Genomic DNA, 72089 nt, shown 5'->3' with positions numbered 1-72089 from the left:
GAAACAGAAACTAAACAGAGAATTAATAACACTAACAAATGTCATGAATCAGATGGATGTAACAGACATCTACAGAACTTTTCACGCAAACACAAAAGAATATCACTTCTTCTCAGCACTGCATAAAACCTTCTCCAAAATAGATCACACAGTTGGTCACAAAGCAAGCTTCAACAGATACAAAAAGACCAACATAATCAACATATACAAGAAGACTGAAATAATCCCTTGTACCTCTCAGACCACCATGGACTAAGCTGACTCTCAACAACAACAGAAATAGAAAAAAGTCGACATAAGCATACAAACTGAACAACTCTCCACTCAATGACAGCTGGGTCAGGGAAGAAAGAAGAAAGAAATTAAAGACTTTCTACAAATCAATGAAAATGAAGGAACAGCATATCCACACTTATGGAAAACAATGAAATCAGTGATAAAAAGAAAGTTCATAGCATGAAGTACATTCATAAAGAAATTAGAGACATCTCATACAAGCAACTTGATGGCACACCAGAAAAAAATGGAAGCAGGTGAACCCAAGAAGAGCAGACAGCTGGAAATAATCAAATTCAGGACTGAAATCAATAAATTAGAACAAAGAAAACAATTCAAAGAATCAATGAAACCAAGAGCTGAATCTTTGGAAATTCAACAAGATAGAGAAATCCTTAGCAAAACTAATGAAAAGGCAGAGAAACACTATCCAAATCAACAAAATAAGAAAAGAAAAGAAAAGGAGGACATAATGACAGACACTGAGGAAATTCAAAGAAACATTAGGTCTTAATTCAAAAGGATGTATAAGACATAATTTAGAAATCTAAATGAGATGGGCAATTTTCTTGATAGATTCCACTTACAAAATTAGAATTAAGATCAGATCAACAAGTTTAATAGTCTTGTGTCCCCTAAAGAAATAGAAACAGTCTTCAAAACTCTCCTATTCAAAAAATGTCCAGCACCAGATAGTTTCAGTGCAAAATTCTACCAGACACTCAAGGAAGAGATAATACCAACACTCTTCAAACCATTCTACAAAATAGAATAATTTTCCTAATGAACACTGATGCAAAAAATGCTGAATACTTACAAACCAAATACAATAAAACACATCAAAGGTATACATCATGACCAAGTGTGCTTCATACCGGGCATGCACTGTGGTTCAATATATGGAAATCTGTCTGTGTAATAGAGCATATAAACAAATGGAAGGACAAAAAACACATAATCATCACCTTAGATGCTGAAAAAACATTAGACAAAATCCAATACCCATTCATGTTTAAAATTTGGAGAAATCAGGGCTACAAGGCACATACCTAAACATAGAAAAAGCAATATACAAAAAGGTATAGCCAACATCAAGCTAAACGGAGAGAAACTTAAATCAATTCCACTAAAATAAAACAGGCAAGACTGTTCACTCTTGCCCTATCTCTTGAAAATATTACTTGAAGTCCTAGCTAGAGCAATAAGAAATATAAAGGACATCAAGGGGATAGAAATCCGAAAAGAAGTCAAAGTATCACTATTCAGAGATGATATGATAGTATACATAAGTAATCCCAAAAATTCTACAAGAGAATTCCTACAGCTGATAAACACCTTCAGGAAAGTGACTGGATAAAAAATTAACTCAGAAAACTCCGAAGCCCTCCTGTATACAAAAGATAAAAGGGGAAAGAAGAAAATTAGGCAAACAGAACCTTCACAACAGAAAAAACAAAAACAAAACAAAACAAAACAAAAAACCATAATGTATTTTGGTATAATTCTAACAAAGCAAGTGAAAGACTTGTATGAAAAAAAAATTCAAGTCTCTCAAGAAAGAAATCGAATAAGATATCAGAAGATAGAAAGATCTCCCATGCCCATGGATCAATAGGATTAACATAGTGAAAATGGCCATTCTAGCCAAAAGAATATAGATTCAATGCAATTCCCATGAAAATACCAACAGACTTCTTTAAAGATTTTGAAAAAAATAAAAAAACAATTCTCATATTCATGTGGAAAAAAAATAGCTAAAACAATCCTGTACAATCAAAGATCCTCTAGAAGTATCTCCATCCCTGATCTCAAGTGGTACTACAGAACAACAGTAATAAAAATGGCATGGTACTCTCATAGAAACAGAATAGAGGATTAGTGTAATTAATGGGAAATCCAGAAATAAACCCAGACACCTACAGATATTTAATTTTTGACAAAGAAGCCAAAACCAAACAGTGTAAAAAAAGACAGTATCTTCATCAAATGGTAGTGGCCTAGTTGGATGTCTCCATATAGAAAAATGCAAAAAGACCCATATGTATCACTCTGAGAAAAACTGTAGTTCAAGTGGGTCAAAGACCTCAACATAAAACCAGACACAATGAACCTGTTAGAAGAGAAAGGAATGAAGAGCCTTGAACTGATTGGCACAAGAGACAAGATCCTGAATAGAACACCAAAAACACAGGCTCTAAGATCAACAATCAATAAATGGTATCTCATGAACTGAAAAGCTTCTGTAAAACAAAGGACACTGTCATCAGAACAAAATGACAGCCTACAGACTGAAAACAGATCTTCACCAACCCTACATTTGACAGAAGGCTAATATGCAAAATTTATATAGATTCAAGAAATTAAACACCAAACTGGGATACAGAGCTAAACAGAGTATTCTCAACAGAGGAATACTAAATGTCAGGGAAAGACTTAAAAAAGGCTCACTGTCCTTAGTCGTCTGGGAAATGCAAATGAAAATGACTCTGAGATTCTATTAGAATGGCTAATAACAATAATTCAAGTGACAACACATCCTAGCAAGGATGCAGGGAAAGTGAAACCCTCCTCCGTTGCTGGTGGAAATGTAAACATGTACAACCACTTTGGAAATCAAGATGGCGCTGTCTCAGAAAATTCAGAATAACTACCTCAAGATCCAGCTATATTACTTCTGGGCATATGCCCAAAAGATGCTCCACCATACATAAAGGACATCTGCTCAACTATATTCACAGCAGCTTTATTCATAATATTCAGAATCTGGAATCAACCTATATTTTTCTCAAGCAAAGAATGGATACAGAAATTCTTATACAATTACACAACAGCATACTATGCAGCTAATAAAAACAAGGAAGTCATGAAACTTGCAGGCAAATGGATGGGACTAGAAAAGATCATCCTGAGTGAGGTAGCCAGAACTAGAAAGATATGCATGGCACATACTCACTTATAAGCAAATATTAGCCAGTTAATATAGGATAACCACACTAAAATCCAAAGACTTAAAGAAAGTAAAGAACAAGGAGGACCCTAGGGAGGAGGATGAATTCCCATTAAGAAGGGCAAACAGGATAGACACCAGAAGTATGAAGGAGAGAACAGAACAAGAGTCTAGCACAGATGTTCTCTGAAAGTCTCCACCCAGCAGAAGATGGAAGCAGAAGCTGAGAATTACAGCCAAACTCTGGGCAGAGCACAGGGAGTCTTAAGGGAGAATGGGGAAATAGAAGGGGGTGAGAAGCTCTAAAGGAGACCAACAAAGTTAAAAATCTTGATCCAAGGAGCCCTGCCAAGACAGATGGGCCAACCAAGTCCCATACATGGAGAAGAATTAGATCTCCTACCAGGAAGCAGCCCATAGGCACTCAGTCTCCATGAGGGTTCCCAATAAGTGGAGCAGGTATTATCTTTGATATAAACTTTGTTGCCTGCTCTTTGATCACTCCCTTCTGGCAATGTGGCCTTGCCGGGACACAGAAGAAGAGGATCCAGGCAGTTCTGATGAGACTTGATAGACTAGGGTCAGATGGTAGTGGAGGAGGACTTCCATTTTTAGTGGATTAAGGAAGGATGTAAGGTGGAAAAGAAGGTGAAGATGGGACTGGGAGGAGATGTGGGAGGGGGCTACAATTGGGATGTAACGTGAATAAATTATTAAAATACAAATAAATAAATAAACAAATAAACAGCTAGATAGATAAATAAATAAATAAATAAATAAATAAATAAATAAGAATACGATCTATAACAGCCAGGTCGATATATTCCACTGGCTATCCTACTACAGCAAGCCCTGAATAGTCCAACAAAGCAGAAGTACATAACATATAAAATCTGTCAATGTATTCTACCATATAAAGAAACTGAAAGGAAAAAACAATCACATTATGAGATCATTAGATGCTGAAAATGGCTTTAACAAAATCCAACACCCCGTAGTGAGAAAGCATTTGTGGAGAGTAGGAATATACAAGACATACATAAATATAATAAGGGAAATTCACAGCAAGCCTACAGCCAACAACAAATTAAATGGTGAAAAACTCAAGGCAATTCCACTAAAATCAGGAAGAAGACAAGCTTCTTTCCTCTGCCCATATCTATCCAACAGAATACTTTAAATTATTTCTAGTGAGGGCAATGAAAAAGATCATGGAAATACAAACTAGAAAAGAAGTAATTAAAGTATCGTTAATTGCAGATGATACCATAGTATCCATGAGAGATCCCACGAATTCTACCAGGGAACTCCTACACCTGATAAATACCTTTCACAAAACAGCTGGATACAAAGTTGCTTGAAACAAACAAAACCAAACAGAGAAAAAGAAAAACAAACAAACAGACAAAAAAACAGTAACTCTCCTATATACAAATGACAAACAAGCTGAGGAAGATATGAAAAAACCACACAGTTCACAATAGCCACAATTAATATAAAATATCTTGGGGTAATTCTAACCAAGAAAGTGAAATACTTGTACAGCAAGAATGTTAAAGAAGTTTTTTTTTTTTTTTTAGGGTCTTTCTAGAGTGTTTAGAGCATTAAAGTGAAGAAGATACCAGAAAATAGAAAGATTTCACTCATGGATAGAATTAATATAGTAAAATGGCCATCCTACCAAAAGCAACCTACGGATTTAACACAATTCTCAAATTTCCACACAATTATAATCAAATCAAAGACCCTTATATAAATCCACACACCTATGCCCATTTGATTTTTGATAAAGAAGGTAAAAAGACACAACAGAGAAAAGAATGCTTCTTTAAGAAATGCTATGGATTCCATGCACTCTGCCCAACAGTTGGCCATGAGTCTCAGTGTCTGCTTTGATAGTCTGCAGGGCAGAGCTTTTCAGAGGCCCTCTGCAGCAAGTTTCTAGGTTGTTTCCTGTTTTCTTCTTCCGATGTCCATCCTTTTTGCCTTTCGGGATGTGGATTGACCATTTTAGTCAGGATCCTCTCTCTTGATTAGTTTCTTTAGATGTATAGATTTTAGTAGGTTTATCCTGTTATAAGTCTATATGAGTGAATATATACCTTGTATGTCTGTCTGCTTCTTGGACAGCTCACTCAGGATGATCCTTTCCAGGTCCCACCATTTACCTGAAAATTTCATGATTTCCTTATTTTTCATTGCAGCGTAATACTCCATTGTGTAGATATACCACAATTTCTGCATCCATTCTTAAGTTGAGGGTCATTTGGGCTGTTTCCAGCTTCTGGCTATTACAAACAAAGCTTCTACAAACATGGTTGAGCAAATGTCCTTATTGTGTACTTGAGCCTCTTTTCAATATATGCCTAGAAGTGGTATGGCTGCATCTTGACGATATGCTATTTCTAGTTGTCTATTAAAGGGCCAGATTGATTTCCAGAGTGGTTGTGCTAGGCTGAAAAGAAATTTAGGTATATAGTTAACAGAATATGACAGTAACAATAGTGTTCCACAGATCATTGCCAATTCATGAAGAAAAATAGATCCAACTGGAAAAATTTATGAATTCTCTTATCCCAAGAAAAGGTCTTTGAACATAACTATTACTATTATCTTTCTGATATTATACTGCAAATGAAACTCATTCAGCAATTCTCTGAAGGCAATTCCTCAAATAAATCTTTTTTTAAATTTTTCATCAATTACACTTTATTCATTCTGCATCCGCCCATAAGCCCCTCCCTCCTCCACTCCCAATCCTACCCTCCCTCCTCCCTCTGCATGCATGCCACTCCCCAAGTCCACTGATACAGGAGGTTCTCCTCTCCTTTCTGAACTTAGTCTATCAGTTCCCATCAAAAGTGTCTGCATTGTCCTCTACTGTGGCCTGGTAAGGCTGCTCCCCCCCTCAGGGGGAGGTGATCAAAGAGCAGGCCAATCAGATTATGTCAGAGGCAGTCCCTCTTCACATTACTATGTAACCCAATTGGACTCTGAACTGCCCTGGGGTACATCTGTACAGGGGTTCTGGGTTATCTCCATGAATAGTCCTTGGTTGGAGTATGAGTCTCTGGGAAGTTCCCTGTGTTCAAATTTTCTTGTTCTGTTGCTGTCCTTGTGGAGACCCTGTCCTCTCCAGCTCTTACTATTTCCCAGTTCTTACATAAAATTTCATTCAATCTGCCCAACAGTTGCCCATCAGGCTCAGCATCTGCTTTGATAGTCTTTAGGGCAGAGGCTTTCTTAGGCCCTCTGCGGTAGGTTCCTAGGTTGTTTCTTGTTTTCTTCTTCTTCTGATGTCCATCCTCTTTGCCTTTCCGGATGGGGATTGGACATTTTAGTTTTGGTCCTCTCTCTTGCTTAGTTTCTTTAGAGGCACAGGTTTTAGTGGGTTTGTCCTATGTTGTATGTCTATATGAGTGAGTATATACCATGTGTGTCTTTTTGCTTCTGAGACAACTCACTCAGGATGATCCTTTCCAGATCCCACCATTTACCTGCAAATTTCATGATTTCCTTATTTTTCATTGCTGAGTAATATTCCATTGTGTAGATGTACCACAATTTCTGCATCCATTCTTCAGTTGAGGGGCATCTGGGTTGTTTCCAGCTTCTGGCTATTACAAATAAAGCTGCTACAAACATGGTTGAGCAAATGTCCTTTTTGTGTACTTGAGCCTCTTTTGGATATATGCCCAGGAGTGGTATGGCTGGATCTTGGGGAAGCGCTATTCCTAGTTGTCTGAGAAAGCGCCAGATTGATAACCCCAGAAAATAAATCTTTTTTATAGGCCATATAAACAGAAATGAACTGGTTTGTAACGTTTCCATTTGTTTTCCTACAGAATAAACTCATTACAATCATCCCATGAAAAAATAATATTAAAGATTTAATTGCCTGTGCATATTAAATATGTTTAAATTTAGGAAAATAAACATTTTGAAGTTGAATAAAAAAAAGAAATGCTATGGATATATGAATGCAGAAGAATGCAAACACACCAATATTTACAATCCTGCTCCAAACTTATGTTCAAGTGGGTCAAAGATCTCAACATAGAACTCTGAACCTTACAGAAGAGAAAAACAGGGAACACTCTTGAACACACTGACATAGGAGACAACTTCCTAAGCAGAATATGATTCATGCAGGCACTAATAACAACAGTTAATAAATGGGACCTCAGCATAGTGAAATATAACGAACACCATCAAAAGACAAAATATCAGCCTACAACAAAGAAAAAGATTTTCATGAAATCCCCATCCAATAGAGTGTTAACATTCAAAATTAAAAAAAGCCAAACAAACAAAAAAAGAACTTAACAAATTAGTCATCCACAAACTAAACAATCCAACAATTAAAAAATGAGGCACAGAAATACATAATTCTCAGTATGTGAATCTCAAATGGCCAGGAAACACTTAAAGAAATGTGGAATATCCTTAGCCAACAGGGAAATGCACATCAAAACTAGTTTGAAATTCTGTCTTGCAAATGTCAGAATAAAAAAGATCAACAAAATAAGTGACAGGAAATTTGCTCTTGTTGGGAGAATAATTTTACAGCCACAATGTAAATCAATTTGCTGGTTCCTCAGAAAGTTGGGAATGGAGAACTCAACTGCCAGCTATATCACTATTGGGCATATGCCCAAAAGACACTCCATCTTATCACAAGGACACTTGCTCAACCAGATTCGTAACATCTTTGTTCATAATAGCCAGAATCTGGAAACAACCAGGATGTCACTCAGTGGAAGAACAGATAAATAAAATGTATATTTTAAGATGGAGTATTACTCAGGTGTTAGAAAAAAATTCTGAAATTCTCAGGCAAATGTATGGAACTGAAAAAATCTTCCTGATTGTTGTAACCCAGACCCAGAAAAGCAAACATTGTATGTACTCTCTTGCAAGAAGACATTAGCTGTTAAGTGTAGGATAATCACACTACAATCCACAAAACCAGAGAAGGTACGTAAAAAGAAGGGTTTTAGGTGGGATAGCAAGATCTCCCTGGAAATTGAAAATAAAATAAATTTGGGGGGATTAGACAGGTGGCAGGGTACAGAGAATGGAAAGGAATAGGGTGAACCAAATCGAGGAGGGAGAGGCAGAGAGAGAGAATATGACCAGAAACAACTTGAGTTGCTGAGCATTTAGAGGATGATATGGAATCCTGGTGCAGGGGAAATTTCTGGGAACCTATCAGGATGACTCTAACAAAGTCTCCTAGCAACAGAGGATATGGAACCTGAACAGACTATCTTCTGTAAACAGGCTATGCTCCCAGTGGTGGTACTGGGACACCAACTCAGCCACAAAACCTTCTACCTTCAACCTGTCCTCTGCAAGATGTGCTGCAGCAGTGGTGACTCATAGCTTGTGGGTATGAAAAACCCACAAGCTGGCCTAAATCCACAAAAACTGGCCTAGCTTGAGGCCCAAACCATGAGAGAGAGAGCCCATGCCTCACACTTCCTGTATCACCAGGAACCTAAAGGTGGATACCTCAAAGACCTAGGGTTGAACCACATAAGACTAACATTAATTAAAAAGTCAATGAAATAGTATCTTATGATATCCTGCTGTATTCATAGATGCTGCCTAGCCCAATAGTTATCAGAGGGGGATGCCCCAGAAGTGAAAGGAGCAGACACAGTCATCCACCCAAACATTAGGCTAACTCAGGAACCCGGGGAAAAGAGGAGAAGGGAGGATTGTTGAAGCCAGAAAGGTCAAGGACACCATAAAAACATGGACCACTGAGTCAGCTAAGGAGGGCTCATAAGGACTCACACAGACTGAAGCAACAATCACGGAACCTGCATGGGCCTGAGCTTGGCCCTGTGTGTACATGCTGTGGTTGTTTGATTTGAGTGTTTTTGTGGAACTCCTAAGAGTTGGGGTGGTAGTATCTCTGACTCTTGGCTGCTCATGGAACTCTTTTCCTCCAACTTTGGTGCTTTGTCCAGCCTTGATGTGATGGTTTATGCATACTCTTATAGCATCTTGTTATGCTTTGTTCAGCTGATATCAATGGAGGTTTGCTCTTTTCTGAAGGGAAATAGAGGAGCTATGGACATGATTGAGAAGATTGGGGGTTTAAAAAAAGAGGAGGAAGGGGACCATTCAGTCAGGATATGTAAGAAAAGAATAAAGAAAAAAAATTATAGACAAACTCCACAACTACCACAAAATTAACTCAAAGTGACTCCTAAATTGTTGGTTTTGACCCAACACCTACTGATATTTCCTATAGTGAGAAAGAGTGACCATGCTCTAGAGCTCTCTCTCAAATGGATAAGATCAAAAGCTCTGCCATGGATTGGTAGCCCCACATGTCCCCTTGTGGATTCATGCAAACCCAGACCCACTGAAACTCACAGACAAAATGACATTAAATATTTTAATGTCTATTTTTTGCCACAAAATCTGTCACAAGATGTGGAATTTGCCTTAGCCACCCTACCCCATGAACATCTGGGAAACCTCTGCAGCTCAGAAACTCCTTTTGTCCTTGGAAATGAATTTCTCTGAATCACAGAAACATAAAAGGATTTTTATTTTATATTTTATTTTATTTTATTTTATCTTTGATTTGGTTGTTGAGACAAGGTTTCTGCATGCAACTTGAGCTATCCTAGAACTGACTGTGTAGACCAAAGTGGTCTTGAACTCCGAGCTCCAGCTGCCTCTGCCTCTTGAGTGTTGAAATGAAATGCATATGTCAGCAACACCTAGCTTTTCAAATATTTTAAATTCTTGTGTATATGAAGAATTGTGTATGTGTGCATTTGTGTGTGTGTGTGTGTGTGTGTGTGTGTGTATACCCAGTGAAGTAAGAGTAGATCATAAGGTCCCCTGGAGGTGTGGTTGCAGGTAGTTGTGAGCCACATGCTATATATCCTGGGATCTTAACTCTGGTCTTATCCATAAGTGCTCTTAACCACTTAGCCATCTCTCTAGCCATAGTATTCTAACCAAGCATTGCTGTATTGTTGAAGGGTAACCCCTGTCACCTATTTACTACCAGTTTCTAAACCCTTCACAGAACTTGTAACACAAACCTAAAAGCAGAATGAAAAATTCAGAACTTCTATAAAAAAGACCTTCAATTTTATAATGTCTTCTTCCTATAATACACCAAAAGCAATGATTGTTTATGCACTATGTAGTGATATATGTACAAGCACCACAGGGTCCCACAGCCATGGATGCAGAGAGCCTCCTTCTTCCAAAGAATCCACAATCAGCGAAGCTCAGAGGCCAAGGGCCACTGCTCAGGTCACCACATGAACAAACCCACAGTCTGTTTCACAGTCCATCCCAGTACCAGCTGCTCTGACAGTTCAATGGGCCTGCTCCTCCTGACCTAAGAAAAGAGTGACCACAATCACCATGGTGTGGCTTGTGGTCTCCTGCACAGATCCCTAGAGCAGAACCAGTGAAGAATCGAGGAAGGAACATGCAAGCTAACGTCCATTAGAGCTTCTGTTGGCTAGGCCTTTCCAGAGTCTCTCCTAAGCAAGGACCACCAAGGTGGGGTTTGGGGAATAGTGTTTCCCTTACTGGGTGAATAGAAAGCAAATGACTCAGACAGCACAGGCCTTCCTAGCTCTGCCCTTGTACCCTTGGAGCAGACAAGATTTTAGTCTGGAAAAATCTATTTTAATAGAAATTCTTCCAATGTCCCAAAGCAGTTCCTGTTCCAGGACATGGGTCCTTGTGTGACATTTCATTTCATATTCAATGTCCTAGGGAGCCATTTCTTGGCTTACTATCTGGGAAATCCTTGAGCAAAACTTAAGTAAAATTCAACCAGTAACAATAACTTAACCAAAAGGCCATGAAATTGAAGGCAAGGAGCAGTATATGTGAGGGAGAAAAATGAATTTGGAAATAACGTAATTAAAATTACAAAAAATATATTCTAGATGTACAGATTTTAGAAGGATTATCCTATATTATATGTCTATATGAGTGAGAATATACCGTGTGTGTCTTCCTGCTGCTGGGACAGCTCACTCAGGATGATCCTTTCCAGGTCCCACCATTTACTTGGAAATTTCATGATTTCCTTATTTTTCTTTGCTGAGTAATATTCCATTGTGTAGATGTACCACAATTTCTGTATCCATTCCTCCACTGAGGGACATCTGGGATGTTTCCAGCTTCTGGCTATTACAAATAAAGCTGCTACAAACATGGCTGAACAAATGTCTTTATTGTGTACTTGAGCCTCTTTTTGAAATATGCCTAGGAGCGGTATGGATGGATCGTGAGAAAGCACTATTCCTAGTTGTCTGAGAAAGCGCCAGATTGCTTTCCACAGTGGTTGTACAAGTTTACATTACCACAAGCAGTGGAGGAGGGTTCTCCTTTCTCCACAACCTCTCCATCATGTGTTGTCACTTGAGTTTTTTATCTTGGCCATTCTATGGTTGTAAGGTGAAATCTCAGGGTGGTTTTTTATTTGCATTTCCCTAATGGTTAGTGACTTTAAGCCTTTCTTTAAGTTTTTCTCTGCCACTCGATATTCCTCTACAGAGAATTCTCTGTTTAGCTCTGTTCCCCATTTTTTAATTGGATTACTTGGTTTGTTGCTTTTCAGTTTCTTTAGTTCTTTATAAATACTGGATATTAGCCCTCTGTCAGATAAATGGTTGGTGAAGATTTTTTCCCAATCTGTAGGGATTCATTTTGTTTTGATGACAGTGTCCTTTGCTTTACAGAAGCTTTTTAGTTTCATGAGGTCCCATTTATTGATTGTTGCTCTTAGAGCCTGTGTTGTTCGTGTTCTGTTTAGGGAGTTTTCTCCTGTACCAGTGAGTTCTAGGGTCTTTCCTACTTTTTCTTCTAACTGATTTAATGTTTCTGATTTTATGTTGATGTCCTAACTAATCAAGAGGGAGTCAACCCTGACTAAAATGCTCAATCCCCATCCTGAAAGGCAAAGAGTATGGACATCAGAAGAAGAAGAAAACAGTAAAGGGTCTCTGAAAGGCTCTTCCCTGCAGGCTATGAAAGCAGATGCTGAGACTTATGGCCAACTGTTGGGCAGAGTGCATGGAATCTTATCAAAGAAGTGGTAAATAGTAAGATCTGGAGAGGACAAGAACTCCACAAGGAGAGCAACAGAACCAGAAAAGTTGAACACAGGGGTCTTTCCAGAGATGCATATTCCAACCAAGTACCAGGTATGGAGATAACCTAGAACCCCTGCACTGATGTAGTCCATGGCAGTTTAGTGTTCAAGTGGGTTACATACTCATGGGAAGTGGGACTACCTCTGACATAATCTGATTGGCCTGGTCTTTGATCACCTCCCCCTGAGAGGGAAGCAGCCTTACCAGGCCACAGAAAATTACAGTGCAGCCACTCCTGATGAGATATGATAGACTAAGATCAAAAGGAAGTAGAGGAGGACCTCCCCTATCAGTGGACTCAGGGAGGGGTATGCGTGAAGAAGGGGGAAGGAAGGTGAGGTTGGGAGGGATGGGTGAGGGGCTTAAGGGGAGATTCAAAGTGAGTAAGGTTTAATTAATAAAAGTATAAAAATTTATATTTTAAAGTTGAAACCGAGCTGTGGCAGTGTTGACACCTGTAATCTCAGCATTCCAGGGGACAGAGGCACAAGGATTTCTGTGAGTTCAATGCCAGCCTTCTCTACAGAGTGAGTCCAGGACAGCCAAGGCAACACAGAGAAACTCTGTCTCAAAAAACAAAACAAAACAAAAAACAAAACAAAACAAACAAACAAAAAAAAGAAACAAAGCAAGGCAAAACAAAAGCTGAAACCTGCTTTATGGCCCTATATGCCCCAGGAACAAGCAGTCTATAGAGAAGCACACCACAGAATATTCACAGCTTTTCTCTCAGGATGTACATTTTTAGCCAGAACAAATAACAATCCTGTCATACAGTTCCACATCAGTTTGTCCAAATCTCCTGTTTTAGTTGAAGTAGTGTAACTACAATAATTTGTTTTCTCGAAATACATTCAGTTTTTTAAACAGATTCTTGACTGCCTGGTTCATGGACCCAAGACATGAAGAGTCACCATCATAGAATAGACTATTTCATTGTGTCTATAGCACAGGGGGCATCCTATAGGAGTTATGCTATTTGACCATCACACAGAGGATATAAAACATTGGTCAACACATTATGTTTATTCCTAGTGACCTCCATATAGAAGCCATCACATAGTGATGATAAACAGAGACCATTACATACTTTCCACTCCAAGGTGGCCATCGCACAGTGACCATCACACTATGTCCATCACAAAATGATGATCACTCAGTGAATTACTCACAGCTGTTCATCACAATGACTACCACAAACTGGTCATCACATTGTGGCCATCACATGCTGGTCACAACATGGTGGATTTTACAGTACCCATCACCCAGATATGACCACACAGATACCATCACACAGTGACCATTATGCTTTAACCATAAAACAACAGCTATCAATCTGCTTTCATATTGCAATGATAATGAAAATGTGGACAGTATAAAATGATAACCATATATTGACCAACACAGTGATCATCACTTCATGGCCTTCACACAGTGTCTCTCACACTGTAACCATCACAGAGTTTGCCATCTCCATGAACATTGACATTGGCCATCATTATGTATCCATCACATGCCATTTTTAACACTCTTGGCATCGCCATGTTTATGACATAATGACTATTACACAGTGACCATCATATAATGAATATTACACAGTGAACATAAAACAGTATCAACCAAAATGTTCATCACATATTAGTGATTATACAGTAACCATTATGAAATTAAATCACACAGCTAACCATCAATTATTAGCTAGCACAGAATGGCCATCACAAAACAACCATCAGTCACAGGCCATGATAGTGAAAATCGTGTTTTGGCGATGAAGCACTGATCATTGCCCAGTGAACAAAACTCAATGTCAATCACACATTGTCCAGCACAAGGTCAAATTTACACAGTGACCATCACACCATATAAATCACATAGTGGTATATCAAACAGTGACCATCAGGTAATGGCCATCACAGGATGACCATCACAGTGGCTATCAAACTTTGAACATCACATAGTGGGATCCCACAGAATTTATAATTCAGTGACCAACACACACAGGCCATCATTAAGTGGCCAGGATACAGTGACCATCAACAGTGTCAAAAAACACATTACTGTCAATAAGAGGCCCTCAAAAAGTGGCCATAACACAGTAACCATCACAGAGTAATCATCACACAGTGAACACAACACAGTAGCCATTAATTATTACCATTTCACAGGGGCCATTACATTGTAGCCATCACACAATGATAATTAAACAGAGCCCTCACCCAAACATCACATGGATGCAATTAGAGTGAACACCACAAAGTTGAACATCATGACACAGCCATCTCATAGTATCAATCAATTCACGGTCATTCATGGTCTCTGTTACATAGGGAAGACTACATTAAATATCAAACAGTGATAAAAATTACAGTGGCCATCATACAGAAGGATATATATATATGCTAATTTAAACATATATATATATCACAGCATGCATCACACAGGTGCAAGTTACCTGTGATATAAATACATATACATATAAATGTACGAATGTATATCATATATACACATATATATACATATATACACATATGTATACATATATATATATACATATATATATATATATATATATATATATATATATATATATATATATGTTTGATAAGCCTGAACCTGGGCACGCAGAAGAGGAGTCCTAGCCTGGGAAACTAACCCAGAGCCAGATTGAGAGCAACACATATGCAAATGAAGGAGTTACAAGAGCTGAGGCTGCAAACCCTGAGAGCCTGCAAACAGAGCACACAAGTGTAGAAGCTGCAAGGATGTGGACAAAACAAGATGGTCACTTTCCAAATACAGGCAAAAAGACCCATCCAGAAGGAGGAGAGTGAACCTCAGGCGAGAGGTGGGGACTCTTCTGACAAGCACTTCCTCCATGAAGCCTCTACACACAGCACATGCCAGATGGATCCCTGTCTGCCCTATAGGGAAGGCCACAAAAGCATGAAGCAGGGTAAGAAGAGACCAGGTTCTCTCATGACTCCAAAGTTGGAGACCCTCAGATGTGGGCAGGTTAACCCAAGAGTACCAAAAAGATCATACAGAAAAACACATTTGACCACAGAACGTTTGGAGGCAAGGAAGGGCTGTGAACCCCATGGAGTCAGCTAGAGTGGGCTCTGAGATCTGAAACAGGCTTCCTGAGTTATGGAGGAGGCATGGCTTTCCAACAATTTCACCTGAGATTCCACTTCCTGTTCACGGGCGACCTTTATAGAGAAACTCTCTGGAAGCCTCTCTGCCTGATTTCAACACCATTGGATATATTCCCCCCACCCGTGAGAGCCTAGGCTGCAGACATCTTTCCAAAGCAAGTACTCCATCTTGCATTGTCCAACCAGACAGGCGATACCCAAGGAATCTAGCAAAGGCTCAAGGTCTAGGCTTCAGTAAGAAAGACCAGCAACAAGACCTCAAACTTTGGCTATAGCCATGGAGACCATTGCAGGGAATGAAGCTGATAAAGCCGAACAAACTGCTCTCCAAGGAATCTCCCAAGCCAAGGACGCCTTTCAAGCCAAAACAACCCAAGCAGCCCAAGAGGAGGAACCTCTTCACGCGGGGACCAGACTGAGACCCACAGTCAGACTGAGAACAAGACAGAGCAGTACATGGAGGAGGCAGACCTAGAGATGAAGCTGCAAGCCCACACAGCCCGCATCCTGAGCAGACAGGCCAAGAAGCTGCAAGGGCGCCGACAAACCAAGAGGGTCACCTTCTTCACCCAGGCCAGGAGCCCAGGCCAGCCAGAGGTGCCCAGACACCCTGCGCAGGGGCCCTCCTCCTAAGCGCACCTCTTCCCCCAGGCCTCTGGCCACGGCCCATCCCGGCGGGCTCTCTGCACCAAGACCCAGGCTAAGAAGAGACCCGCCCCCTCATGGCCAAGGCTCTCCGAGATTATCACAACCGGTTCTCTCACAGGTGAACCCCAGAAGGACACTCTCTACTCAGGCATGTCGTGGGACACCCCGGCGGCCCTGGACACACCCACTCTTCCCTCACGGAAAACCCAGGCTTTCCAGAGCTTGCACCTGGGATCCCGCTTGGAGCTCTGGAGACACTCTCTGGAGGCCTCTCGGCCTGATCTCCACACGCTTTGGGCGGGTTCCACCCACCCGTGAGAGCCTAGGCTGCAGCCTTCTTCCCAGAGCAAGCACTCCGTCCTGCTTCGGCCCACCAGACATCCACTACCTAACTACTCTGGCGAAGGCTCAAGGTCTAGGCTTCAGGAAGAAAGACCAGCACCCACACCTCAACTCACACCTACGCCTTCACCTCCCCAACGGACTCACTGCCAGACACGCCGACCCACTGATGCACACCTGCGTGATTTGGAAGGGAAGGATGGATTTCCTGGAATTCTCACCCCCTCTTCAGGAGGGCTGTGCTGAAGCAATCATTGACCTCACTTCCCACTGCGACTTCTCCAGTGCTTGGACAGATCTTCTTTCCAGAGTTAGTTTTCCAGGCCTTAGGGCTTCACCCACGCCAAGGTACACAACTGCCCGAGGGAGAACTGCTTAGGATAAGTGTCAGGTGTGTTAGCTTCAGCACTAATGAATATTGTGTGCATTTCTCTCCTTTGTATACATAGATGTTCACGAATAAACATTTGTGTGTATATACATATGATTGGAAAGAGAGAGTCATTCATAGGCATAGCCATAGAGAGTTGATAGCCACTGTGTGAGTGTGCATGTGTGTGCATGGGTCTGTGTATGTGTGTGTGTGTGAGAGAGAGAGAGAGAGAGAGAGAGAGAGAGTGTTTGAGACAAACAGAGAGAGAGAGAGCCAGAGAGAGAGAGACAGAGACAGAGACAGAGGCAGAGGCAGAGACAGAGAGAGTGCAGTGGGCAATAAACCAGAGCGAAAAAGGGATCCTTTGGCAATCCAGAAAGCTAAGACCCAGTGGCCCAGGATCAGAAGAGAAATGGAAAGCTGTGGGCCGGCTTTTGGGATCTGCACCAATGTGATCACCTGTGAAAGCCTAGTTGGTGGAAAGAAGGACCCAGGCCATCAAGGCGGTGTGGCAGGTGTGCAAGACAGGATTTCCAGGCTCCGAGCAGAAATCCACTTTCCCAGACAGGCTCAACTTGCTGGGGTGAAAGGGATGTGTCTCCCACCCACCCTCCATGCACTGTGCGAAATTGGAGCCCAGAGCGGATTCTCGGCTTATTTATTTATTTATTTATTTATTTACTTATTTCCTTATTGATTGATTGATTGATTGACTTGATTTTACTTCCCTCTGCTTTTGTCTGAGCATGTGCAGTCTCTGGCAGGCTCCTGAAGCTGGCGTGCTACAGCGGGGAGCAGACTATCCCGAGAGCCCCAGCAAAGACCTTGAGGAAGCCCCCATTTGCCAGAGCTCGCCTGGAAGCAAGGCAGGGCTGTGAACCCCCGGGATATGGCCAGAGTGGTTTCTGGCGTCAGAGAACATGTTTCCTGAGCTGTGGACGGGGCGTGGCACAGGACGCAGGAGTCAGAAGGGGCGGGCCCAGAACCAGCAGCCTCGGCCACTGACTGGGCAGATTTGAGCCAAGGCGTGGTCCAGCCCCTGTGTATATATCAAGGGTAGGGATGCGCCCCTCCACAGTGAGGCAAAGAGAGGCAGCAGGCTGGAAGACTCCCAGCGGCCTAGCCCAGAATCTGCTGCAGAGACATAGGTAGCCACCACCAGAGGAAGAGGAAAAGAGCAGTCCGACGTACTGTCTGCCCGGTGGGGCCCAGTCCTGTTCTCAGCCGTGGACATGGAGGCTGGCTCTTCCCAGGCAGTCCTGCAGAAGCTGTGTGATCGCCTGTGCACGGAGACAGAGCCACGCAAGCTCTAGAAGGCCCTGAAGAAACTTGCCTCCGTGCCCAGCCTGCCTGAACGTCTGGCAGAGATCGGCTTCAGGCAGACCATCAAGATCTTGAGGAAACAGCAGCTGCTAGTGCCCTTCGCCAGGGACTTGGCGGCCAAATGGGGGGAGAGTTCCCTGCTGGGTCCCAGGTGTGAGAGGGACCCACTCTCCCCTGACTCTGCCTTGGTGCTGAGCGAGAAGGCAGAGCAAGGAAGAACGTCTCCGGCAGAGGAGACCCAAGCATCCACGTCCAGAGGAGCCCAAGACAAGCGGGCAGCGGCCTTGCAGCTGAGCAGCAGCAGGCAAGGCCCGAGCAGGAAGCGAAGCACATGCCAGAGGCCAGAGGCAAGTGACGCTTGCGGTGAAAGCCTGGAGCCAGCAGCCAAGAAGATCCGAAGGTGCAGACAGGACGCTCTCCGCGGGTCCCAGGAGGATGGCCGCGCCTGCTCTTTGGGGGCTTGCCCCAACTCTGACTACGCCCGCTACCCCCTGGGTGTCCCGGAGCCCTCTTGGGGCCAGACTGACCGAGAAGTGCAGCTGGCGCCTGTCAGGGTGGATTCCAAGACGCCTGTCTACACTGGTGCCAGGAGGCCCGTTCTCCAGCAGGAATGGCCAGAAGGGCTCCTCCTTTCCCAAGATCTCGTGGTCACGTGGGATGCTCACTGCCAAGCCACGGAGGCCATTGCAGCCCATGCAGCTGATGCAACCGAACAACCTGCTCTCCTAGGAATCTCCCAAGCCAAGGAGGCCTTTGAAGCCGCCACAGCCCTAGCAGCCCAAGAAGCGGAACGTGGGCACGCAGGGGACGAGACTGAGACCCAAAGCCAGACAGAGACCAAGACACAGCAGCAGATGGAGGAGGCAGACCAGGAGCTGAGGCTGCAAGCCATCACTGCCCGCATCCGGAGCAGACAGGCCAAGAAGCTGCAAGGGCGCCGACAAACCAAGATGGTCACCTTCTTCATCCAGGCCAGGAGCCCAGGCCAGCCAGAGGTGCCCGGACCCCCGGCGCGGGGGCCCTCCTCCGAAGCGCACCTCCTCCCCCAGGCCTCTGGCCACGGCCCATCCCGGCGGGCTCTCTGCACCAAGACCCAGGCTAAGAAGAGACCCGCCCCCCTCATGGCCAAGGCTCTCCGGGGTTATCACAACCGGTTCTCTCACAGGTGAACCCCAGAAGGACACTCTCCGCTCAGGCATGTCTTGGGACGCCCCGGCGGCCCTGGACACACCCACTCTTCCCTCACGGAAAACCCAGGCTTTCCAGAGCTTGTACCTGGGATCCCGCTTGGAGCTCTGGAGACACTCTCTGGAGGCCTCTCGGCCTGATCTCCACACGCTTTGGGCGGGTTCCACCCACCCGTGAGAGCCTAGGCTGCAGCCTTCTTCCCAGAGCAAGCACTCCGTCCTGCTTCGGCCCACCAGACATCCACTACCTAACTACTCTGGCGAAGGCTCAAGGTCTAGGCTTCAGGAAGAAAGACCAGCACCCACACCTCAACTCACACCTACGCCTTCACCTCCCCAACGGACTCACTGCCAGACACGCCGACCCACTGATGCACACCTGCGGGATTTGGAAGGGAAGGATGGATTTCCTGGAATTCTCACCCCCTCTTCTGGAGGGCTGTGCTGAAGCAATCATTGACCTCACTTCCCACTGCGACTTCTCCAGTGCTTGGACAGATCTTCTTTCCAGAGTTAGTTTTCCAGGCCTTAGGGCTTCACCCACGCCAAGGTACACAACTGCCCGAGGGAGAACTGCTTAGGATAAGTGTCAGGTGTGTTAGCTTCAGCACTAATGAATATTGTGTGCATTTCTCTCCTTTGTATACATAGATGTTCACGAATAAACATTTGTGTGTATATACATATGATTGGAGAGAGAGAGTCATTCATAGGCATAGCCATAGAGAGTTGATAGCCACTGTGTGAGTGTGCATGTGTGTGCAAGGGTGTGTGTATGTGTGTGTGTGTGTGAGAGAGAGAGTGTGTGTGTGTTTGAGACAAACAGAGAGAGAGAGCCAGAGAGAGAGAGAGAGACAGAGACAGAGACAGAGACAGAGGCAGAGGCAGAGACAGAGAGAGCGCAGTGGGCAATAAACCAGAGCGAAAAAGGGATCCTTTGGCAACCCAGAAAGCTAAGACCCAGTTGCCCAGGATCAGAAGAGAAATGGAAAGCTGTGGGCCGGCTTTTGGGATCTGCACCAATGTGATCACCTGTGAAAGCCTAGTTGGTGGAAAGAAGGACCCAGGCCGTCAAGGCGGTGTGGCAGGTGTGCAAGACAGGATTTCCAGGCTCCGAGCAGAAATCCACTTTCCCCGACAGGCTCAACTTGCTGGGGTGAAAGGGATGTGTCTCCCACCCACCCTGCATGCACTGTGCGAAATTGGAGCCCAGAGCGGATTCTCAGCTTTATTTATTTATTTATTTACTTACTTACTTATTTCCTTATTGATTGATTGATTGACTTGGTTTTACTTCCCTCTGCTTTTGTGTGAGCATGTGCAGTCTCTGGCAGGCTCCCGAAGCTGGCGTGCTACAGCGGGGAGCAGACTATCCCGAGAGCCCCAGCAAAGACCTTGAGGAAGCCCCCATTTGCCAGAGCTCGCCTGGAAGCAAGTCAGGGCTGTGAACCCCCGGGATTTGGCCAGAGTGGGCTCTGGCGTCAGAGAACATGTTTCCTGAGCTGTGGACGGGGCGTGGCACAGGGACGCAGAACTCAGAAGGGGCGGGCCCAGAACCAGCAGCCTCGGCCACTGACTGGGCAGATTTGAGCCAAGGCGTGGTCCAGCCCCTGTATATATATCTAGGGTAGGGATGCGCCCCTCCACAGTGAGGCAAAGAGAGGCAGCAGGCTGGAAGACTCCCAGCAGCCTAGCCCAGAATCTGCTGCAGAGACACAGGTAGCCACCACCAGAGGAAGAGGAAAAGAGCAGTCCGACGTACTGTCTGCCCGGTGGGGCCCAGACCTGTTCTCAGCCGTGGACATGGAGGCTGGCTCTTCCCAGGCAGTCCTGCAGAAGCTGTGTGATCGCCTGTGCACGGAGACAGAGCCACGCAAGCTCTACAAGGTCCTGAAGAAACTCGCCTCCGTGCCCAGCCTGCCTGAACGTCTGGCAGAGATCGGCTTCAGGCAGACCATCAAGATCTTGAGGAAACAGCAGCTGCTAGTGCCCTTCGCCAGGGACTTGGCGGCCAAATGGGGGGAGAGTTCCCCGCTGGGTCCCAGGTCTGAGCTAGACCCACTCTACCCTGACTCTACCTTGGTGCTGAGCGAGAAGGCAGAGCAAGGAAGAACGTCTCCGGCAGAGGAGACCCAAGCATCCACGTCCAGAGGAGCCCAAGACAAGCGGGCAGCGGCCTTGCAGCTGAGCAGCAGCAGGCAAGGCCCGAGCAGGAAGCAAAGCACATGCCAGAGGCCAGAGGCAAGTGACGCTTGCGGTGAAAGCCTGGAGCCAGCAGCCAAGAAGATCCGAAGGTGCAGACAGGACGCTCTCCGCGGGTCCCAGGAGGATGGCCGCGCCTGCTCTTTGGGGGCTTGCCCCAACTCTGACTAAGCCGGCTACCCCCTGGGTGTCCCGGAGCCCTCTTGGGGCCAGACTGACCGAGAAGTGCAGCTGGCGCCTGTCAGGGTGGATTCCAAGACGCCTGTCTACACTGGTGCCAGGAGGCCCGTTCTCCAGCAGGAATGGCCAGAAGGGCTCCTCCTTTCCCAAGATCTCGTGGTCACGTGGGATGCTCACTGCCAAGCCACGGAGGCCATTGCAGCCCATGCAGCTGATGCAACCGAACAACCTGCTCTCCTAGGAATCTCCCAAGCCAAGGAGGCCTTTGAAGCCACCACAGCCCTAGCAGCCCAAGAAGCGGAACGTGGGCACGCAGGGGACGAGACTGAGACCCAAAGCCAGACTGAGACCAAGACACAGCAGCAGATGGAGGAGGCAGACCAGGAGCTGAGGCTGCAAGCCGTCACAGCCCACATCCGGAGCAGACAGGCCAAGAAGCTGCAAGGGCGCCGACAAACCAAGATGGTCACCTTCTTCACCCAGGCCAGGAGCCCAGGCCAGCCAGAGGTGCCCGGACCCCCGGCGCGGGGGCCCTCCTCCGAAGCGCACCTCCTCCCCCAGGCCTCTGGCCACGGCCTATCCCGGCGGGCTCTCTGCACCAAGACCCAGGCTAAGAAGAGACCCGCCCCCTCATGGCCAAGGCTCTCCGAGATTATCACAACCGGTTCTCTAACAGGTGAACCCCAGAAGGACACTCTCTGCTCAGGCATGTCTTGGGACGCCCCGGCGGCCCTGGACACACCCACTCTTCCCTCACGGAAAACCCAGGCTTTCCAGAGCTTGCACCTGGGATCCCGCTTGTAGCTCTGGAGACACTCTCTGGAGGCCTCTCGGCCTGATCTCCACACCGTTTGGGCGGATTCCATCCACCAGTGTGAGCCTAGGCTGCAGCCTTCTTCCCAGAGCAAGCACTACTTCCTGCATCGGCCCACCAGACATCCACTACCCAACAACTCTGGCGAAGGCTCAAGGTCTAGGCTTCAGGAAGAAAGACCAGCACCCACACCTCAACTCACACCTACGCCTTCACCTCCCCAACGGACTCACTGCCAGACACGCCCACCCACGCCACTTCCTGATGCACCCCTGCATGATTTGGAATGGGAAGGATGGATTTCCTGAAATTCTCACCCTCTCTTCTGGAGGGCTGTGTCCTTCTCTCTGCCTGCCAATCTGGATAAAGTACCTTCAGCTACTCTCCAACATCATATCTGCCTACGTGTTCCCATGTCTTCCACTATGATAATGGACTAAACCTCTGAACTGTAATCAAGTTCCTGTTAAATGCTTTTCAAAAATAAGTGTTGCTGGGTCATAGCATCTCTTCATTGCAGTAGAACATTTGACTAAGAGCACATTTCTAAAGTTCTTTCAATTTCAGTTTTAATTATTTTTATAAATACATATTGATTACTTTCCTTTCACTTCTTCCAGATCTTCCCCACCAACTTTACATTCTCTTGCCTCCCCAAAAGCCCCACCAAACCCCAAAAATTAAAAAAAAATAAAGTACAAAACCACAAAAAAGAGAAACAAATCCAACAATCAAAACAACAGTGAAACAATAAATGTCAAAACTGAACAAAAATGCTTCTTTGTTAAAGCTGGGACCCTGGGGTGCACTTCCTCCTCTCAGTTGAGATCCTTCTCTGGCTTGAAAATATGCAGATCTTGTGCATATCTGAGTACTTGAGAAGTTGTTTTTGAGTCACGTTTGAATTGTAGAACCAATAACCTGATTTGAGAAGGACGATCCCAAGCAATTTGTCAATGGTTTCATTCTGGATGCTGCCTTAATGAGAAAATTAATGTTCTTTGGATAATGACAAAGAAAGATGGCACATACTGAATGCTTTCACTTATACTTGCAATTGATGTCCAACTAATACATTGCTTAGTGTCAACATAGAGACTTGCAAAATAAGGAAAAATACAAAACATAACTACTCCAGAAGTTTATACATCCCTAATAACTGATATTGAAAATAGTATAGGACCAAAATGTTAGGTATATAATTCAGTGAATGATTTTTTAAATGATCAATAAATGCAAAAAAATGGGTATTGGTAGTTGCATGTATTAACTAATAAACTATAGGCTAATAAAGAACAATTGATTAAGTGATGAAGTTTCTGAACGAGAGAGAAACTCAAATCTTGGCAATGAAAATGTCAATAGACCATATGTAAAATTCAATAGAAATTTTACTCATATTCTAAATCTAATGAAAACAACAGTGTCAGGACTTGGAAAGCAATTGAAATGTCTCATGGTAAGGATTCTAAGAAGGCCCTCTCACTATGAGGAAGGACAGCATCCTAGACTGCTCCCGTTGTGAGCAATGTGGGGGGAAATGGTGGACAAGTCTAGGTACTATTTCAATGGAACCCACTTGGATACTGAACTGCCATGGGCTACATCTGTGCAGGGGCCTTAGGTTATCTCCATGCATAGTCTTTGGGTGGAATAGCAGTTTCAGGAAAGACCCTTGTGCTCATATTGTTTTTGATTTTGTTTCTCTACTTATGGAGTTCCGATTGGCCTGCTCTTTAATTACTTCCCCCTGAGGGTGAAGCAGCATTACCAGGCCACAGAAGAAGACAAGGCAGCCACTCCTGATGAGACCTAATTGACTAGGATCAGAAGGAAGGAAAAGAAGTCCTCCCCTATCAGTGGACTTGGGGAGGGGCATGCAATCAGAGGGTGGAGGAAGGGATGGATTGGGAAGGGAGGAGAGAGGGAACCACCAGGTTATACAAAGTGAGTAAAGTCTAATTAATAAAGAAAAATAAATTAAAAAAGAAAAAAATATGTTGTTTTGCAGTGTCCTCTAGTGGTGAATAGGGCTTCCTTTACTATGATCACAAGACACTTGTTTTATGAAGGTAATGTCCAGGTAAAGGAACTGTCCACAGTCATTCCTCTCCAAGAACTTGATTTACAGGAAATATCACCCTGCATTTCACTTGGATCAGGAGGCTTCAGGACTTTTGACACGATGGGGGATGAGCTGCTCTTTTGAGACACTCCATCGATTGACAATATATAACTGTACCATACCAAATATCCTGTCCATGCCATGCTTTTAAAATTCTCTATTTTGCTGCATTATTTAGGTAGTCATTAGAGAAAAATATTTAGTTAATGTCAAGTGGGTTGGTGTTTAATATTTGTTCAGTAAGTAAACAAACCGATTCCTAATGTAAATTTGTGTATATTGTACAAAGTTTATAGCTCTTACAATTTTATAAATAATAAAATAACTGAATTTAGATTGTAAACTTACTAGTTTGAGTTAATATTCCAAGTTTGCCTAGCATTAAGAACACAAACTTCTAGAACTCAGAAGGCTGAAGCAGGTGAAACTTAGGTTTAAGTCCAGTCCAAGATACAAAACAGATTCTACTTCAACTTTTACAAAAGCAAAGCGATCAAAAGAGAGAAGAAACAAGTTTGACAACAAAGAAAAAAGTATTCAAAATAGTCTTACATACTAGACAAGCTCATGTTCATTGTACAGTGATTATAGTTATATGAAAATTTTAGGTATGTGAAAACAGTCAGTGAAGATTGACTTTCAAGCAACCTTTGACCTGATAAAGTTATTATTATTATTATTACTTATATTTTATTATTTTTACAATTTGTTCACTTTCCATCATGATTGTAACCCACTCCTTCATCTCCTCCCTGTCACACCCTCCCTTCCTCTTCCCCCTATCCTCTTCCCCCAGGGCACTGAAAAGGGGGAGTCCTTCTCCCCTACTCTCTAACCCTAGCTTATCAGGTCTCATCAGGATGGCCTGGGTTCTCTTCCTTTGTGGCCTAGTAAGGCCATCCTCTTAGTCGGAAGTGATCAAAGAGTAGGCAACTGAGTTCATGTCAGAAACTGCCCCTGCTCCCTTTATTAGGAATCTGACTTGGATCCTGAACTGCTTATGGACTACATCTGAGCATGAGCTATAAGTTCTTTCCATGCTAGTCCTTGATTGGTGCATCAGTCTCTGCAGTCCTCCTGCAAAGAGCAATGATTTTAATGAAAATTCAAAAAGATGGATGAAATAAATACACCAATTCAAGACTCAGGTGAGAAATTCAGCAACTTAAACAACACATTCTGCAAAGGAAAAAACTGAAGATAATCAAATTAAAAGATTAGAACTTAAAAGTTCCACAAAACATATAATATCAGTGTAAAATATCTCCAGCAGTAAACACTATAAGAACGAATGTTGAAGATAAAGCTGAAGAATTATTGCCTTTAGAGAGCACTAGTGAAAATATTAAGCAATAATGACCTTAACTTTCAAGAATTCTGGGGAAAAAAACTGAATACTAAATGTATGATGAATAATACAGAACAAGGGATGCAGAGAGGGCTCAGCAATTCAAAGTACATGCTGCTCATGCAGTGGACTGAAATTTTGTTTCTTGTGCGCATATGGGGGCTCACAACTTTTTGTAGTAACTCTTGTTTCAGGGGATTTCATGTCCTTTTCTTCCTCCAGGTTCTATCTGATAGGCACTGAAGCACATCTAAAATTCTCAAGCATACCTCTACACCAACTTTTCCAATTTCTTATGGATTAAACTCACAGACAAACTCTTCACCTTCATTAAAATTATAAGTTGTAGTTCATCAATCTCTTCCTTTCCTTCCTTCTTTCCTTCCTTTTTCCTTTCTTTCCTCCTGTCTCCCTTTCTTCTTCTCTCTCTTCCTCTATCACTCTGTCCCTGACTCTCACTCACACACTCTCCTGCACTTTTTGTTTATCTCTCTCCTCTCTCTCTCTTTCTTCTCTTCCTCTATCACTCTGTCTCTGACTCTCACTCACACACTCTCCTGCACTTTTTGTTTATCTCTCTCCTCTCTCTCTCTTTCTTCCTTCCTGTCTTTTTTTCTTTCCTGACTACTTTTTTTTTCCTAACAGCTTATCTTAGAGAATTCATGAATCAGTGCTCCATTCTAAAATCTTTGTGTTTTATTGCCACAGGACTTATAAATTCTGCAAAGAAAAAAGTCTATGTGTAGAGAGCTTTTTGGAATAGCACAGGATATGCAGCTTTGGGTAGAGATCAAGAAGTAAAATTCATAATGAAAAAAAATAAAATTTCAATGTGATCTGCTTTCTATATGGTCCTAACTCTGCATATTCATTGATGAAAATTATATAAGCGCTATCAAAATGTAAAATAATAATTGTAAAATAATGATTGTAATCAAAATGTAAAATAATAAATGTAAGATAATGATTGTAAATCAGTAATTCACCAAGGAATAGAAAAGAAGGAAATCAAATGGAAAAGAGGAGATACAGGAATAAGCATTATTACAAGGTTATACTTTCATATGTGTAACTTGAAATAGTATGGTAAAGCAGGCCACAAATGAGACATATAGGAAAAGTACATTAAAATTTCAGAAGAATTTAACACACAAAAAAACTTATTTTAGGTTATTATAGATTTAGTATCCAGCAGATGGAAAAGCTATTTATACTAATTACTTTTTTGGGGGGGTCAGTTTGACAAGTCAGAATTACTGTGAAAAGGAAACCCAGAAGTCTTTCAGATGTCTTCTTAATTAATCTTTGGCACATCAGTACTAGCTCTGGGCAGGTGTGCTGAGCTGTAGTAGTGGGCTGAGCAAATCATGAGGAGGAAGCCAGTAAGTAGCATTCCTCCATGGCTTCAGTGTCAGCTCCTACCCGGAAGTTCTTGCCTGCTTGAGTTCTTGTCCTGAGTTCTGTCCATAAAGGACTGTTACCTGTTTACTGTAAGATGATATAAATCCTTTCTTCACCAAGTTGCTTTTGGTCTTAGTGTTTATCATAGTGATGGAAACCCTAACTGAAGAACACTTTTAAGTGTATTGAAAGAGGAAGGATGGAGATATAGCTAATATATATTAGAATATATCAGAGAGGCAAAGAAAAAAGCATATACAGAGACATTGTGGTAAAAAGATATTGGGAAAGGAAGGAAGGAAGGAAGGAAGGAAGGAAGGAAGGAAGGAAGGAAAAGGGTAATGGAGGAAGATTTTAAGATATTATAGGGAATGATATGCTTTCTGCAAAGTGTGGAGTATCACTGATAAAAAAAGTTCATTTCACAAGGGTTTACCTTTATTCAGTAGCAGTTTGGCACATAAAAAGCTATAATGAAGTATTAAAATTAAATGTATCGACCTGTACATATGTGATTTTGCACTGGGCAACATACACATGTTTATGGAAGTATATTGTGTTATTAAAATTCCTCCATAATGGTACTTTTCTAAGTCACTAGATGTCAGCATCCAATAATTCTTCAGAAGAACTTACATTGTCTTTTTATTTTCCTCTGTAACAGTGTTTCTGTTTGGCCATTTTCATGTAAGACACAGGAACTAAAAATTGTATGGTGATAATAGTCTCAGACACCCGAGACAATCTTTTGATGTAACTGATTTTCTGATCATGAGTTTAACATTATGTTAGGCAGAGATATCAATAACAATGTCAGTCTGACCCCACACTCACACACACACACACACACACACACACACACACACACACACCCCACAACAGGTTATGTATGTGTATGCATACAAATAAATATAATTCAAATTTCCATGATAGCAGAAAACTGCCTAAATCATGTTTTCCACTTAAATCTCTCAGCAAATGTTTCTGTATTTTATGACTTATTTCATATACTGTTTCATGAATAAAAATGAAGAGTGAACTTACCTTGCCACTTTTATTATATTGCAAATTTAATTCTTTCTACTTTTCCTGTGGCTATACTTAGATACTGGTCTGCTTCAGGATATCTATTAGTTCTTGTTCCCTAGAGAAATATCTTATGCATTGTATATGAAAGGTAAATTCATATCCTTATTAATTGTACGGACTTGTTCATAATAAAAAAAATAATTTTTGCATCAAATTTTTTCACTTAAGTTAAGTGTTGAGTTCTTGAGGAGCAATGGAGAATACCTACCATGTATATATTAAATATATTTATAATTCACAATATAATATGCATAATTAAATTTCCTTAGACAATAATTATTTAGGATACTTGAATAATAATTTTAAAATGTATATTTCCTTTCCTCTAATATCTTTACCAAGTATCCAGATTCAAAGGGGATGAATTAAGAATGAAGGTAAGGAGTAATTCTATCTTTATCCTAACTAAGACACATACAATCAAAAGAGATCTTCTGAACACTTTGCCTACAGTTGGCAGTGGGAGGGTTTACAGTCTCTGTATTGTGCAGGGTACAGAGAAAACTGGCTACTGTGGACACAAATGTCTTAAACGTTAGTTAGTCGATAATTTACTCTTTTGAACTGGCTGAAGTTTAGATTCATTTGTCTTTCAGGAATTTTGTGTGTTTTCTCTATCTCAGTTTTAAATACAGCCCTTTCTCTGGAAAAAGGTAGTTACAGACTGACTGTAAAATCTATTCCTTTAACAAAAAATCATTTTATGCCATCTTTCTGTGAGGTGTTTTGCCAGGTTCTGTGGTGTACACAAAGATGTATTCAAAGGAATTCCTGTTTTAAGAGATTGAAATGGATCCTGCAAGTAAATCACAGTTTCATATAGTCTTATATTCTATTAGTACTCCATACCCAGAAAGCACAGCTAGTTAAAAGACATTGAATCGCCTTGCAAATAACAAAATCTCACTGGTACATTTTTACATAAAGAGAAATCAAATCATACCAACAAGATTTCTGTTTTAGTTAAAGTACTTAAAATTCTTAGACTTAATGATTTGCTAAAGGCTATTGAAGAGACTGTGATTACATAACTAGTTTCAATAGCATCCTGGTAATATTCTGTACTAAGTCCTATAAAATCTTGATTGAAACCAATTGGTCAAACAACAGTAAAACAGAAAATATGAATTAATGAGTATGTTTTCAAGCAATATCACTGTTAGCATGTTAACAATGTGAGTTGGCTGCTGGGAATTTCATGTTTAGTGGAAGAGGCTTCATTTCAGCTTATCTCAGAAAATATGTAGGGTTTTCTTCTGCTTACACTTAACATTAATAGAATGGTGGTGAAGTTAACACTTTTTGCATTAATGTGTACCTGAATTTCTTTTCTCTCTCTTGGTGGTAAAATGAATGCTGAGAAACAGGTCTGTCACTCAGGCAGCATGAACAGATGGAATAAAATATTTTTATGTACAGACAGCTCTGAGGATCTACTCAAAGAACATATTCAAAGGACAATTCAAACTCAATTTGCCTTAACATTATATTATGCCTTTATGGAAATGCCTCTTTCTTTACCTGAATCTTTTGTTGCACTACTCCATAACCTATTACATTAATTAGCTACTTGGTTTATCATAAGAAAAACTATCAAGGAGTTCTATGTCTTGCACATAATTTAAAGTACAATTTGGTAATGAAGTTTATTCTTCAAAAATTTTGAGAATATAATATACTTAAAATGTCTCTCTTTTCTTTCCTCCCTCCAAAGCCTCCAATATACTCCTCCCCGAGGTCCAAATTAATAGCCTTGTTTTTCAATAATGGTTATTGCACAGACACACATACACACCTACCTATATACTTGGAAAGCACAAACACAAACACACACACACACACACACATATATAATGGAACACACATACATATATATTCTTTAATTTAACTTGTTCAGTACACATACAGTTACTTATATGTATTTTTTGCAGGTCTGGCATGGGACAACCAATTGCCATACTCTTCTCTGTGGAAAAAATCACCTCTCCTGTTGCAGCTTTTTTCAGTTGCCCACATTTCTATGTAGGGTTGAAGCCTTCTAGACTTTTCTCTATCCATGGTGGCCTGTCCCTTGGTGTTATCCAATTTCATCTCACATTTGGGCAGTCATGTTGATGAGAAATGATGGCTGTAGTCCCCGGTTTTATAAGGAAAAATAATTATAGAAAGCTCCCTGATCCTCTGGTTCTTACAGTCTTACAGTGTTCTCTTCTACAATGTTCCCTGAACCTTAAGTGCTGGATTGTTCTGTATAGGTATTCATTGGGACTGGGCTCCATACCGCTGCATTTTGATAGATCATGGTTTCTGTAGTAGTCTGAATCTGCTCAAAGAAACATTTTCTCAATGAGAAGTGAATACTACACCAATTTCTGATAATAAGGACAAATATTTATAGTTTGCGCTATTGGTAAATTAATGACTGTAGACATTTTCCCAAAAACCACAACTTCACTAGAACTGGGAAGTGAGCTAGGTTTTTAATATGAGGCATGGTATCCTTCTCATTGAGTGGGTTTTTAAATCCAATTAGAAAGCTGTTGCTCACTGCCAAGGTATGAGTGCTACATTCCAGCCTTATGTTTACCTTGCCATGTTCATTGTTGATATGGTTCATAGGCATCAAAGCTCTGAAGGAATGCTAGTTGCTTCCCTCATTTGGAAGCTGTCATGGTGTCTTCTGGAAAGCTAATTCTCACAAAGGAAAATTTAGTCAGGGCCAGATAATAGGTCTCTGGGTCCTATTTCTAAAGTAAGTGGTATCTTCAGGATGAAAGACTTATCTTTCACTTCTTAGCAGATGGCTAAGGGAAATAGTAGTAATCTGTTTTTGTTGTTGTTGTTTTTTAACTTCCCTGGCCAACAACAAAGAAGAGTGTTCCTTATGTCTGATTTTTTTTGTTGTTGTTAGGTGGCCTTTGAAACAAAGAGGGAACATCATGAGTACAGATGAAAAAAGTTGAACTTTTTTTACTCTTTGCATATTTCATAGCATGATATTAAACAGGAGCTCCAAAAGGAGAGCAACACAAGCAAAAAACCTGGACACAGGGGTCTTTTCTGAGACTGATACTCCAACCAAAGACCATTCATGATATAACATAGAACCCCTGCTCAGAGGTAGCCTATGGCAGCTCAGTATCCAAATGGGTTCCCAGGGACTACCTCTGACATGAACTCAGTGGCTGGCCCCTTGATCACCTCCCCCTAAGGTGGGAGCAGCCTTACCAGACCACAGAGTAAGACAATGCAACCAGGCCTGATGAGACCTGGTAAGCTAGGATCAGATGCAAGAGGAGGAGGACCTCCCCTATCAGTGGACTTAGAAAGGGGCATGGGAGGAGATGAGAGAGGGGAGGTGGGACTTGGAGGGAATGAGGGGAGAGGGCTACAGCTGGGATACAAAGTGAATGAACTGTAAATTTTTTTTGAGCTATTAAGGGAGAAATGGGTATGTCATCAACATAAGACCATAGAGCCAGGATTTATGCAGATACAATATAAATCATATGCTTTATTCTTTATTATATAAATTTGTGTAATGTAGAAAAAGAATAAAAAATGTCTCTAAAAATATTCTGGATAAGGCTTATTGTTAGTAATGTAAATTTGTGTGTATGTGAGTGTGTGTGCATGTGTGTGTGTGCACTTCTTTGTCTTTGTAGTGATTATGTCAAAACATAGAAACAAAAGGCTAATTAATCAAATAAAAAACAAGACATTGAAATAGTGATCAACTGTTATTTTGAAGATAAGTAAATAATCAGGTTTCTCAGACAGAATTGCCAAGTGTATTGAGCAAGTACTTATCGATTATTCTTTTACATACAAACTCTTACACATTTGAAAGAAGCAGTATTTATCTTAAGAGAAACAATATAGTTAATAAAAATAAATTTAATGTTTATAGATAATGAAATGAAAAACCCTTTACCCTATGGAAATAGTAACTTTTTTTTATTAATTACAGTTTATTCACTTTGTATCCCCCCATAAGCCCCTCTCTCCTCCGCTCCCAGGGTTTTGAATATGTATTTCAATACTTCAAGGACATTCAAGCCTTGGTCATTATTTGGTTAATCTTATCTCTATTTTTCCATTTGGGATGGATTAAAGGGCATCATGTTTGCAAGGCTAGTGTTCTCTGTCCTTGAGCTAGAGACTTCTTAAATATATTTTTGTTGTTGTTGTGAGACAGAATCTTACTAATTTGTCCATGTTGGCCTTGAGCTCACTGTGTAGCCTAGCTGAGTCTTGAGTTTATGGTCCTGATGGAACATCCTGAGTAGCTTAGATTACAGGTCTCTGCCTCCAAATCTGGCTAGATCATAAGTCTTATTTCTTCCTATGCTTGCCAAGTTTTTCTGATCCAAGGATTTTTTTTTTTAGTGGAATCTGTTTAAGTAGCCCTGGATGACTTGGAACTGGATATGTAGATCTGGTTGGTCTTGATCACAAAGATCCATCTGTCTCTGCCTCCAGAGTGGTGGGATTAAAGTTATGTGCAACTGCACCTCTTCGGGGATTATTTTGGATGTTTGTTTCAAATACACAACTTTCAGTTTTTCTTTCTTTTTTTTTTTTGGCTGTCTATAAAAATAAAAAAAAACATTTTTTCATGGATTCAAATTTATGCCTAAAATGAATTGGATTCAATATCTTATTCTCAGTTTTCAGATAAAAGTTAGAAACTACTTAAATAGTGATAGGATTGTCAGAGAAATCCGGTGAAATCTCTTGGAATTTTCTTCTTATCCATGTTGAATATAATTGGCAGGAGCCTATTCTTCTTCTGTGGACATGAAGAATAACCCACTTGTTTTCAGACCAACACTTTTGGAAAGTTACCTTCCACTATCTTTTTTAGGATACCATGAAGCCAGTCTTCATATTTCCTTGAAAACATGTCACTTCCCCAACATGGCATAAGCATGAAAATTTTACACTGCAGAAGAAGAAACAAGGCAAATTTAAGCAGGACATTGCTACTCTTTGAGAATAAAAATGGATTCTACATACTAAATACTAAAACATTAAGGACATGCTATTTAAATATTGTGGGAAAGGTACCATAAACTATCTGAGCTAATAATTATGAGGTTAAACTATGGAGGTAATTGAACTGCAGCAGAGTAAAGACACCTTCATTGCAACTTTACACAGGAAACAGTTTCTGGAATGGCACTCAAGCCATTGGGTAGTAATGAACATAGCTCCCAAAGAAATACAGGCAAATAGAACCAAACAAGTAGAGGCACAATTAGCGGAATATAGAGAGGAAACAAACAAAAAAATAGAAGCCATCATTGAAAAGCAGGACCCTTGGGGTTGGGAGAGCTTCCCAGGATGGGCACATATTATTGGCTTGGTCTGGGATGTTGCCAATTTATATCGAGAAGAATTCCAGCTGCCCAGGCTACTTGATTACTCCAAGAATAGCAGAGATAGGGGGTCAATACTACAAGTGCCAATGCATGCTGGCACAGAACAGGGAAGTAGCAATGCTTCCACCTACCCATATCAAGAATGAGATGTCCAAGGTATGAATGTCTCCACTTTACTCTAGCTCCATGCAACAATCCTTGGTGGCAATGTATGCATGCCTCACAACAAATTCTTCATTACCATTACAGCTACCATCTGTCTTTACCCTTTCTTTTTCCCCACTTATATAATTTTTTAAAATTCTTTATTAATTACATTTTATTCCTCCCCAAGTGCACTGATAGTGGAGGTCTTCTTTTCCTTCCTTTTGATCCTAATAAATTAGGTCTCATCAGGAGTGGCTGCATTGTCTTCTTGTGTGGCCTGGTAATGCTGCTTCCCCCTCAGGGGAGTTAATTAAAGGGCAGAAAAATCAGTTCATGTCAGAGACAGTCCCTTTTCCTATTACAATAAAACCCACTTGAATACTGAACTGCCATGGGCTACATATATACAGGGATCTTAGGTTATCTCCATACATAGGCCTTGGTTGGAGTATCACTCTCAGGAAAGACCCTTGTGCTCAGCTTTTTTTTTTTTTTGGTTCTGTTGCTCTCCTTGTGGAGTTCCTGTCCTCTCCAGATCTTACTGTTTCCCATTTCTTTCCTAAGATTCCCTGCACTCTTCCCAAAGGTTTCCCATAAGTCTCAGCATCTGCATTGATAGTCTGCAGGGCAGAGACTTTAAGTGGTCCTCTGTGTCAGGCTCTTTCTTGACACAATTCAAAGTAGCCAAGCAATTATTACCTTGCAGTTCTCTTGCCCCAGAATTCTTGCCTGAGAAATGTCCTAAAAAATTAGTGTAAAATTTAAAAGGTAGGAAGTTCATGCTTAGAGGGCCCTTTGTGAAATGAATCTGATGGCTTTGAACAAAGATTGAGCAATAATACATAACAGGAAAAAAATAAATTATTAAATGTAATACTCTTTCTAATTAAGATGCTATGAGAAACTTCAGTAATTGGTGGAGAAAGTGGTATGTGTTATGTTCCCATTATAAGGTATGGGGAGTGGGAAAGGAAGTAAAACAAAAAGAAAAGTAAGAAGGAAGATAGAAGAAGAAGAGAAGAATTAGAGGGGAAAAGAAAGAGTGCATCAAGCTAAAATGCAAATGCTAGGATATATACCTTTCAAAAATACAAACTCTTAGTATAAATGAAAAATATCAATTATACAATAAAATCATGAGTGAAAAATATTGTGGTATCTACAGCTACTCTGGGTAAAGCATAAAAATTTTTATTACATTTTAATGTGCTTGTATGAGAGAGAGAGTGTGAAATTGCTTTAAATTGAAAGTATGTAAGGAAATCATGCATGCCTGAGTGGAGATGATTATGTGGGATGACTCTGTGTATGTGTGTACAATTTGTGGAGCTTCCTTCTCTTCTCACACTATCTGTGACCTGGGTCATGGACTCAGTTGTCAGCAGGTAAATTTACCTGTCTAAGTGGAAAGAGATACAAATAATTTTTAAAAGCACTGAAAACTGTCAAAAAAAAAAAAAAACAAACAGGGAGGTATTGAAACTTAAATGAAAGGAAAGTCTAAAATCCATGAGGTGTCAAAGGTATTTACAAAGTCATTAGCTACATGGGGAAGAGCCTAGAACTCATAGCCACAGGAAACAACTTCCTAAACAGAACACCAACAGCACAGGCTCTAAGATCAACAATCAATAAATGGGACCTCATGATTCTCAAAGCTTCTAAAAAGCAAAGGATACTGTCGTAAGAACAAAATAACATGGCTGGATCTTGAAGAAGCAGTATTACTAGTTGTCTGAGAAAGTGCCAGATTGATTTACAGAGTGATTTTACAAGTTTACATTCCCACCAGCAGTGGAGGAGGGTTCCCCTATCTCCAGTATGTGTTGTCATTCAAGTCTTTCATCTTGACCATTCTGATTAGTATAAGATGAAATCTCAGGGTCATTTTGATTTGCATTTCCCATATGGCTAATGATGTTGAGCATTTCTTTAAGTGTTTCTCTGCCATTCTGTATTCCTCTACTAAGAATTCTCTGTTTAGCTCTGTTCCCAATTTTTTAATTGGATTACTTTGCTTGCTGCTTTTCAACTTCTTTAGTTCTTTATATATACTGGATATTAGCCCTCTGTCAGAAGAAGGTTTGTTGAAGATTTTTTTCCAATCTGTAGGTATTCCTTTTGTTTTGATGACAGTGTCCTTGGCTTTATACAAGCTTTTCAGTTTCATGAGGTCCCATTTATTAATTGTTGCTCTTAGAGCCTGTGCTGTTGGTGTTCTGTTCAAGAAGTTGTATCCTGTACCAATGTGTTCTAGGGTCTTGCTCACTTTTTCTTCTAAGTGATTTAATGTCTGGATTTATGTTGAGGTCTTTGATCCACTTGGACTTCAGTTTTGTGCAGGGTGATAAGGATGGATCTATTTGCATTTTTCTACATGTAGACATCCAATTAGACCAGAACCATTTGTTGAAGATGCTATATCTTTTCCATTATATGGTTATCTTAGTCAAAGATCAGGTGTCCATAAGTGTGTGGGTTTATTTCTGGATCTTCTTTTTGGTTCCATTGATCCACCATTCTGTTTCTAAGCCAGTACCATGCAGTTTTTGTTACTGTTGCTCTATGATAGAGCTTAAGATAAGGGATGGAGATACCCCCAGAAGATCTTTTGTTGTAGAGGGTTGTTTTAGCAATTCTGTTATTCTTGTTATTCCATATGATGTTGAGAATTTTTCTTTCAAAGTCGGTGAAGAATTGTGTTGGTAATTTGATGAGAATTGCATTCAATCTGGTGTTTGCTTTTGTTATCCAAAAAAAGGCTCAAGTACACATTAAAGACATTTTCACAACCGTGTTTTTAGCAGCCTTATTTGTAATAGCCAGAAGCTGGAAACAGCCCAGATGCCCCTCAACTGAAGAATGGAAGCAGAAATTCTGGTATATCTACACAATGGAATATTACTCAGCAATGAAAAATAAGGAAATCTTGAAATTTGCAGGTAAATGGTGGAACCTGGAAAGGATCATCCTCAGTGAGCTGTCCCAGAAGCAGAAAGACACACGCAGTATATACTCACTCATATAGACATGTAATATAGGATAAACCTACAGAAATCTGTACCTTTAAAGAAACTAATCAAGAGAGAAGACACTGACTAAAATGCTCAATCCCTATCCCAAAGGCAAAGAGGATGGACATCAGAAGAAGAAGAAAACAGGAATCAAGCTAGAAACCCGCCATGGAGGGCCTCTGTAAGGCTCTGCCCTGCAGACTGTCAAAGCAGATGCTGAGGCTTATGGCCTAACTGTTGGGCAATTAGCATGGAATCTTATGTAAGAAGTGGGAAATAGTAAGATCTGGAGAGGACAGGAACTCCACAAGGAGAGAAACAGAACAAGAAATTTGAACACAGGGGTCTTCCCAGAGTCCGTACTCCAACCAAGTACCAGGGATGGAGATAACCTAGAACTCCAGCAAAGATGTAACCCATGGCAGTTTAGTGTCCAAGTGGGTGTCATAGTAATGGGAAGAGAGACTGCCTCTGACATGATCTGATTGGCCCGCACTTTGATCACCTCCCCCTGAGGGGGTAGCAGCCTTAGCAGGCAGCAGAAGCAGACAATGCAGCCAGTTCTGATGAGATCTGATAAACTAAGATCAGAAGGTAGGAAAGGAGGACATCCCCTATAAGTGGACTTGGGGAGGGGCATGCATGAAGTAGGGGGTAGGGAGATGGGATCAGGAGGGGATGAGGGAGGGGCTTATGGGGGGATACAAACTGAATAACATGTAATTAATAAAAATTAAAAAAAGATACAGAAAAAAAGAACAAAACAACAGCATAGAGACTGGGAAAGTATCATCACCAACCCTACATTAAACATAGGCTAATATCTGGAATATATAAAGAATTGAAGAATTTAAACACTAACACACCAAGTAATCCAAATAAAAAATGAGGTACAGAGTTAAACAGAGAATTCTCTGTAGAGGAATATCTAATGGCAGAGAAAAACTTAAAGAAATGCTCTCAGCCCTTTTGACTTTTTTATACAGAAACACTACTCTTTTTTTTTTGAGTTAATTTTGTAACTGGCCACGTTGCTGAAGGTGTTCATCAGCTATTGGAGTTCCCTGGCAGAATTTTTGGGGTCACTCAGGTATGCTATCCTATCATCTACAAATAGTGACACTTTGACTTCTTCCTTTTCAATATGTATCTGCTTGATCTTTAACTGTCATATTGCTCTAGCAAAGATTTCCAGAATAGATATGGAGAGAGTGGGCAGCCTTGCCTTGTCCCTGATTTCAGTGGGATTGTTTTAAGTTTCTCTACATTGAGTTTGATATTGGCTATAGGCTTGCTGTATATTGCCTTTACTATGTTCATTTATGTGTCTGGTCTCCCTGATATCTCCAAGACTTTAAACATGAATGTATGTTGGATTTTGTCAAATGCCTTTTCAGCATCTAAGGAGATGATCATGTGGTTTTTCTCCTTCAGTTTGTTTATATGGTGGATCACACTGATGAATTTCTATATATTGAACCACCCCTGCATGCCTTCATTGAAGCAGACTTGGTCATAGTGGATGATATCTTTGATGTGTTCTTGTATTCGGTTTGCAAGTATTTTGTTGAGTATTTTTGCATCAATGTTCATAAGTGAGATTGGCCTGAAATTCTTTTTTCTTGTTGGGTCTTTGTAAGGGTTAGGTACCAAGGTGACTATGGCTTCATAGAATGAGTTTGGTAGTGTTCCTGCTGTTTCTATTTAGTTTGAAGAGAACTAGAGTTAACTCTTCTTTGAAGGTCTGGTAGAATTCTGTACTGAAACCATCTGGTCCTGGGCTTTTTTTGGATGGGAGAATTTTGATGACCACTTCTATTTTCTTAGGGCATATAGGATTATTTAATTGATTTACCTCGTCTTGATTCAGCTTTGGTAAGTGGAATCGATCAAGAAAATTGCCAATTTCATTTATATTTTCAAATTTTGTGGCATACAGACTTTGAAGTAAGTTCTAATGATTGTTTGTGTTTCCTTTGTATCTGTAGTTATGTCCCCTTTTCATTTCTGATTTTCTTGTTTTGGATGGTGTCTCTCTGCCTTTTAGTTAGCTTGGCTAATGGGTTGTCTATCTTGTCGATTTTCTCGAAGAACAAGCTCTTGGTTTCATTGATTCTTTGAAGTGTTTTCTTTGTTTCTAATTTATTGATTTCAGCCATGATTTTCATTATTCCCAGCCATCTACATCTTCAAAATAGCCACAAACGACATAAAGTACCTTGGTGTAACCCTAACCAAGCAAGTCAAAGACTTGTATGACAAAGATTTCAAGTCTCTGAAGAAAGAATTAGAAGATATCAGAAGATGGAAAGATCTCCCATGCTCATGGCTTGGCAGAATTAACACAGTAAAAATCGCCATCTTACCAAAAGCAATCTACTCATTCAATGCAATTCCCATCAAATTACCAACACACTTCTTTACAGAGCTTGAAAGAAATATTCTCACCTTCATATGGAACAAGAAGAAACCCAGAATTGCTAAAACAGTCCTCTACAATAAAAGATCTTCTGGAGGCATCTCCATCCCTCATCTCAAGCTCAACTATAGAGCAACAATACTAAAAACTGCATGGTACTGGTATAGAAATAGACTGGTGGATCAATGGAATTGAATAGAAGATCCTGACATAAATCCACACACTTCCGAAGATTTTTTTACAAAGATGCCAAAATCATTCAATGGAAAAAAGAAAGTATCTTCAACAAATGGTGCTGGTCTAACTGTATGTCTACATGTAGAAAAATGCAAATCAATCCAGCCTTATCACCCTGCACAAAACTAAAGTCCAAATGGATCGAAGACCTCAACATAAAACCAGATATACTAAAATGCTTAGAAGAAAAAATGGGAAAGAGCCTTGAACTCATTGGCACATGAAATGACTTCCTGAAGAGAACACCAACAGCACAGGCTCTAAGAGCAACAATCAACAAATGGGACCTCATGAAACTGAAAATCTTCTGTAAAGCAAAGGACACTGTCATCAGAACAAAATGACAGCCTACAGATTGGGAAAGGATCTTCACCAACTCCATAACTGACAGAGGACTAATACCCAGTATATATAAAGGAGTAAAGAAGTTAAACAGCAAAAAAATCTAGAAATCCAATTAAAAAATGGAGTACAGCACTAAACAGAGAATTCTCAATAGAGGAATATAGAATGGCAGAGAAACACTTAAAGAAATGCTCAATGTCATTAGCCATCAGGGAAATGCAAATCAAAACCATCCTAAGATTTCACCTTACAACCCTCAGAATGGCTAAGTTCAAAAACACAAGAGACAACACATGCTGCAGAGGTTGTGGAGAAAGGGGAACCCTCCTGCACTGCTGGTAGGAATGTAAACTTGTAAAACCACTCTGGAAAGCAACCTGACACTTTCTCAGACAACTAAGAATAGTGTTTCCTCAAGATCTAGCTACACCACTTCTAGGCATATAACCAAAAGAGTCTCAAGTACAAAATAAGGACATTTGCTCAACCATGTTTGTAGTAGCCATATTTTTAATAGCCAGTAGCTGGAAACAGTCCAGATGCCCCTCAGTGGAGGAATGAATGCACAAATTGTGGTATATCTACACAATGGAATATTACTCAGCAATAAAAAAAAGGAAATCATGAAAATTGCAGGTAAATGCTGGAATCTGGAAAATATCATTCTGAGTGAGCTATCTCAGAAGCAGAAAGATGCACACTGTATATATTCACTGATATAGATATATGAGATAATCCTACTAAAATCTGTACACCTAAAGAAACTAATTGAGAGGGAGGACTCTTCCTAAAATGCTCAATTCCTATTCAGAAAGGCAAAGAAGATGGATATCAGAAGAAGGATAAAAGAGGTAACAAGTCAGGAGCCTGACACAGAGGACCTCTGAAAGACTCTGCCCTGCAGACTATCCATGCTTGTGTTGAGACTTATGGGCAACCTTTGGGCAGAGTGCAGGGAATCTTAGGAAAGAAGTGGGAAACAGTAAGATCTGGAGAGGACAGGAACCCCACAAAGACAGCAACAGAACAAAAATTCTGAGCACAGGGGTCTTTCCTGAGACTGATACTCCAACCAAGGACTATGCATGGAGATAACCTAAGACCCTTGCACAGATGTAGCCCATAGCAATTCAATATCCAAGTGGGTTTCATTTTATGAGGAACAGAGACTGTCTCTGACATGAACTGTTTGGCCTGCTCTTTAATTACCTCCCCCTGAGGGAGAAGCAGCATTACCAGGCCAAACAAGAAGACAATGCAGCCACTCTTGGTGAGACCTAATTGACTAGTATCAGAAGGAAGGAAAAAGAAGATCTTCCCTATCAGTAGACTTGGGGAGGGTCATGCATGCAGAGGGTGGAAGAAGGAAGCGATTGGGACTGGAGGAGGGAGGGAACCACAAGGGGGATACAAAGTAAATAAAGTGTAATTAATGAAGAATAAAGAAAAGTTTTAGAATGTCAAAAAAATGCTGAATGTGTTAGTTATCAGGGAAATGCAAATCAAAATGACAATGAGATTTCATCTAACATCCATCAGAATGGATAAGACCAAAAATCAAGCGACAACACATGCTGGAGAGGATGTGGAGAAAGGGGAAACGTCCTCCATTGCTGGTGGGAATGTAAATAATTACAACCACTTTGGAAATCAATCTGCTGCTTTCTCAGAAATTTAGAAACATTGCCACTTCAAGATCCATCTACAACACTCCCAGCAATATATATCAAAAATATGAGCAAGGACATTTGCTCAAATATGTTCAAAACAGCTTTATTCGTAATAACCAGAATATGGAAATAACCCAGATGTCCCTAAACTTAGGAATGGATACAGAAATGGTGGTACATTTACACCATGGAATACTACTCAGCAATTAAAAACAGGGAAATCATGAAATTTTGCAGGGCTATGGTGGGAACTAGAAAAGATGATCCTGAATGAGGTGACCTAGAAGCAGAAGGACACACATGGTATATATTCACTATAGGCATATATTACTCATATAATATGGGATAAACATCTAAAATCTATAATTCTAAAGAATCTAAATGAGAAGGAGGACCCTAGGGAGTTTGCTCAATCCTCACTCAAAACAAATGAGATAGACATTGGGAGTAGGAGAAAACAGGGAATAGGACAGGAGCCTACCACAGAGGGCCTCTGAAGGATTCTAACTAGCAGGGTATCAAAGCAGATGCTGACACTATTTGCCAAACTTTGGGCAGATTTCAGGGAATCTTATGAAATAAAGAGGAAATAGAAAGACCTGGAAAGGATAGGAGCTCTACAAGGAGAGCAACAGAACCAAAATATCTGAGCCCATAGGTATTTGCCAAGTCTTAAACTCCAACAAGGACCATGCATGCATGTTACCTAGACCTCTGGCACAGATGTTGCAAATGGCAGCTCAGCTTCCATGTGTGTTCCCAAGTAAGGGGAGTAGCAGGGGCTGTCTCTGATGTGAACTAAGTGTCTGGCTCTTTGATCACCTCACCCTAGAGGGAGTGCAACTGTACCAGACCATAGAGGAAAGCAATGCAGCCAGTCCTGATGACACCTGATAGGCTAGGGCCAGATGGAAGGGGAGGTGGACTTGGGAATTGGCATGAGAGGAGATAAGAGAGGTAGGGTGGAATTGAAGAGGACAAGGGAAGGGGTTACAGCTGGGATATGAAGGGAATAAACTGTAATAATGAAAAGTAAATAAATAAAATTATAAAAGAGAAAAATCATAGGAAAAATAAGAGAAAGGAAATTGAAAGAGAGAAAGGAGAGAGAGACAGAGTCAGAGCCAAAACGAAAGAACTGTGGATTGTCTTCAGTTCTTCTGCTGTTAACCAACAAACAAACAAAATCTAAAAAACAAATGTGGTAGAATGAACATTGTTTTTTAAAATATCTTCAGTTTGAAGCATGAAGAAATTGAAAAAAGAATAGAGGGAAGCATCCAAGATGTTATTTCCTACTATGCATGGTATCTGAACAACAGCTCAGCAGTGAAAGCAGAATGAATGGCAGGCCATACTGTAGAAAACCCAAACCACAACATCTCTCTGTTTCTCAGATGAGATGAGAATCCACAGGGATACTTGAGAGTCCATCTTTAGTCTAATACTGAGAAAAATAATTGGGCTCCTGTCCAGCACTGACACAGCCCCAGGCTACATGCGAAGCCCACTGTCTGTAGATACCTTCAGATACCAGTAGTTGGTATCTCCAACTTTGGGCACTCACTCTCACTGGTACTGGGAGTGAGGTTACAAACCCAGGTGCCCACTCTCACAGTCCTGTGGACACCTTCTGGGTACCAGTGGTTCCTAGCTTTAAACCCTGGAGCACACTTTCACCATCCAGTGGAACACCTTCCTGGTCACAGTAGCTAGTGGTGCTCACTCTCATGGTCTTATGGAGTGGATACCTCCTGTATTCGGGAAGGAGCATGGTTCCATTCTGCTTGCTCACCATCTTCCTGGCCCACCTGGGTCAGAAACATGGAGCCCAGCACAGTCAGTGAACCCAGTGAATCTGAGCTATATGTGAGAACCACATCACATTGTACATCTTGAGGAAGCCTATGGGGCACCTGTGCAGCCCTAGACTTGGAGATCTTTCTGCCTGCACCACAGCTACCTGGCATACCTGGATCACAGACAGTGAGCCAGTAGAGAGCATGAACTCAGCAGAGAGAACTCCCTTCCTTAGCCACATCTGAATTTCCAGCATGCATTCTCAAGACCTTGGAATCTCCCAGCTTCCTGTATATTAGTGCAGACTTCAGACACAGGTACACCCGGCAGTACAGGCTCCAAGAAAAAAGAGTCAAGGCTACAGACATCCTGAAAACTAGAGGCTGGGGAAAGAATCTGATCAGCAAAAATCAGGACACTATGGATACACCAGAACCCGCCAAAACCAGTAGATATTCTAATGCAGAGGAAACATAGGAAAATTATCTTAATTCTGTGATTATGAAGTTATTTGTGGATCATAAAGTCAAAATAAACAACAAAAAAAAAATAGAGGCCATCATGGACAGATATGAATCCACAATCAAACAGGTGAAGAAAATGAATAAAATCTTTCAAGACATGAAAACGGAATTAGAATCAATAAAGAAAACACAAACAGAGAAAAGCCAGGACTTGCTGAACTTAGAGAACAGATCAGGAACCACAAAAGTAAGCATCTTCAGCAGAATGCAGGAGACAGGGAAGAGACTATCAGGCACCAAAGATAGAATTGCAGAAATATATATGTCTCTAGAAGAAAACGTAAAAGTGGAAAAGTTCCTGATACAAAATGTCGAAGAAATCAAGGATACCATGAAAAGAAGAAACCTAAGAATAGTAGGAATAGGTAAAAAAGAAAATTCCAGTTTCCAAAGTGCAGAAAATATTCTCAGCAATATCATAGTTGAAAATTTCCCCAACCTTAAGAAAGAGATGCCCTTTAACATACAAGATGCTTACAGAACACAAAATAGATTAGACCGGAAAAGGAATTCCCCCTGTCACATAATAATCAAATCACTAAATCTACAGAACAAAGAAACATATCAAGAGTGGCAAGGTAAGAAGGACAACTAACACATAAAGACAGACCAATCACAACTACACCAGAATTCTCAACAGAAATTACGAGATCCAGAAAGGCCTGGGTGGATATCATGAAAAAGCTAAAAGACCACAGATACCTACCCAGACTACTATGCCCAGCAAAATTTTAAATCAACACAGATGGAAAAACAAAATATTCCATGACATAAATAAATTTAAACAATATATACACAACAACCCAGCCCTACAGCTGAAAAGGAAAAGGAAAGCCCAATCAAACAAAATCAACAAGAACAAAGAAATAGAGGAGAAAAAAAATACCTTCACAACAAAACAAACAAAAAAAAAAACACGCAAACAAACAAACAAACAAAAACCAGGCACACAAACACACAAGCCCCACCAATTCCACAATAAAAGGAACTAGACATCATTGGTCACTAATATCTAACAACACCAATGGACTTGATTCTCCAATAAAAAGACAAAGAATAACAGGATGGTTGTGGAAATAGGAAACAACACGCTGCTGCATTCAGGAAACACAACTTTACAGCAAAAAAGGATGTTCCCTCAGAATAAAGGAAGGAAAAGTGTTTCTTTAAGCAAGCAGATACAAGAAGCATGCTGAATTAGCCATCCTAATATCTAACAAAATAGACTTTCAACCAAAATTAACCAAAAGAGAGGGGGAGGAACACTTCACTCTCACTATAGGAAAAAAATCCACGAGGAGGATATCACAATAATGAACATTTATGTCCAAACACAAGCTCTTCTGCATTTATAAAATAAACATTATTAAAGCTTAATTCACACATCCATCCCAAGACCTTAATGATAGGAGGCTTCAATATTCAACTCTCACCAAGGGACAGAAGTCAGAAGCTAAGTTATCAAGTCAGAAGCTAAACAGAGAAATAATGTCACTTAAGAGGTCCTAAATCAAATGGACCACATAGATGTCTACAGAACGTTTCACCCAAACTCAAAGAAGTATCTCTTTTTCTCAGCACCTCAGGGAACCTTCTCCAAAACTGACCATATAGTAAGGCACAAAGCAAGCCTCAAAAGATACAGAAGAAAAGTTAAACTACTCCCTTGTATCATATGAGACCACCATGTTATACCTCAACAATAATAGAAATAGCAAAAAGCCTACACATGCCTAGAAACTGAGCAACTTTATATTCAACAGCAGCTGGGACAGGGAAGAAAGTTAAGGACTTCCTAGAATTCAACAAAAATGAAGACTCAACTTACCCAAACTTATGGGACACAATCAAAGCAGTGCTGAGGAAAGTTCATAGCACTACGTTTCTTCATAGAAAAATACAAGATTTCACATACAAGCAACTTATTGGCACACCTGAAAGCACTAGGAAAAAAAGCAGACATACCCAGGAGGAGTAGACAGCTGGAAATTATCAAACTAAGAAATCAATAAATTAGAAACAAAACAATTCAAAGAAACCAAGAGCTGTTTCTTTGAGAAAATCAACAAGACAGACAAACCCTTTGCAAAACTAACTAAAGGGAGGAGAGATACTATCCAAATCAACAAAATCAGAAATGAAATGGAGGAAATCCAAAGATTCATTATGTCCTACTTTAAAAGCCTATATGCCACAAAATTCGAAAATCTAAGAGAAATGGAAAATTTTCTTGGTAGCTTCCATTTAAAAAGCTGAATCAAGATCCAAAAACTAAATTAAATACTCCACTTCCCCTATAGAAAAAGAAGAGGTCATCAAAAGTCTCACATCAACATAAAGCCCAGGGCCAGATGGTTTCACTGCAGGATTATACCAGACTTTCAAAGAAGACCTAGTTCCAATACTCTTCGAACTCTTTCACAAAACACAAACAGAAGGAACATTACCAAATTTATTCTATGAGGACACAATCAACTTGATACCTAAACAACACAAAGACCCAACAAAGAAAGAGAATTTCAGACCAATCTCTCATACGAACACTGACACAAAAATATTCAATAAAATACTCTCTAACCGATTCCAAGAACACATCAAAGATATCATCCCCTATGAACAAGGAGGCATCATTCCAGGCATGTAAGGGTCGTTCAACATAAGGAAATACATCAATCTACCAAATAAACAAACAAAAAAAAAAAAAACATAATCATCTCCATAGATGCTGAAAAAAGCATTTGACAAAATCTCACACCTGTTTATGTTTGAAATCTTGAGAAATCATGGATACAAGGCACATAACTAAACATAGAAAAGGCAATGCACAGCAAGCCTATAGCCCACATCAAATTAAATGGAGAATAACTTGAGTCAATTCCACTGAAATCAGGGACAAGACAATGCTGCCCACCCTCTCCATATTTCTTTGATACTGTACCAGAAGTCCTAGCAATAGCAATAAGACAACTAAAAGAGATAAAGGTACAAAATAGAAAGGAAGAAGTCAAAGTATCACTATTTGCAGATAATATGACACTATACATGAGTGACCCCAAAAATTCTACCAGGGAACTCCTACAGCTGATAAAAACCTTTAGTAAAGTGGCTGGATACAAAATTAACTCAAAATGTCAGGAGCCCTCCTGTATACAAAAGACAAATGGATTGAGAAAGAAATTAGGGAAACAACACCCTTCACAATAGCCACAAATAACATAAAACACCTCGTTGTAACTCTAACAAAGAAGGTGAAAGAACTGTTAAAAAAAAACCTTCAAATCTTTGAAGAAAGAATTTGAAGAACATATCAGAAGATGGAAAGATCTACCATGCTCATTGATAAGACAGATTAGCAGAGTAAAAATAGCCATCCTACTAAAAGAAGTCTACAGGTTCAATGCAGTTTCATCAAAATACCAACATTATTCTTCACAGACTTTGAATGAAAAATTCTCAACTTTATATGGGGAAAAAGAAAAAAAAAAAACAAGTGGATAGCTAAAACCATCCTGAACGGATACCTTCTGAAGGCATCTTCATCACCGACCTCAAGTTGTATTTTTGAGCAACCATAATAAAAAATGGCTTGGTGCTAAAATAGAAACAACAGACTGGAGAATCAATGCAATCAAATAGAAGACCCAGAAATAATTCCATACAACTGTGGACACCTGCTTTTTGACAAAGAATCCAAAATCATACAATGGGAAAAAAGACAACACCTTCAACAAATAATGCTCTCCTAACTGGATATCTACATGTACAAAACTGAAAATAGATCCATATTTGTCACCCTGCACAAAGTAAGCTCCAAGTGGATCAAAGACCAAAACATAAAACTAGACACACTAAAACTGTTAGAAGAAAAATTTGTGAAGATCCTGGAACTCATTGGTACAGGAGGCAACTTCCTGAATAGAATGCCAACAGCACAGGCTCTAAGATAAACATTCAATAAATGGGATCTCATGAAATGGAAAAGCTACTGTTAAGCAAAGGACAGCCCTCACACTGGGAAAATATCTTCACCAACCCTATATCTGACAGAAGGCTAACATCTAGAATATATAAACAACTCAAGAAATTAAACACCAACAAATCAAATAATCAAAATAAAAATGAGGTACAGAACTAAACAGAGAATTCTCAAAGAAGGAATATCGAATGACAGAGAAGCACTTAGTACAATGCTCAACATCCTTAGTCATCAAGAAAATGCAGATCCAAATGGCTCTGAAATTCCATCTCATAGCCATCATAATGGCTAAAATAAAAAACTTAAGCTACAACATATGCTGGAGAGGATGTGGAAAAGGGGTAACCCCCTCCTCAATTGATTTAGGGAATGTAAACTTGTACAACCACCTTGAAAATCAATCTGGAGCTTTCTCAAAAACTCCACATTTGGCTAAGGCTGAGGATCTGGCTTGCTTCCATGTATGTGGACCTATCTGCATTGCCCCCGTGGCACGCCTGGGTTGGCTAACCAGAGGCTATTTAAGCTGTGGGCTGGCTTTCCCCGGGGTCCGAGGATTGTTCAATGTTCCTGAATAAACTGCATTGAAAAAAAAAAGAATTAAATAGGGATACAATAGTGCCAGCTATACTACATGTGGGTATATACCCAAAAGATGCTCAACCATACAAGGTCATTTGCTCAACTATGTTCATGACCTCTTTACTCATTATAGCCATAACCTGTCCCTCAACTGAAGAATGCTACATTTACACAGTGGGACACTACTCAGTTATTAAAAACAAGGACACAATGAAATTTGCAGGCAAATGGTGGGAACTAGAAAAGATCATCTTGAGTGAGGTAACCCAGATACAGAAAGACACAGGTGGTGTATATTCACTCATACATATATATTAGCCACATAGTATAGGATAAACATACTAAAATCTGTACACCTAAAGCAGCCAAGCAAGAAGGAGGACCCTTCTTGAGTCCTCAAGATGCTCAATCCTCATTCAGAAAGGCAAACAAGATAGACATTGGAAGAGGGTGAAAACAAGGAACAAGACAGGAACCTTCCACAAAGGGCCTCTGAAAGACTGGACTGTAAGACCTGGGGTCTCACAGCTCAGGTGTTCAAGATCACTCCCTTCCCAGAAATTGCCACAGACTACAACTCAATGGAAAAGCAAGAGGTGTAAATTAACCATTGTGCAATGGGGTCACCCCTGCCTGTCAGCAAAGAGTGGCACCAGGCGACAAAGGCCTTAGGTTTTTTAAAGAAAAAGTGTGGGAAATTTGAAGTTGCAGTTTTGGCAATTTAGGATTGGATGAGGAAGCTATAAATTAAGATAATTGGTTAGTCTTAGGTGCTCAAGCTTGGCTAAGTGTGGATGCAGTTGCAATTGAAGGTGGGTTTGGTTAGCCCATCCTTGAAGATCAGGGTTGTGGGCTTTTGGCTGGAGGTCAGAAGCTACTCAGAAGAAAGATTGAGGTCATCTGGGTTGGTTGCTAAGAAACACTATCTCAAAAACAAGGGTCTGGTCATTCTTTTTGCTGAGTGAAGGTCATTGATTGTTGCTTTTTGTTGTTGTTTGTTTGTTTGTTTGTTTGTTTTTTGCTTAACCTAGACCTAAAACTCAAAACTATAGGCTTTAAAAGACATATAGGTTACAAAGTTAGTTTGACCCTTTCAGTACCAAGCAGGATATTAAAGTGAATGCTGAGACACATAGCCAAACTTGGGCAGAGTGCAGGGAATCTTATGAATAAGAGGGAGATAGAAAGACATGGAGGAGACAGGAGCCTTACACAGAGTCCAACAAAACAACAAAAACCTGGGCCCAGTGGGGGACTGTAGAGATTGATGCATCAACCAAAGGCTATGCATAGGGAGGACCTAGAACCCCTGCTCAGACGTAGCCCATAGTTAGCTCAGTCTCCAAGCGAGTACCCTTACTTGGATAAGTAGAGAAGACAAAGTCTCTGTCATGACCTAGGTTGCCTGTTCCCTGAGTGCTTTTCCCTGCTTGGAAGACCTAGCTAGCCCACTGAGGAAGAGGATCCAGGCAGTCATGATGGGACCTAATATTCTAGGGTCAGACAGTAAAGGAGAAGGACTTCCCCTATCTGTGGACTAGGGAAGAGGGATAGGGAAGGAAGAGGGAGAGAGGGTGGGACCATAAGCAGAAGAGGGAAGGGGCTACATCTGGGATGTAAATAAATTGTAAATAATAATAGTAAGGATAAAAATATAAACAAGACATATCCACCTGTGCTTATTTCTGCATTTGGATCTGGAAGCATTTAGCTTACACTTAGGACACTGGATTACTAAAACTCCTTCTAGGCCTATATTTTCACCTCCACTAGATGTCAGCATTTTATAATTTTCTGGAAAAGGCTTAAAATTTACTTGTATTGATTACATTTGTTCTTTTTTTGTTTTGTGACAAAGAAAGAAAGGAAGGAAATATGAAAGAAACAGAAAGAAAGAGGGAAAAAACAGAAAAAGAAAAAAAAATACCTAACATAGGAAAAATAGAGGTTAACAATACCTTTTGAGGATTGTTTTGTTATTGCATAGGAATGGTTACACTATGGGAATGGAATTTTTAAACTTGATCTTTAAGCGAATACTTTTTCCATCTGCTGGGTTGGGGTAAGGGAAAAATAGCACCAAGAATCTGTGATCTGCCTGGATTGGTTCAGATGCTCTGGTAATTGTTTAGGTGTGCATAGCAATTAAACTAGCCCTGATGACTACTCTCACACCCAGCAGAGCTCTTCCATCTAACATCTCTATGCTCCCCATAAATTAATCTCTCCATCTCCATCTCTCTCTCTCTCTCTCTCTCTCTCTCATTCTTTCTCTCATATCTTTTGTGAGTTATGGAGTATGTGACGCTGAGTTTGAAGGTGTCCATTGATGAGTGTTTTAGCTTCCAGGATCAGACAAGATAAGGCACATTCTGGGTGGTATGAACATGGACTTGATGAGTGTTTTAAACTTCTCTTTATGACTCAGATTTTGCCAATAAGCAGGAAATCATATGATGTTTACAATAATTCTGTAACACATAAGAAAATAAGTAATTAATTTTCTGTAGCCTGTTTTCAGCCATTATTTCAATTATTACTTGCTATAGGAACAGAAATGTCATCCTATGTGTTCTACATATATATACAGTCTGTGCTGCGTATATATATATAACTGTGCATGTTTAGTATGTTCATGTATCAACTAGAAGATTGAAATCCTTTTCTTCCAATATCACTTTTCTCACTTTTTGGTTGTGATTACAATAATAAACTCAAAACAGTTCTTCTAAAAACTGTGTAATGAACCACCAAAGTATATTACAACATTTTATAATCAATACTTGGTCATTTAAAGGTGCTTAAAATCCATACAGGATAATCAGGTAACATTAAATCATTCTGAAAAGAAATCTTCACTGTCACCTGTAATATAGGAAAAAAATCAAATCTTATGTACTTTTTATAAATTTACTGAAATTCTTAGAAAAAAAAATGTGTCTATAGAAATAGTTGAAACTGTATGGCCATGGTAATTTAGAGAATATTAGCATTCATCTTCAGTAAAGCATTAAAGGCCAGACAAGAGCTCAGATGCATCCTTCTGCATTCGGATAGTTTCTTTCTTGCTGATGAAGAACACAGGTCTCTGTCATTCATGCACAAATGATAAAATTCCATAAATTTCTATTTGCAGACAGTCCAAAGCTTAAAATGCATATGCAATGGACAACTCATTCAACTTTCATATTGTGTTGTGATTTTGAGGAAATGTCTATTTCTTTACCTGAACGTTTACTTCAGTTACATCAAATGTGCTGTAAGAGAATTACACATTTACATTCTCAGTTTACAAATAAAGCCCTAAAAGGAAAATTTATGTCATATTAACTTGTCTTCATTCCTTCATGTCTGCCCACCTCCCTTTGTCTGTCTCTGTTCCTCTCTCTCCCTCATCTCTCTCTCACACACACTATTTGGAGGTATTTTGTTGTTCTTCATTTACTTTAATATTTATCCTCCATTACATTTACTTGTTTAATCTTTACTTATGTTGTCCACGGTCTGCATGATGCATGCTGAACTACCATTACATTTTAGTGTGTCAATTTTCATTGTATCTATCAAGCTATGTATTTATTTGTTTATTAATCTATATGTAAATATACATACAATGATGTATCATCTGTCACTAAGTACAAGTACCAATTAAATAACTATGCATATTACTGTCAATTAATTTTGTGCAAATATATATCAACAGGTTTGAAGACAAAGTACAGAAAAGAAAACAATAGTGTTCAAACACACTCACACCAGGCATCTATGATAGGCATCCTCAGTGCAAGGGGTTTTCCTAAATGGGATTGGATATCATAACTTGCAAGCCTGCTTCACCACCTTGCTGGCTGATGCTCACCAACTCTTTCTTCCCACAAGCTGTTTGCACATAGCTAGGAGCCCATCCACAGAGAAGCACAACCTCAAGCCCATCTATGGCTTTTCACTGCTTTTCTGATATTGGGACATTGGATCCTTGCTGCAGCTTATCCATGACATTTTAAGTCCCCCCATTCTTTTCCTCTCTCTTTCTCCTTTTGTAACTGTCAGTGTTTCACTATTATTTTATTTCTTCCATATCTTTCACCTCTTCACTGTCTGTCTGTGGACCCTCCCAACTTCCTTTATAAATTAAGGCATATTCCTCTGTTTTTCTCATCAGGTTTTCTCACCTGATCACTGTGGCCATGAAACACAGGGCATCCCCAAAGTGTGGGTTGTCATAGGTCTGGTCTCTTTTGGCCTCATTTTTTTTTCTGCATCAATTCCCCCACCTCTTTTAAAAAACAGACATATTCACACATTTTATTTTATGGTTTTTGGTTTTACCTTTAATTTTATTACAAATATCGAGAAGATGAACTTATTGAAACTTTATTCAGAACGGAATAGATGTTTGCATGCCAAAATTTGATCACATTTTGATGTGTTACTCCCCTATGCCTCTTTAATTACATGAATCCATAGGTTACTCTGTTAAATTATATGAACGCATGCTCATCATTCAAAAATATTGGAACGATATGTACAAATACAATGCAAATATCTCTGAATGGTTATCAAATTAAAATTTATCATTCTAAACATAATCATGCTTAAAAGACTGTGAATACAAAGAGGAAAATAAAAACATTGGTGTTCAAACACACACATCTGGCTCTTATCCTAAGCAGTCCTCCCCCAGGCACTTGTGTACCTTGGCATGGGCAAAGCCCTAAGGGATGGAAAACTAACTCTGGAAAAAAGATCTGTCCAAGGACTACAGAGCTGGAAATGGGAAGTGAGGTCAATGATTGGTTTGGCACAGCCCTCCAGAAGAGGGGGTGAGAATTCCAGGAAATCCATCCTTACTTTACAATTCACGCAGGTGTGCATCAGGACGTGGCATGGGTGGGCTTATCTGCCAGTGAGTCCCTCGGGGAGGTGAAGGCCAAGGTGTGAGATGTTGGTGCTAGTGTTTCTTCCTGAAGCCTAGACCTTGAGCCTTCGCCAGAGTCCTTGGGTAGTGGGAGTCTGGTGGGCCAATGGAAGACGGAGTGCTTGATCTGGGAAGATGGCTGCAGCCCAGGCTCTCACGGGTGGGTGGAACCTGCCAAAAAAGTATGGAGATCAGGCAGAGAGGCCTCCAAAGAGTGTCTCCAGGGCTCCAAGTGGGATGCCAGGTGCAAGCTCTGGAAAGCCTGACTTTTTTGTGGGGGACAAGTGGGTGTGTACAGTCCCGGGGAGTCTCAAGGCATGCCTGAGCAGACAGTGTCCTTCTGGGGTTCATCTGCAAGAGAACTGGGTGCAATTATCCCGGAGAGCCTTGGCCACGAGGGGGGCAGTTCTCTTTTTAGCCTGGGTCGAGGTGCAGAGAGCTCGCTGGATTGGGCCGTGGCCAGAGGCCTCCGGGAGGAGGTGTGTTTCAGAGGAGGGCCCCCGCACCAGGGGTCCGGGCTCCTCCGGCTGGCCTCGGCTCCTGGTCTGGGTGAAGAAGGTGGCCATCTGGGGTGTCGGCATCCGGTTGCGGGCTGTGAGGGCTTGCAGCCTCAGCTCTTGGTCTGCCTCCTCCATCTGCCACTGTGTCTTGGTCACAGTCTGGCTGTGGGTCTCAGGCTCGTCCCCTGCTTGCCCATGTTCTGCTTCTTGGGCTGCTTGGGCTGTGTTGGCTCTGAAGGCATCCTTGGCTTGGGAGATTCCCTGGAGAGCAGATTGTTCGGCTGCATCAGCTGCATGGGCTTCAGTGGCTTCCGTGGCTTGGCACTGAGCATCTCACGTGCCCATGGGATCTTTTGCAAGGAGGAGACCTCCTGGCGATTCCTGCTGGAGAACGGGACTCCTGGGACCTGAGTAGACCAGTGTCTTGGAATCCAACCTGACAGGCCACAGCTGCACTTCTCCGTCATTTTGGCCCTAAGAGGGACCCGGGACACCCAGGGGGTAGCGGGCTTGGTCAGAGTTGAGGCAAGCCCCCAAAGAGTCAGCGCGACCATCCTCCTGGGCCAGAGGAGAGCCACTGTCTTCACCTTTGGATCCTCTTGGTTGCTGGTCCCAGGCTTCCATGGCCTGTGTCACTTGCCTCTGGCCTCTGGGATGTGCTTCGCCTCTTGCTCGGGCTGGGCCTTCACCTGCTCAGCTGCAAGGCCTCTGTATGCTTGTCTTGGGCTTCGCTGGACGTGGATACTCGGTGCTCCTCTGCCAGAGATGTTCTTCCTTGCTCTGTCTTCATGCTCAGCACCAAGGCAGAGTCAGGGGAGTCCTGGTCTGAGCCAGACCAGGACAACAGCAGGGAACTCTCCCACAATCTGGCCTCCAGGTTCCTGGGTAGGGCACTAGCAGCTGCTGTTTCCTCAAGACTTTGATGGTCTGCCTGAAGCCTATCTCTGCCAGTCGTTCAGACAGGATGGCCACGGAGGCGAGGTTCTTCAGGGCCTTGTAGAGCTTGCGTGGCTCTTTGTCTTTGCACAGGTGATCACACAGCTAATGCAGGGCTCCCTGGGAACAGCCAGCCTCCATCTTGAGGACAGGACTGGGCCCCACCTAGCAAACAGCATGTCAGACTGATCTTGTCCTCTTCCTCTGGCGGTGGCTACCTGTGTCTCTGCAGCAGATTCTGGGCTAGGCTGCTGGCAGTCTTCCAGCCTGCAGCCTCACTTTGCCTCACTGCAGAAGGGCTCATCCCTCCCCTAGATATATATAGAGTTGCTGGACCACGCCTTGGGATCAAATCTGCCCAGTCAGCAGCTGAGGCTCCTGGATCTGAGTCAGCCCCTTCTGACTTCTGCTTCCCTGGGCCACGCCCCGTCCACAGCTCAGGAACCCTGTTCTCTGACCCCAGAGCCCACACTGGAGGACTCCAGGGGATTCACAGCCCTGCTTGGCTTTTAAGCAAGCTCAGGCAAATGGGGGCTTCGGTAAAGTCTTTGCTGGCTCTCTCGGTATAGCCGGTTCCCCAGTGTGGGACACCAGCTTCGGGTGCCTGCCAGACACTGCTCATGCTCACACAACAGCAGGGGGAAGGGAAAAAAAAAGCTTAGTAACTGCTCGAGCTCCGATTTTAGTCAGTGCATTGTGGCTGAGTTTGGAGGGGACAGATTTCTTTCACCCTAGTGAGTGGAGCCTCCTTGGGTCAAGTGGATTTCTGCTTGGTGCCTGGATGTCCTGTCTTGCACACCTATCACACCACCTTTCTGCCCTGGCTCCTTCAGCCCAGGAGCTAGGCATTCACAGGTGTTCACACTGGTGCAGATCCCAAAAGCCCGCCCAGAGCTTTTCATTTCCATTCTGATCCTGGGCAACTGGGTCTTGGTTTTCTGGGTTGCAAATGGATCCCTTTTTTTCTCTGGTTTATTTCCCACTACTCTCCCCCCCACACACACATAAACACACTTGCACACACATGCATACTCACACAGAGGCTATCAGCTCTCTATGTCCATGCCCATGAATGACTCTCTCTTTCCAATCATATGTATATACACATAGATGATTATTCATGAACAGCTTGTTATACAGAGGAGAGAAATGAACACAATATTCATTAGTGCTGAAACGAACACACCTGGCACTTATCCTAAGCAGTCCTACCCCAGGAATTTCTGTACCTTGGCATGGACGAAGCCCTAAGGGATATAAAACTAACTCTGAAAAGATGATCTGTCCAAGCAGAGGAGAGCTGGAAATGGGAAGTGACATCAATGATTGGTTCAGCACAACCCTCCAGAAGAAGGGTGAGAATTCCAGTAAATCCATCCTTCCTTTCCAGTTCAGACAGGTGTGCATCGGGAAGTAGCATGCATGGGCGGGTCTGCCAGTGAGTCCCTCAGAGAGGTGAAGGACATTTTGTGAGTTTTTGGTGCTGGTCTTTCTTCCTGAAGCCTAGACCTTGAGCCTTCGCCAGAGTCCTTGAGTAGTGGGAGTCTGGTGGGCCATTGGAAGACACAGTGCTTGATCTGGGAAGATGGTTGGAGGAACGCGCCCAAAGAGTGTGGAGATCAGGCAGAGAGGCCTCCAGAGAGTGTCTCCAGAATGGTTGCCCATCACGTAGTAGTGGGATCCCAAGTTAAAGTGCTGGAAAGCCATGCCTCCTCCATAGCTCATGAAGCCTGTTCTTGGAACCCAGAGCCCACTCGAGCTGACTCCATGGGGTTCACAGCCCTTCCTTGCCTCCAAATGTGCTCAGGTCAAATGTGTTTTTCTGCATGGTCTTTTTGGAGCTCTCAGGTTACCCTGCTCACCACTGTGGTTCTCCAGCTTTGAGGTCATTAGAGGACCTTGTCTCTTCTTAGCCTGGTTGATGGTTCTGTAGCCTTCCCAATAGTCAGGCAAGGATCCCTCTGGCATGTGCTGTGGGTGGAGGCTTCATGGAGGAAGTGCTTGTCAGAAGAGTCAACACCTCTCACCTGAGGTTCAGTCTCCTTTTCTGCATTGGTCTTTTTGCCTGGATTTGGAAAGTGACCAACTTGATTTGTCTGTATCCTTGCAGCTTCTTGGCTTGTGTGCTCTGTATGCAGGCTCTCAGGGTTTGCAGTCTCAGCTCTTGTGACTCCTTCATTTTCAAGTGTGTCTTGCTCTTAATCTGGCTCTGGGATAGTTTCCCAAGCTGGGACTCCTCTTCTGAGTGCCCAGGTTCAGGCTTCTCAACCATATATATATATGTGATATACATTCATATATTTAAATGTATATATAAATGTACCCATATATATATATATCAGAGGTTACTTGCACCTGTGTGATGCCTGTTTAAATTATCATAAATTATATATATATATATCCCTTTGTATGATGGACACTGTATATGTGATCTCTGTTTGATATTCAATGTAGTCTTCCCTATCTAATGGAGACAATGTATGACCATGAGTTGATTGACACTATGAGATGGACTTGTCATGATATTCAACTTTGTGCTGTTCACTCTAATTTAATCCATGTGACGTTTGGGTGAGAACTCTGTTTAATTATCATTTTGTGAGGGCTACAATGTAATGGCCACTGTGAAATGGTCATAATTAATGGCTACTGTGTTGTGTTCACTGTGTGATGGTTACTCTGTGATGGTTACTGTGTTATGGCCACTTTTTGAGGGCCTCTGATTGACAGTAATGTGTTTTTTGACACTGTTGATGGTCACTGTATGCTGGCCACTTAATGATGGCCTGTGTGTGTTGGTCACTGAATTATAAATTCTGTGGGATCCCTCTATGTGATGGTCAAAGTTTGATAGCCACTGTGATGGTCACCCTGTGATGGTCATTATCTGATGCTCACTGTTTGATATACCACTATGTGATTTATATGGTGTGATGATCACTGTGTAAATTTGACCTTGTGTTGGACAATGTGTGATTGACATTGAGTTATGTTCACTGTGCAAAGATCAGTGCTTCATCGCCAATACATGATTTTCACTACCATGGCCTGTGACTGACGGTTGTTTTGTAATGGCCATTCTGTGCTGGCTAATAATTGATGGTTATCTGTGTGATTTAATTGCATAATGGTCACTCTGTAATCACTAATATGTGATGAACATTTTGATTGATACTGTTTTATTGTCACTGTGTAATATTCATTATATGATGGCCACTGTGTGATAGTGATTATGTCATAAACATGGTGATGCCCAGAGTGTTAAAGATGGCATGTGATGGACACCGAGTGATGGCCAATGTTAATGTACATGGTGATGGCCAACTCTCTGATGGTCACAGTGTGAGAGACACTGTGTGAAGGCCATGACGTGATGGTCACTGTGTTGGTCAACATATGCTTATCATTTTATACTCTCCACATTTTCATTATCATTGCAATATGAAAGTAGATTGATAGCTGTTGTTTTCTGGCTACAGCATAATGGTCACTCTGTAATGGCATCTCTGTGGTCATATCTGGGTGATGGATACTGTAAAATCCACTATGTTGTGACCAGCATGTGATGGCCACAAATGATGCCCAATTTGTGATAGTCATTGTGATGAACAACTGTGAGTAATTCACTGAGTGATCATCATTTTGTGATGGACATAGTGTGATGGTCACTGTGTGATGGCCACCTTGGAGTGGAAAGTATGTAATGTTCTCTTTTTATCATCACTATGCGATGGCTTCCATATGGAGGTCACTAGGAATCAACATAATGTGTTGACCAAAGTTTTATATCCTCTGTGTGATGGTTGAGGATCATAACCCCTATAGGATGCCCAATGTGTTATAGACACAATGAGATAGCCAACTCTCTGATGGTCACTCTGCAATGGCCACACTGTGAACACTGTCTGATCCCCAGTATTCGATATTTGCTTTTGACTGTCACTCTTTAATTGAAATATATGGTGAACACTAAGTGAACATCACTATTTGATAGCCACTCTAATGGACTCTCTTCTATGGATACAATGGGAAGTCCAGTGACTGATGGCCATTGTGTGATGTCCACTGTTTAAGGGCCAACTCTGTGATTTATTCTCCATGATGGGCATTGTTTGATGCTCTCTGTGATAGCCTTAATGATGCTCAATTTATTAAAGGTCCTATGTTAATGTCCAGCTGTGTAATGATCATACTGAGGGACACTATGTGATCGGAATTATGTGATGGCCACTCTGTGATTGCTAATACATGATGGCTAATTTTGATGACTAAAAATATGATGGTCACAGTTTGATGGTTACTATGTGCTGCCCCACTTTAGGTGATGTCTGCAGATGTCCTGCTCCAGCATTGTTGTCTAACCATGGACATTTGTGTGCAGTTTGTGAGAATGAAGACACTAACCACCAGTTCTCATTCAAGCGAGGGGCCTGTAACAGCTTCAGCCATCATTATTTATACAAGATATAAAGCATTGAATCAGTCTTTAAACCATATACACACAATCAACAAAACCAAACTTAGCTGGTTGTCATCATGTATTACAACATACTTCTTCATACAGAAGAAGGAAGAAGTCTGAAGTGAAGGATTTGGAAGGCATGGATAGAAGACAAGAAAAAGGGAAAGTGATGTACTATATTTTAATCAAAGATTATATAAGTCAATTTAAATTTAGAAAGTTGGTCTAGAAATGACTCAGCAGTTAACAGCCTGGGGTGCTGTCCAGAGGGCCCTGGTTTTATTTCCAGAACACATATGTGCTGTAAGATCATTTGCTGGAATCTTCCACCCTGCTCTTGCCTCTGTGGGTACTTCACAGAGACACATGCAGGCAAACACCCATATAACTAAAATAAAAATAAAGGGTAAAACACGAAGTAGAACGAATTTTCTACAGTGATGTCACACTCCTGACACAGCAGCCAGGGCTACTGAAAATGAACTCTGTCTGGTCTTGCATGGAAGCAGCTGTGACCTTCTTCTGTGACCAGCCTGCTCAGTGGCAAAAGCATCTTTGTTCTGAGGACACACTGGCTCATCACAGCCATGCATTGTTGAACAATGTCTATGGTGCTAATTAATAGGTGACTATTCCTAGATGATTTTTGTATTTGTGGTTTTGGTTCTTCCTATTTGTGAAAATTGTGACATTGATATCTCTACATTTCGATCATAAGTCATGGTTAACAAATAGCATTGGCTCAAAAGCAATCTACTGTCTCAGTGTCATTGACTTGTAAGGAATCTGTCTGTCTCCATTTTCAATACAGAAGATATGACCCCCGTATTTGTAAATATATGGTTACATTTATTGTATGAGCTGAGTTGCTGCTTTTAAGTCCATTTTCTGGAGCCATCCTTGCCTCAAATCTTGACCTTGACTTGTTTTTGAGAACACCCTGATTCCCCCTCATTACCCTTCCTAATCACATAGCGAAAAATTGGTGTTAATTTGAGATTTTACTGTATGACTTTACTGCCCCATTTTTTTCACTTTAGTAAACCTTTCTAAAAGTGAAATTTTTCACTTTTGTAACTATCTGTGATTTTACTCCTTAAAAGTGTCCCAGGAAATGAATCCATTGCTGCACTCTTAAACTGGAATTAGGAGAAGTCTTAGCCAGCCTTTGGATATAAACCAGTATAATCAAGCTTGCTTCAAATAATGTGCAAAATTGTGGTAGTGGCCTTATTCTTTCCTGAGGCGATTACTACTTGATCATCATTTAGATGTTAGAGTACGAGAAGAAAATGGCAGAGATATGTCTTTCTATCACCTTTATGCATGACTTTGAGTAAAATTTCCCCAAATACTAGCTTTTACATTGTGACCATGTTCAAATGTGGAACTGTTAACTTAGCATGTGTAGAAATAAGTTATTTCAATTAATATGAATTATAGTTTATTAACTTTTTATCTCAGCTATACAATGCTCCCCCCACTTTCTTTTCTTTCTTTTCTTTTTTTCTTTGAGAAAAAGCATTTCTTTGGAATGTCTCTATGCTTTTCTTGCTTATTTCAGGTAGGAAATGTCTCAGCTGTTCTGACTTGGCTCTTGTGATAGCCAAGCTTAGTAGTAAAACAGCCTACATCTGGAATTAACTCACACAGTTGGATATACCTGTGAGTGGTTTTAATTTTTTTAAATTTATATTCATTTTGCCTTCTTGTTGTAGACTCAAGCTAACTGATACACTGTTTTAAAGGCCTAGGTCCAATTCATTCATAATCCTTGATTGATGCTTCAGTCTCAGCAGGCACCTCTTGGTCTTAGTTAGTTGGCAGTGTTGGTCTTCTTGTGGAGTTCCTGTCCTTTCCAGGTCTTTTTCTCTTTCCTCCCTCTTTTCCACAAATGTCCCTATGCATCACCCAATGTTTGGTTTTGAGACTGCATGTGATTTGAGGTGCTGCTGGTTAACACCTCTCAGAGGACAATGCTGTCAGGTTCCTGTCTGCAAGTTTAGCAGAGTATCATTCATAGTGTCATGGGTTGGCACTCTCTGGTAGGTTGGGTCTTTGGTTGGGCTAGGCATTGGTTGGGCATTCCCTCAGTCTCTGCTCTCTCTGCTTATCTTCTTTGCTGCACATATTATAGGCAGGGTAAATTTTTGTTCAACGTTTTTGTGAGTGCGTTGGTGTTCCCTTCACTCTGCTAGGAGACTAGTCTAGTTAGTGGGTGTCCTCTTTAGTCCCTATTGCCTCTGCCATTAGGAGTCTCTGCTTGTGTACCCCTCATATCCTCCCAGGAGCCTACCCTGACTTAGGTTTCCAGCTTGTCACAGACACATCCCATGCTCAGAGTTTCTTTTCTCTACAGGCCTTCTTTACTCTCGCCTTTGCTCTTTCCAGGTCTGACCTCCTCCTCTTTTCACTGCGACCCCTCTGCCACCTTGTTCTTGTCTTTAGCCTATAACCTCTGTCTATTGCAAATAAATTCCTGAGAGGAATTTATGCATCCCTTCTTGAATCTTCTGTTCTACTTACTGTCTTTGGTTCAGTGCCTTACAGTATGCTTATCATGTACTCTATGGCTAAAATCCACCTGTAAGTGATTACATACCATGTATGTATTACCAGATCTGACATATCTCACTGAGAATGATATTTTCGAGTTCTATCCATTTCCCTGCAAATGTCATCGTTTCTTTTTTTTTTTTTTTTTGTTATAGCTTAGTAGTATTCCATTGTGTAAACTTACCAATTTCTTTATCCATTGTTTGGTGGAGGAACACCTGGGTTGTTTCCAGATTCTGGCTATTACACATAAAGTTGCTGTGAACATAGTTGAGCAAGTATCCTTGTCTGGTGGATTGTCTTTCAGGTATATATCCAGGAGTGCTATAGATGGGTCTTGAGGTAAAGCTATTCCCAATTTTCTGAGAAATTGCCAGATTGATTTCCAAAGTGTTTTTACAAGTTTACACTCCCACCAGCAATGGAGCAGTGTTCCCCTTTCTCCATACTCTTGCTAGTATGTGCTGTTGCTTGAGAATTTGATCTTAGCCATTTTGACAGGTGTGAGAGGGAATCTCAGGGTCATTTTGATTTGCATTTCCCTGTTGACCAAGAATGTTGAACATTTCTTTAAGTGCTTTTCAGCCATGAGAATTCTCTGTTGAGAACTTTCTGTTTAGTTCTGTACCCCATTTTTAAATAGGTTATTTCTTTATTGGTGTTTGATTTCTTGAGTTTATTATGTATTTTGGATATTAACCCTTTGTAGGATGTAAGATTGGTGAAAATCCTTACCTAATCTACAGACTGTTGTTTCCTTTTATTGACAGTGTCCTTTGCCTCATAGAAGCTTTCCAGTTTCAAGAAGTGCCAATTTTGAGTTATTGACCTTAGATTCTGTGCTGCTGATATTCTGATCAGGAAGTTGTGTCCTGTACCAATGAGTTCCAGGTGCTCCTCCACTTTCTCTTTTTATAGATTTATTGTATTTGGTGTTATATTGGGGTTTCAATCAACTTGAATTTGAGTTTTGTAGAGGGGCATAAATAAGAATCTATATTTGTTTTACCATATGAAGTTTAGAGTGTTCTTTCAAGGTCTATTAAAAATTGTGCTGGTATTTTGATGGGGATTGCATTGAATTTGTCGATTGATGGCCAATTTTACTATATTAATTCCACCAGTCTACAAGCATGTGATATCATTCTATCTTCTAATATCTTCTTCAGTTTCATACTTCAGACACGTAAAGTTCTTGTCAGACAGGCCTTTCATTTGCTTGGTTAGAGTTACACCAAGATAACTTATATTATTTGTTACTATTGTGAAGGGAGTAGTTTCCCTAATTTCTTTCTCCATCCGTTTGTTGCTTTTGTATAGGATGGCTACTGGTTTTTTGAATTTTTTTTTGTATCCAGCCACTGTTTATCAGTTTTCAGTGTTGTTTGGTAGAATTTTTGGTGTCCCTTGCATACACTATCATGTCATCTGCAAATAGTGATAGGAGAGCTCTACATGAATTCGTCAAGACTCCCCATGCTTCCTTTTTTGAGTCAAACTGTTGCTTTAGAAATGATTCCAGGCTTTCCTTGCCTGTTTCATGAAAGAACTAAGTCTCAGCCCTTCTGTCTTGGCTGTTGTAATGGCAAAGTTTGCTAATTCAACTGACTCCATCTGGAAATAACTAACACCTTCACACGTAGGTACACTTGTTAGGGTAGTGTATTGTTTTCTTTCTTTCTTTCTTTCTTTCTTTCTTTGGATCCAGAACCCAATGTCTAGTGTACTAATAAGGGGCCTTGAGGCAAAAAGTCTTGGATCAGGCCCAGTCTCTAACAGATACTGTCTTGCTTAACCCATAATGTTAAAATTTGATTGAATGACCACACCACACAGCAAAATACCCCTCACCTTGAGGTATTCACCCTTTAATTATGCAACACATCATCTCCTCAGGGATGCTGTTTTGATCCCATGCAGACCACCTCCTTTTGCAGGCAGAAAATAAAGCCTACTTTTTCTAGTTTATGTCTCTGATGTGGGTTTTCTAGGCTTCCTCCTAGAAACCAACACCTACTGAGTACAAGAAGGCAGAAGGGCCAGCTATTGGAGTTCTGGTGCTAGTGCTACTCAAATGCAAGTCTCTGCAGATCTAGGAAAATACTGTGCCTGGGCCTGAAACCAGTGCCAGGAAACACTGTGCTGTGTGCCTTCAGCAATCCTAAGGTAAATGCTCTTGTTTCAGCCCTCACTAGCCAATCAGAATGTGTAGGTGAACTGCCAGTCAGACAAGACGGCAGGATTTCCTGGACAACATCCTCCAAGGCTGGATTCTGTAGCTGAGTAAGTGCTTGTGATACTGAGCTTCTGCCTGGAGCTGCAAGGGCTCTGAGTATGAGCTTGGAAACCTCAAAATGGTAAGTGAGGGACCACCATGTGGGGAGGAGTGGGCTGATGAGCCTTGGGAGCTCCCACGGTGGACCCTCCTAGTGGCTCCATGTGAAGTAGTGGCCCAATGTGGTCTGAGCAACTATCAGGACCCACACGTTGTACTCTGAATAATTTCATTCTGTGCATTGCCTCTGTGTGTTGGCAACAGGGCTGTGTGTAGACATATCCTAGTACTCCACATTACAATGCTTGTGGTGTGACACACATGGCGGTTAGGTAGGCAGCAGCTGCAGCAGCAGGTGCCGCTGGGACTTGCAGGGGCATGTCCTGCCTGGTGTTGGGTGCTAACATCCTAGCTGGTGTTCCCCTCCAATAAGCAGCTGGCCTAGCCCAGGCAAACTGGAGAAATTTGCAGTTGGCCACAGGAAGGAACACAGCAGGGGCGCCCAGCTTTCTGCTCTTGGCATCTGGGGCTCCTATGAGACCCACCTGTGAGAAGCTGTGGATTCCAAGCTCAGGTGATGGAGCATGGAGCTGAGGGCTGTGCAGTAGAGGCCCTAGCCAGGTGGTAGCCACAAGAACTTGAATTTGGCAGGACTGGGCAGGGGCGTTGATCCTCAATTGGCTGCAGCATTGGATCAGGCTGGCAAGCCATAGCCCTAGGAGGCTTCTTGTAACAGATACTTAAGTTTTGGTAACAGCAAGACCAAGAGCCAAGGCCCGACAACCCCAAGCAGAGGCACATGGGAGAGAAGCACAACTATCCTCCTCCCTAGGCCTTACAGCAGGGCTGATCCGCATCCTAGGCATCCTGAGGGTCCACTGGGGCCTGCTTCTCGGCATTGTCGGGATTTCTGCCCTAAGACAGCACAGTTGCAGCACGGGTATCCTATCCGTGCCTACCATGCTCAGATGAGGACCTGTACAATGGTGCTGGGCTCCTGACTGCACAAAATGTGCACCCTGTGCCATCTCAACTACTGCACGGGTGGCGTGGAGTCCTGTTAGGGGCAGCATGTCTTCACTACTGCTGCTGCTGCTGCTGCAAGGATCAGGGCTGCAGACCATCCACATCAGCGTCCTAGTCCCTGTGCTTGTGCTCATCCCACAATGCCCAGCACCTCTACTGTAGCAGCAGCAAATGGCAGCCCACTACCCCAGTAGTGGTGCACTACATATCCTGGTAGTACTCGCTTATCAAAGTGGCCTGAGTTCAGGCCCTTGGGGTGGGGACTGAGAGGTGTGAGCTGTGTTGGCTATAACTGGAGCCCAGTGACCTGCTGTGAGATGCAGAGGAGAGCTGAGTGGGCTAGAAAGACAAGATGACCATAGCTGATGACTACTCAGATCCCTTTGATGCCAAAAATGAGCTGAAGAGCTAATCAGGAAAGGGGCAAAGTACTGGCAACAGGGAGCCCTATGTAGCCCAAAGGATTCTGACAGAATTCAAGAGGTAAGAGAGTGTAAGGTCCCAACACAAAGGCATCCAGTTGTATGACTCCACTTGTGAGCCCAAAGGCCAGAGCATGGACTCTGACTCAGAGCACTGTGTGAGTTTTACCTGCAGATGAGCCAGCTGCCCCATTGTGATGATAGGATGGCTAATGAGTATCATCAGCCATGGGAAAGGAAGCAGGTCACCATCCCCACCCTGGCATCCCTGTTCAACAGCAATGAAAAGAGGAATTCATCCCCCTCACCCTCCAAGGACCTATGTTGTCATGTCTTTGCTCCTGGAGAAGGGGGTGAGATCCATTTGGACTTCATTTTGTGGAGGTAGAAATCTTTACTACTAAGCTGTGATGTGCAAGATTAGAATTGATGATGGAAAGGATTTACCAATGCTTAGGGATAGTCACACAAAGGGGAAATTACCTAAAGGAGGGTTGCTTCTACAACACTCCAAAATATGTGGTAGGCTAACCAGGCTTGTTAAAGATTAGGTCCTAGAAAATATGTTCATTCACTAAGACTGCCCCAACCATAGGAAAAGCAGGCAACTGATTTACAACCCACCACTAGCAAATCCCCATGTTAAATGAGAAGGAGACTCAACAGCTTCTCAAAGGGGCATTACAGGGTCACAACCAACATTAAGACCTGGTGTTCCCTAAAGGTCAAATTTTCTTCCTGAGAAAAGCATAGATCTGCCAGGTAGTCAAGAAGATCCCAGGTGACAACTATTTGAGAAAGACGAACACTGCTGTTCTTGATCAAGCTTGATCTTGAACTCGCTTGATCAAGCAAGGCTTTCCCTGAGTCCTTCATGTGTAGAAAAGAAACATAGCTCTTTCTCACACTTAGGAACCTGCTTTTCAGATCCAGTAACACCCTGGGGCCTAGGCCTAGGGAACTTTTTGTAGGGCCCTGAGTTACAGCGAAATTAACAGAGCTCCTTCTCCAAAACCAAAATATGTTTGGGAGAGTTGGACATGCTCTGGTGCCAGGACATTTGGGGTGGGGTCACTTCTGTTACTGAGACCTCCAACTCTTCCCTCTACATGGGGCTGTTGTTTTCAATTCCAAGGCTGCAATGGGCTAGATCAGGAATGTATTTGAAATACCCTGTGTGTTCCCCTTAAGCAGCACTCTTTCACTTCCTTGCGTGATTATGCCACTGTATGATTGTTTCTGCTGTCTTCATAGATGTCCACCATTTCCTTCAACTTTTACCTGGAAGTAGTGGACACGATGTTCTTTCTTTCTTTCTTTCTTTCTTTCTTTCTTTCTTTCTTTCTTTCTTTCTTTTTTCTTTCTTTCTTTCACTTTATTCACTTTTATGCCCCTTACGCTCCCTCCCCCCCACCACAATCCTTCCCTTCCTCCTCCCTCTGCATGGATGCCTCTCCCCAAGTCCATTGATAGGGGAGGTCTTCTTTTTCTTCCTTCTGATCCTATTCAATTAGGTCTCATCAGGAGTGGCTGAATTGTCTTCTGCGGCATTGTGATGCTGGTTCCCCTTCAGGGGGAGGGAATTAGAAAGCAGAAAATTCAGTTCATGTCAGAGACAGTCCCTGTTCCTATTACTATGGAACCAATTTGGACCCTGAACTGCCATGGAGTACATCTGTGCAGGGGTCTTAGGTTATCTCCATACATGGTCCTTGGTTGGAGTATCAGTCTCAGGAAAGACCCCTGTGCCTAGATTTTTTGATTGTGTTGGTCTCCTTGTGGAGTTCCTGTCCTCTCCATATCTTATTGTGTACCACTTCTTTTCCTAAGCTTACCTACACTCTGTCCAAAGGTTGGCCATAAGTCTCAACATCTGCTTTGATAGTCTGCAGGGCAGAGCCTTTCAGAGGTCCTCTGTGTCAGGATCCTGACTTATTCCCTCTTTTCTCCTTCTACTGCTGTCCATTCTCTTTGCTTTTCTGGATAGGGCTTGAGCAATTTAGCAAGAGTCCTCCCTCTTGATTAGTTTCTTTAGATATACAGATTCTAGTAGGTTTATTCTATATTATATGTCTATATGAGTGAGTATATACCGTGTGTGTGTGTGTCTTACTGTTTGGGGGATAGCTCACTCAGGATGATCTTTTCCAGATCCCACCATTTACCTGAAAATTTCATGATTTCCTTCTTTTTTATTGCTTAGTAGTATTCCATTGTTTAGATGTACCACAATTTCTGTATCCATTCCTCCACTGAGGGGCATCTGGGATATTTCCAGCTTCTGTCTATTACAAATAAAGCTGCTACAAACATGGTTGAGCAAATATTCTTATTGTGTACTTGATCCTCTTTGTGTATATACTGAGGAGTGGTATAAATGGATCTTGAGGAAGTACTATTCCTAGTTTTCTGAGGAAGTGCAAGATTGCTTTCCAGAGTGGTTGTACAATTTTACATTCCCAAGAGCAGTGGAGGAGGGTTCCCCTTTCTCCACAACCTCTGCAGCATGTGATGTCACTTGAGTTTTTCCTCTTAACCATGTTGATGGGTGTAAGGTGAAGTGTTAGTGTCCTTTTGATTTGCCTTTCTCTGATGGCTAATGAGGTTGAGCATTTCATTAAGTGTTTGTCTGCCATTCGATAATCCTCTCTTGAGAATTCTGTGTTTAGCTCTGTACTCCATTTTTTAATTGGAATACTTGATTTGTTCCTGTTCAACTTCTTCTTTTTTCTTTTTTTTTAATTTCATTTTTTTCTTATCAGTTACATTTTATTAACTCTGTATCCCAGCTGTGTCCTGCTCCCTCATACCTTCCCAATCCCACCCTCCCTCTCTCTTCTCCACCATGCCCCTTTCCAAGTCCACTGATGGGGACACCTCTTCCCCATTCATCCTATCCAGTTTTCTTTCAGGTATCTTCAGGACTGGCTGCAAAGACCTCCTCTATGGCCTAACAGAGCTGCTCCTCCTGAAAAGAACACCAACAGCACAGGCTCTAAGAGCAACAATCAATAAATGGGACCTCATGAAACTGAAAAGCTTCTGTAAAGCAAAAGACACTGTCATCAAAACAGAACGACTGCCTACAGATTGGGAAAGAATCTTCACCAACCCTTTATCTGACAGAGGGCTAATATCCAGTATATATAAAGAACTAAAGAAGCAGAAAAGCAACAAACCAAATAATCCCATTAAAAAAATGGGGAATGGAGCTAATCAGAGAATTCTCGAAAGAGGAACATTGAATGGCAGAGAAACACTTAAAGAAATGCTCAACCTCATTAGCCGTTATGGAAATGCAAGTCAAAACGACCCTGAGATTTCACCTTACACACATCAGAATGGCCAAGATGAAAAACTCAAGTGATAACACATTCTGAAGAGGTTGTGGTGAAAGGGGAACCCTCCTCCACTGCTGGTGGGAATGTAAACTGGTTCAACCACTTTGGAAGTCAATCTGGTGCTTTCTCAGACAATTAAGAGTAGTGCAACCTCAAGAACCAGCTCTACCACTCCTAGGTATATACCCAAAATTTACTCAAGTACACAACAAGGACATTTGTTCAACAATGTTTGTAGCAGCTTTATTTGTAGTAGCCAGAACTTGGAAACAACCCAGATGTCCATCAAGGGAGGAATGGATAGAGAAATTGTGGTATTTTTACATGATGGAATACTACTCAGCAATCAAAAAGGAGGAAATCCTGTTTAACTTCTTGAGTTACTTACATATACTGGAAATTAGTCTTCTGTCAGATAAAGGGATAGTGAAAATCCTTTCCCAATCTGTAGGCAGTCATTTTGTTCTGAGGACATTGTCCTTTGCTTTACAGAAGCTTTTCTGTTTCATGAGGTCCCAGTTATTGATAGTTGTTCTTAGAGCCTGTGCTGTTGGTATTCTGTTCAGGAAGTTGTCTTCTGTGCCAATGAGGTCATTTTTGTCAAAAATCAGGTATCCGTAAATGTGTGAGTTTATGTCAGGGTCTTCTATTCAATTCAGTTGATCCACCAGTCTGTTTCTATGCCTGTACCATGCAGGTTTTATTATTGCTCTATAGTACAGCTTGAGATCAGGGATGGAGATACCTCCTGAAAATCTTTTATTGTAGAGAATTATTGTAGCAATTCTGGGATTCTTGTTGTTCCAAATGAAGGTGAGAATTTTTATTTCAAGGATGTAAAGAATTGTGTGGGTAATTTGATCGGAATTGCATTGAATCTGTAGATTGCTTTTGGTAAAATGGCCATTTTTAATATATTAATCCTGCCAAGCCATGAGTATGGGAGATCTTTCCATCTTCGGATATCTTCTTCCAATTCTTTCTTCAGAGACTGCAAATTTTTTTCACACAAGTCTTTGACTTGCTTGGTTAGTTTCACACCAAGGTACTTTATGTTCTTTGTGGCTATTGTGAAGGGTGTTGTTTCTCTAATTTCTTTCTCAGACCTTTTGTCTTTTGTATACAGGAAGGCTACTGATTTTTTTGAGTTAATTTTATATCCAGCCACTTCGCTGAAGCTGTGAATCAGCTGTAGGAGTTCCCTAGTAGAATTTTTGGAGTCACTCAGGTGTACTATCATATCATCTTTTATCTCCTTGTTCTCTTTTAATTGTCTAAATGCTCTAGGAAGGATTTTACGAACAATGTTGAAGAGATATGGAGAGAGTGGGCAGTCTTGCCTTGTCCTGGATTTCAGTGGGATTGATTTAAGTTTCTCTCCATTGAGTTTATTGTTGGCTATAGGCTTGCTGTGTGTTGTCTTTACTATGTTCAGGTATGTGCCTTGTATCCCTGATCTCTCCAAGACTTTAAACATGAATGGATGTTGGATTTTGTCAAATGCCTTTTCAGCATCTAAAGAGACTACCATGCATTTTTTTTTTCTTTCAGTTTATTTGGTGGATCACATTGATGGATCTCCATATATTGAATCACCCCTGCATGCCTGGGACGAAGCCTACTTGGTCATAGTCGATGATGTTTGATGTGTTCATGGATTCGGTTTACAAGTATTTTGTTGAGTATTTTTGCATCAATGTTCATGAGGGAGATTGGCCTGAAATTCTCTTTCTTTGTTGGGTCTTCAAGAGGTTTAGGTACCAAGGTGACTGTGGCTTCATAGAATGAGTTTGGTAGTGTTCCTTCTGTTTCTATTTTGTGGAATAGTTTGAAGAATATTGGTGTTTGCTCTTCTTTGAAGGTCTGGAACCATCTTGCCCTGGGCTTTTTTTTTTTTTTTTTTTTTGCATGGGAGACTTCTGTTGACATTTTCTATTTCCTTAGGGGAAGGGCTATTCAACTGATTTACCTGGTCTTGATTCAGCTTTGGCATGTGGAATTGGTCAAGAAAATTGTACATTTCATTTAGATTTTCAAATTTTGTGGCATATAGGCTTTTGAAGTAAGACATAACCATTGTTTGGATTTCTTTGGTGTCTGTGGTTATGTCCCCCTTTTCATTTCTGATTTTGTTGATTTGGATAGTGTCTCTCTGCCTTTTAGTTAGCTTGGCTAAGGGTTTGTATATCTTTTTTATTTTCTCAAAGGTACAGCTCTTGGTTTCATTGATTCTTTGAATTGTATTATTTGTTTCTAATTTATTGATTTCAACCATGTGTTTGATACTTTCCAGCCGTCTACTCCTCTTTGGTGTGTCTGCTTCTTTCTATTCTAGGGCTTTTACGTGAGCCATTAAGTTGCTTGAATGAGATGTTTTGAATTTCTTCTTAAAGGCACAGAGTGCTATGTACTTTCCTCTTGGCACTGCTTTCATTGTGTCCCATAAGTTTGAGTATGTTGTGCCTTCATTTTCATTGATTTCTACGAAGTGTTTAATTTCTTTCTTTATTTCTTCTCTGACCCAACTGCCTGATCAAGCAAGGCTTTCCCTGAATCCTTCATATGTAGAGGAGGAACATAGCTCCTTCTCAAACTTAGGATCCTGCTTTTCTAGTAAGAGCCTGGGGCCTAGGCCTTCGAAACTTTTTGTAGGGCTCTGAGTTACAGTGCAATTAAGAGAGCTCCTTCTCCAAAACCAAGAATATGTTTGGGAGAATTGGTCATGCTCTGGTGCCAGGACATTTGGGGAGGGTTCACTTCTGTTCCTGAGACCTCCAACTCTTCTCTCCACATAGGGCTGTTGTTTTCAATTCCAAGGCTGCAGTGGGCTAGATCAGAATGTTTTTGAAATACCCTGTGTGTTCCCCTTAAGCAGCAATGTTTAACTTCCTTGTGTGTTTGTTCTACAGTATGCTTGTTTCTGCTGTCTTCATAAACATCCCCCATTTCCTTCTATTTTTTACCTGGAAGTAGTGGACACAATGTTCTTCTTA

The sequence above is a fragment of the Meriones unguiculatus genome, chromosome 4 (genome assembly GCF_030254825.1).
Source record: "Meriones unguiculatus strain TT.TT164.6M chromosome 4, Bangor_MerUng_6.1, whole genome shotgun sequence".
NCBI lineage: Eukaryota > Metazoa > Chordata > Mammalia > Rodentia > Muridae > Meriones > Meriones unguiculatus.
Note: the sequence above shows the minus strand (reverse complement) of the source record.